Genomic DNA, 72,089 nt, shown 5'->3' on the forward strand with positions numbered 1-72,089 from the left:
TTTATCATGACTAAAGGAGTATGCTTGTTGTATTTTAGTAGTTTAGGTTTTGTTTTTCGTTGTTTTTAGGTTTTGTTTTTCTTTTGTAAGAGTCGCTTCGCATTGTTCCCAAATATTTCATTCTAGCCCCTAGTCTCCATTTGGGTCAACCAATGAGAAACATATTATTGTTATTTTCAGGTTATGACAGGTTTTATATTTATGAAATGTCGAAAATACAAAGGAGACTCTGTCAAAAAAATTTCAATTTTGGGGCGTTCATTTTGTGTCTAGTTGGTAGACAAAATGCTAATCTAAGAATTGGGTGTGCGAAGCATTCGTCTGCTAGAGACGTTAACTGTAGCACTTATGGGAGGCAACCCATGTTTTTATTTTTGTTGAGTCTTTTGTGCACGTGTATCATGCATTCCACTCTAGCACCTTTTCTCTGCCTTTTTGGAGACGTGTAACTCTATGGGATGAGACACATGACACATTTTAGTCATTGTAGTAACTTGGTTCCTCTTTTATATTATCATTGTTATATCTTTTGTGAGGTACTAATTTCTACAGGTGACTCAAAGATATTATTTTTCGTTTTTGGAAGCTCTTGGTAACCTCTTTCCTTATATAATTTTACTTGTCCATGTTGTTATCTTTTAAATTACGCATCTATGTTAACATTGAGGACAATGTCTATAAGAAGTTTGGAGGGGTGGGAACAAAATGTTTGTTTAGCAAAAAATAAATATGTCCAACATGGTATGATTAATGGTGATTTCTTATGATGAGAAATTTAAAAAAAAAAAATTGATTTCTAAAGCCACTAATTTTCAAGGAATCTATGAAGTTAAGAGTCACTTTTGAAGTCATTGTTGCTTTTAGACTATTTTCTACCTCTAGAAATAGATTTTGTTGATGAAAGTCTAAGCCAAAGTGGAATATGCACTATTAGCCACCTGATACATGTCAAATTGAAGAGTAATTTAATCTCCTAGTGAACTAGAAGAGGAATATAGAGACTTAACCCGTGAGACTTGAGTCTTTGAATTTCTTGAAGAGTTTTTACGTAAATTCTGAGTCCAAGTTGACTCAATCATTTTTTTTAGCTTAAATTCGTTGTATGGTCTCATTTTTTCTTATTTTGGTCGATCACGAAGTGACATCAACTGGGGAGATAGCCATTAGGTCTTGTAGTCTATTCGAAGCGGAATATCATACTGATAAGTCAAGTAGTAAGCCAATTAGCCTTTATCTATACCACCTAGTAGGATTTTCATGTTAACCCTTTTGAGCCTTATATATTAAGCCTTTTCTTCTCAAACCAACTATACTTAACCCAACTCTAGATAAGGAGTGTAAACCCATATTATTGGCCTTACCCATATTTCTGAGAATTTCTAAAAGACTAAGGACCAGAAGAAAGAAGATTCGGAAGGAAAATTTACCAAAATCAAATGAAGAAAATTATTCCTTTTGCTCAAAGTGATTCAATAGAAAAGAAAGAAAAAAATATATATATAAAAAAAAAAATCATTGAAAGCGTAGTAGTGAGAAAGTCAAGTAATGTGATCTACAAAGTGAAGAAATTTTCCATGAAGGTCAAGTACAAGATGGTCTTTAGTTTATTCTCTAAAATTTTGATTCCTTTTTACCATTTTTCTTGTTAACCTATCTTAAGCCCCGCCTTAATACCCGGACTTATCACAAAAAGTAGGATATGAAGTGTAGAATAGGTGAGAGGATGCTAAAGTGAAGGACCGACACTTCACATGTGATTGATGTTCTTTCCATGAGACTAATTTGTTTTGAAATTTTATAAAGTCCGTCTTTTCGGCTAAGTATGTGGGATGTTCTATTAGTTTACTCATTTCCCGCATACTGAGGTAAAATTGAAAAACTTATCTAAGAGAGAGACTTTCTTGTGAGTGTATGAATGGTGAGGATTGAGGTTGATATATTCTTTGGATAGTAAGTTAGGAATTCCGTTACTTGGATAAGAGATTGTATTCGTTTGGCTAAACACACACACACACACACTTTGGGTTTAGAAAGTAGTCCATGATTTCTATCTTTGGAAGTAATGATGTGTCTTAGTGATAATGATGTAAACTGTGGTAATTGATGTTTATTGAACTTGTTTGTCAGTTAGAAAAAGTTTTTATCTCTGAGAAAATTATATCACCATTGGTTGTTCTCTGTTAACGTTTGTGGGTACCGTTTCTGAAAACCCTCACGAGACTAAACTCGTCCACTAGGGATAACCTAGGGGTTTAAAAGGCTTGTTACACATGCTAAGTGTAATCGTGATTCCAACGAAAGTGAGTTAGAATTTTTGTTTTTGTTATTAGATTTAGTTTTGCTCGAGGACTAGCAAAATGTAAGTTTGGGGGATTTGATAAGCACGTAAATACTATATATTTACGCTCAATTTTATATTAGTTAGTTCAGTTATTTTATTTGTTCGATTTAATTAGTGTGTTTTTAGTGATTTTGCAGGATCGGAGTTGACTTGATTAAAAGTGTTGAAACTGTCGAGATTCGAAGATATTAGTGTGTGGAGATATCCCATGTTGGTCAAGATATTGTTTGCGTGCATTGGATTTGGCATTGTTGTTTGCTAATGAGAATTTGGACTCGGTACCTTACTACCTTAGCACCTGTCAGTAACAAGGCTATGGCTATGAGTATTTAGTAAATGCACATGAAGCCAAGATTTAAGTGAGGACGTGACCAGAAAAGGTTGATTTAATATGGACCATTGGTTGGACTTGTAAAGTTAGGCCAAACTAAGTAAACGAAGACACAGAAGAATTAATGGAAATGGCCCATGGCTTATGAGCTTAAGTACACCACATGATTAGCATCCAAAGTGAAAGCTTATGCTTTTGTTATAACCGACACTCCTCAAGTTCAGCCCATGTGCGCGCCAAGATAGACCGGTCCAATAATTAACACCCAAGCCCTTAATCTATCTAATCCACCTCAACAAGTTTAGAACCGGCACCACCAGATAAGTTCTTCAGTCTCCATCTCTCTCACGAACAGGAACAAAATTCCCCTCAAATTTCGGCCGACCAAATCGAACACGCGCCCACACAACCTAAATCCCATACCACTATAACCTACCATACAACTGGACCACCCGATCACCACCTTCTATCCATCTTTCTTTACAAACAGGAGACCGACTTTGCGATTTTCCGATAAAATCGTCCAACCGAACCTCTCGCCACCGACTTCGAATTCTAGTCGAAATAAAACACTGCCCTAACCAATCCATTATATATAGGAGAGAGAAACAATAGAGAGGGGCGCTCCACAACAGAGAAGACAGAACATAACACCGGAGAGCAAGAGCAAGAATTGGATACGCATCGAAATCGAGAACGAGACGAAGGAAAGCCAAGGAGATTTCATCGACATGAGTTCTCCTAACCTTTACTTTATTTTTAGTTTGATTATTATGTGTAGCTAAACTATTAGCTAGGGCTTAGATGAAATCCCTAGACTTGCATGGAGTTTTTATGTTTAATTAGTTTCTTCGTTCTCGGAACTTAAAGATTAAACTTGATTGATTTCTTTAGATAGTAATAGGATTACTTTCATTAATTATATCTTGCATGTTTTCATGTCTCGACTAATTAATAGTTAGATTATTCTCTTATTAATATCGATTGCACTACGTTTATCGTTTAAATAAATCGTGAAGAGTTGTGCTATAAAAAGACAACTCTTGCTAGGGATTTATATTTTCGTTTCTTTGAAATTCAATCAATCTAATAAATATAAGAGCTTCATGATCACATCTTCGAGCAAGCAAGGGTTACCTTTCCCTCATGCTACTCGTAATTAAAAGAGAACTATAAACTGATTTGACTAGGATAACCTACAACGGTCTAGGGTGGATTCGAATGCCTTAGTGTTTTCTTCGGTAATAGTTAATCCATTTAATTTATTGCTTTCGTAGTAATTAGTTAATTTTAGTTAATAATAATTCCAAATTTCTATAAAACAACATTGTCGAATTAGGTTAGGTAATATTTTAGTACTTTCGTTTGTCGAAGTAGCAATCCCTGTGGGATCGACCCGTTTGCCGCAACTATTTTCAACGATAGCTGTGCGCTTGCGGTTTAATTAGGGTTAGATTAGTCTATTTAATTAGACTGACTAATTTCCTACCAACTTGGGTTTGAAACCCAAGCCCAACACAGACTCGGGCCCAGAAACCAGGCCTACATATCCCAAATCCAATCCAGCCAATTTTTAAATAAATAATTTAATTAATTAATAAATAGAAAAAAATCGATTATTTTAAATACCTGGCGTTACAATTCTACCCGGGTAGAGGGGGTCCGTCGGTATGTTAGGGCTTTTTTGATGTTTTTTATTGGGCATGTTTTGTTTCCCAATGGTCATTCTACAGTACGACTGGGATATTATGTTTATGTATCTGATTTGCATACTATGAGAGATTATGACCTGGGTAGCTCAGTATATGCCACATTGATATCGGCGTTAGATAAAACTTCACAGACATTCGGAAGTAGAAGTCCTCAAATTGCAGGATTCACGGGACTTTTAGAGATTTGGTTTTATGAGTACTTTCGATGTCTTTGTCCTAACATAGACATGATTGCTGATACTCGCCCTAGATTTGCTAGTTGGTCGGGTCTCACTTGGGACCAGAATAATGAGAGAGAGGGCAGATTAGGAATAATATATGTATGGCTCGTGCTCAGATTGATATTAGATCATTATCATCTATTGAGTGGAGACCTTGGCGTTTGTCTACTACCTTTGACGATCCAGTTGTACAGCATGCTTGTGTGTTGTCATGTCACAGAGTTGTTTTTGCCTCACGTGACTGTTAGGTTTTGTACTGTGGCGACAGATGTTGGAGGCAGATAACTGGACGTTATGGAGTTCCATGTGCTCCCATGCCAGATGTTAGTGATGCGAAGTCATGGGGTAGAACTCATATTCATGAAGTTCATGCTAGTTGTGGTCCTTGGCCAGATGCATTTTCTTTTGTTGTTGAGTAGACTGCTGATCAGTATTATAGATGGTGGAACCGTGTCTCCATGGGTCCGTTGTTGCCTCCTATTGGTCGGGCTAACAACTTCGAGTTTGTGGGCCTGGAAGGGATGAGGCGTGAGCTACGTATTCCTTATCCGCCCGCGGCTTTGTTTACAACCCACAACCTCACGAATGCATATCATCCGGTTCACGTAATGCGCCAAGAATCCTCAGATGTTTGTCGTGTGTGGACCTGATGGGGAGCCTACTTATATTTCCATTCCTGAGGTGCCTCATGCTCGTTTCTCGAAGTTAGAGCCGCGATATTGATCGATTATACCATGGTGAGTTTAATTGTTTTATTTATCTTCTTCATTATATATATAATATGTACTCACACTGTATTTTCTTGGATTTTTAGGCTGAGGTTCTAGAAAGATATGAGAACCAGGTTCTTATGTTTGATGGGATGAGGACTGCCCTATATCATTATAGCCAAGAAAGAGAGGAGGCATATTCTCAGACATATCAGCAATCCCAGCGTGCGTATGACGAGACTCGGAAAACGTATGAGGATATGCAGCAAGTGTACACGCAGCAACATCAGGGATATGAGGAACTTCAGGCTGAAGTAGTTAACCTCCGTGCAGACAGAGAATATCATAATTCTCAGATTAGGAACTTAGAGGAGCAGCTTTGGAACGTCCAAATAGAAAGAGGAGAGGGATCGAGTGGTAAGGGGCGTAAGAAGAGAGCTAAATAAATTTGATGTAATATGATAGGTTTTGGATTATTTTGGATATTATATGATTATATCATAATCATAGGTTTTTAATTTCTTTAATTTTTTCGATTTTGAATTACAATTCTTAATTTCTTCAATTACACAATTGTTAATTTCTTAACTTCTATGCACAACTCATAATTTTTCAAGTTCTATGCACCACAGTTCTAATTTTCAGAAAAAATGCACGCAGTTTTGGCAAAACCGCGCCCATTGAAGCTCAAGCCCACGCGGTTTTGCCAAAACCACGCCATAGAAGCCCATTTAGCAGCCCAAGCCCACGCGGTTTTGCCAAAACCGCGCGGTGTTTCTCAAACTTCGTAAGTGATTTGATACAGCATCAAACCTGGAACCAAATATTGGTCGATTTGGTGTTTGGTTTGGTGTTTTTTTGGTGTTTTCATCAACATGTAGTTCTCTTGAGAATTTGGTGTTTTGATGCTAGGTTGATATCACTGCTAAAGATGCTCTTACATTACAAATTCAACAAGCATTTCTATCCTTGAACTAAACCCGCACAAAATATAGAATTAGAAAAAGCCTTGCAGAGTTGAGCATAATGACAGTGATCTTTGTCAAGAAAAGCAAAAACCAATAGAACAGAGGAAACTGTATAGTAATGATTATGCCTGCTTCCACCAGCTATACTAAGAAGGAAACGATATTTTGGGACATGATGGTTGGGGTAATGCAGTCACTTTATCCTTGAACCTCTGCAGCTCCTTCTCCTTTCCTTTTTCCGACAGTCTCGTATATACGTATGTCACAAAGATCAGTTCTTCCAAACGAGTAGCATCTTTGAGCAAGAGCTTCAAAAACTCAAGTTCATTGTTATGTCCTTGGACCCTCCTGGCCTTGGCAACCTTGAGATAACACAGACTGCATATTGGAGGGAAAGTGATATTCTCTTGAACATACACGGCGCTTCTACCCTAGGCACAAGATATAAAAGTATGTCAGAGACAGCAATAATAGATAACAAATCAAATGAAGGGTAAGCTAATTTCAAATCTTTGATGGATACCTTAATCACATCCCAAATAAGAGTTTCTAGTCTAGGACAATCTGCGAGTACATTTGCTATCCAGGGAAGTACTATTTAGTGCCGCCTTGACAATTTGGTGGCCTAAATTAAGCAAGACAATAGAATGTGGCCTTAATGCATTAATTTTAATCAATTTTTTATTTTTAACTTGTGTTATTCAATATAATCCAATAGAGAGCGAGCAAGTGAAGTGATTTTGTTATTTGACAGAAGAATTTTATTTGTTTTTTAGATATAGATAAAAGTTTGGGTTTTTTTTTATTGTGAGTTGGTTTAATGTTTTTTGTTTTTTTTAATTGTTTGTAACGAGTGGGGTAAAGTTTAATAAAGAGTTGGGGTTCTCGGGGATTGTGAGTGATTTTGCTATTTGGTAGAGGAGTTTTATTTGTTTTTTAGATATAGATAAAAGTTTGGATTTTTTAATTGTGAGTTGGTTTAGTGTTTTTTGTTTTTTTTAATTGTTTGTAACGAGTGGGAGTGGGGTAATTAAGTATTGACAAAGAGTTTAATAAGGAGTTGGGTTCTCGGGGATTGTGAGTGATTTTGTTATTTGGCAGATGAGTTTTATTTATTTTTTTAGATATAGATAAAAGTTTGGGTTTTTTAATTGTGATTTGGTTTAGTATTTTTTGTTTTTTTTTAATTGTTTGTAACGAGTGAGGTAAATTGTCACACCCCAAATTTCCAGAAAATTAAAAATAGGGAATTATCCACACCCTATTCCATCTTCTGAAAATCCAGGATGAAATAAAACCCTAATAACCCATTATCAACCATGATATTAAAATATGATATCAAATTAAAACCAAACGAACAACTCTTAATGTACAAATTCAAGAATTTACTAAACCACTCTATTACATCTATTTCAAATCAAAATTTTATACTTCATAAAACTTATACCAGTAAGACTCCAAGAGCGAATCCCAATCAAGCATCTTCATCCGCTGCATTCCACCATCTATGTTCCTAAGAACACACTCACGTTGCAAAACAAAGCAAACATGGGTCAGCAAATTGAATTTGCTGGTATGAGTAAGACTAAAAATATAAAATAGTTTCATACTTTAATTATTCAAACAACACTTTATATGTACCCATAACTTAACCATTCTCAGCTTGGAAGACAGGTAGTTCCGTCATTTCAACCGGCATAGTTTCTTCCCAAGCAAGTCATCCATTATATTAACTCATTATAATAACTTAGTAATTGAATTAAATCTTACCGATATCCACTACTGTATAAGGGTAGGACAACGTCCCTGCACAAAATATCATTAAGTCCTACCCTCCTGCAAAACAAAGTTAGGTTTCCCAAACCTAAACATTTAATTCGTACATCTACTTCTCTCACCATAACCATGAGAATATACAATCTGACATAATATATCACCCCACCATATCAATTATATCACGTTAACAATATTTACATTCCTTCATAAGAAATCATATGTTTCATATCATAATATACAACCAATCATATCCAATAACTCGCTCATACATAAAGCCAATATTTTTCTTTAAAACCACTCGTCTATTTATGAGAATGAGAAGAATCACAACCAGGGAGTACATTCATCCCTCGTGAGTATCAACTCACACAAACCACATTAACATTTATCATAAGAAATCATATACATCATAATATATAAATATTCATATGCAATAACTCCATCACACGTAAAATCAATATTTTACTTTGCTTATTAATTATCTCGTTTACTCCTTTATTAAAAGACACAGCCCAACCTTTAGTTCCTACTCCACGATTTGCACTACACACATTTGCCAAATCACACATACTTGTGTGCCTCACTCACACCGAGTACCACTACAAGACATATGTCCCAAGCGGGGATATCGCCCCCAGGAAACATATTTTCATCTTGTAAACTCGTAACTTGTGAGTCACAGCCATCTCTGGACTTCCCATACACACAATCACAAAGCCTCTTTTGGGCATAACAAAATATCAGGTCATTCATGGCACATTCAATGAATACCTTAGGTCATTCCCGCCACATTCAAGGAATACTCATCATAACACTAACAGGTCATTCATGGCACATTCAATGAATACTTTGGGTCATTTCCGCCACATTCATGGAATACCCACCTACATTCCTGTACATTCAAGGAATACAGCCAACCCGCAAGGCGAATGCCTTAGTTCCTCTCTAAGGCGGCTTTTCACATGACATCATTAGTCATAAACATTTCATTTCTTTTCATCAAAAAGGCGTGGAGAGATCTAAAGATGTAGGCGACACATTAAATTTTCACCAGACACTTTTACACCGGATTTTAACACTCAAGAGTTATCAGTTATTATAATATTTTCATTACAAAACAAACATCATCTCAAACAATAATTCATTACTAAAGATTTCAAACACAAAACTAATCAACTCACCTCATTATCAATTATATAAATCTTAGATATCAAAAAATTCAATAATAAATAACGCATTAGTTAAATGTCTCGGGAATACATTTTAAACAACCACAATCACGTACACAATTAAGTACTAACATTGTACACATATAGTTATCACAATAACTAATAACTAATATATAATATAGTATAGTATAGTGTAGTGTAGTGGATGCACTTTTGCTCAAAGCTACCTACGTATCCAAATCTTTTAAGATTGGAATCAAGCCTTCGTAGTTCTTATCAGCCACATAGTCAATGCTATAGTTTTTTCCATATTCATCCAAATGACATGTAACTTAATTATTTAGAAACTAGGGTATGTAGACATACTTTTTTATGTATAACTCGAAGTCCCAACCTCATCCCATCTAAGAGAAAACTTAGGTTAAAAACGGTAAAAATCCTAATTTCAGCAAATTAGATTTCTGACGGACTATCTTCCGAATGGAGCAACTCTTTCCACAGGTGTCCAAATATATCGAGGCTTTTTGTGTTGAAAAGCTAACACACAGAAATTATTTTTTTATGTTTTACAAAAATGTTCAATCTCATTCTAAGTATACGAAAACTATGTTAGAACACAGTGCACAAAAACTGATTTCTGACGCACTGTTTTCTGCCAGTTAAACTTCCAGACATCATATCTACCTCCACAGACCTCGAAATATGATGAGGCCAATTGAGTTAGAAAGAAGACTTATAAAACTCACCTTTTCATGTTTTACAAAAACTCTAACTCTCCCTCTAGCTTTATGCAATTTGTGATCAAACCTTATGTAGAAAACTGTTTTCTGACGAATAGAATTTCTGACGCATATAATTGTCGATGTCATATCTTTTCCATCACTCATCCAAATTAAGTGAGGCTCACTGCGTCGGATAAAAGACTCTCTAAGGTTTCATTAGATTTTGGTTTCGTACAAATCTAGAAAGTATAGTGTCCTATACACTTCCTACAATGCAACATATCCAGAATATGTGCACAAACAGTTATCATATATTGAAGTCAGTTTTCATAATCTTAAACACGAGTATGAACTTGGGTCAATATATGAGATTGTACCTCTTTAAGTCTAGATTCTAATGGTTTTGGAATCAACACAAAAGAGTAAATATTTTATTTTATATGATTTTATTACTGCAGACTGCTCAGTTTCAGTCCTAGTTTTTGCGTCAGACTTCAACTTAAATTTCAGTATGCAAAACGACTAGATATGAAATTTTACAAAACACGAAAGTTGTAGATATGCGTGTCTACAGTAGACAGGCATTGGATTCATATCAAAAAGATCAAAAACGAGTTTTCTATGCTTAAATTACTAAGAATAGTTCTGAAATTCTAAAAATCAAAACCCTATAACATGAGTCCAATGACTTCACATCATTCAAAACAGTTGCAGGCCTATATAATACTACCAATCAATCAATAAACACATGATTTACTCACTACCGTATACAAGTACTCCTGAACACAACAATACCTATATATCAAAGCTAAACTTTTGGTGTCAGTAACTCAATATACCGAAAGTCTCTAATTAAACAAATAATTTCGATCTCAAAGTTCTATATCATTATAGATAATTAAATACGCAACTAATCTAAACCATAGTAATAAATCAATTATATGAAAATAATGTTTAGACTACTCACCCGAAATTGAATTTGCAAAAGAATACCCATATATGCTTCATTTTCTCCAATCCCTTTCTTTATTCTTCCCCTTCTCTTTATTTCTTTCAATCAAAAATATTCTTTTTAATGGAGGCTAGGATTTTATTTTTGAATAATGAGATTTTTACAGAGGAAATTCGCAGGTATTGTTTATTCAATGTTTTAAGTCTATTTAAGTTAACTTATGAGCCTTAAATGGGTCTAAAAACACCCAAGGTCCATACCTATATGAATAGGTACATTTTAACAATGTTTTCAAGCCCAAAAATGATTCTAAAATACCCACACAAGTTCTAACAACAATTCATATAAAAACAATTTTGAAAAATCAACAACAACCAAACAAATTCTAGAACAAGCTAGACTTCATAATATAACAGTTATTTTCAATTCAAATAATGTAATTTATGTTGTTTAAAAATTGGGGTTATTATAATAATATTGTCAAAGAGTTTAATAAGGAGTTAGGTTCTCGAGGATTGTGAGTGATTTTGTTATTTCACAAAAGAGTTTTATTTGTTTTTTTAGATATAGATAAAAGTTTGGGTTTTTTAATTGTGAGTTGGTTTAGTGTTTTTTTGTTTTTTTTTAATTGTTTGTAACGAGTGGGGTAAGTATTGCAAAAGAGTTTAATAAGTAGTTGAGTTCTCGGGGATTGTGAGCGATTTTGTTATTTGGCAGAGGAGTTTTATTTGTTTTTTTAGATAAAAAAGTTTAGATTTTTTAATTGTGAGTTGGTTTAGTGTTTTTTGTTTTTTTTAATTATTTGTAACAAGTAGGAGTGGGGTAAGTATTGCCAAAGAGTTTAATAAGGAGTTAGGTTCTCGGGGATTGTAAGTGATTTTGTTATTTGGCAGATGAGTTTTATTTATTTTTTTAGATATAGATAACAGTTTGGGTTTTTTAATTGTGAGTTGGTTTAGTATTATTTGTTTTTTTTTATTGTTTGTAACGAGTGGGGTAAGTATTGTCAAAGAGTTTAATAAGGAATTGGGTTCTTGAGGATTATGAGTGATTTTGTTATTTGACAGAAAAGTTTTATTTGTTTTTTTAGATATAGATAAAAGTTTGGGTTTTTTAATTGTGAGTTGGTTTAGTGTTTTTTGTTTTTTTTAATTGTTTGTAAGGAGTGAGGTAAGTATTGCCAAAGAGTTTAATATAAAGAGTTGGGTTATCAGGTATTGAGAGATTAATTGAAATTGTGTGTTTATTTTTTTTTTTAAAATATGGTTGGTTTATTTTTTGTTCTAAATAAGTGCAACTAACTGAACTATTTATTAGAAAGTTTATTGTTTTGTGACAATAATGGTGTGCTCCTATTTTTTTGTTTTGGTTTGGTGGCCCAAAACAACTGCTTGGGTCACTTTGCCTAAGTACCGACACTGGTAATATCATAACTTAATAGCACCAACTCCAACTTTCTTAAACACGTCATTGGACTGAGCAGATGTTCATAGTCGATTCTTTGCCAGTGCAGAAAAACCTTGACGTATGACAAGCACGAAAAAATGGGTGGTGTCAGATTATGAAAAGGTTGTACAATAATCTTCAAAAACGTACTAGACATTGTCATCTGCATATATCTCGACTAATCTTGATTGGACTATCATACATAACTGCATAAGTAACTCTCACAAAAGATTTTAGTATTTTGAACGGCTGAACAAAACTACATAGATAAGTTGGAAAAAGGATCAAATTATTGAGATTTCAACCAGATCATGCATTTTTCATCAATGATATACAAGATGGGAAGCATAGAAATCCTTACGATAGTATCTTGGGTTTTCTAGGAATTTCAATGTCTCTGCAGAAAAACTAAAAAGTCATTAATTTGTTTGCTCATAATTTCAAGTTTCAACATCGATGGCGGATTTATTGTTCAAACAGACACATCCCTTGGTAATTATAGGGGTATATCTACTATCTATATACTAAAACAGAGACCTTTAAAGGAGGATTTTCTCTCTCCTATGTGTCACTCTAATATGAGAGTTAGATTTTTCTCTATCCTATGTGGCACTATAATATGAAAGATAGTATTTTCTAATAGCCTACAATCCTACCTACATTGAACCTCTTTGGAGAGTTTGAGTGTATTTTTAATTCTTATATTTGGAGCTCTTTGGAGAGTTTGAGTGTATTTCTAATTCTTATATTTGGAGAGTTTGAGTGTATTGTCAATTCTTATATATTTGATAAAATAAAATAAAAATTTGCTAAAAAATAGGTGATTTGTAGAATGTAATTTCATATTACGAATCAAACACTTTTATTGTTCTAATTTTTATATATTTGATCAAATAAAAAAATTGCTAAAAAATAAGTGATTTGTAGAAACTAATTCTATATTACAAATCATACAATTTTAGTGTCTATGAGACTATTATAAAACACCGACTTATTTCGAATATATCTTTAACGCGTAACAATTATACTAAAAATAACATCACAAAATATATAATAGAAAATGAAAAAAAAAATAATAACGACAAAGCAATAATGACAAATATTTTAAAATATGTATAATATTGAATGAAACTAACGTAAAACAAACAATTAATGGGGAACCAAAAACTGGATGCAAATGTATCAAACTAACCTCAAATAATATTTAACGGAAAATCGGAAATTGGATGCAAATACAAGCATTAAACTAATCTTAAAAATTAATTAATAGAAAATCGGAATATGGATACAACTACATTAAACTAACCTCAAAGAATAATTAACAAAAAATCAAAACTTGGATGCAAATACATCAAACTAACATTAAAAAATAATTGTCATAAAATCGGAAACTAGATGCAAATACATTGAGCTAACCCTCAAAGATTAAATTAACAGGAAATCGGAAATTGAATACAACTGCATTGAACTAACCTCAAAGAAAAATTAATTATAAATTAGAAACATAATGCAAATGCGTTGAACTAATCTTAAAAAATAATTAACGGGAAATCGGAAACTATATGCAAATACAACTTTATCAAATAATAAACGAGAAATCAGAAACTAGATGCAAATACATTAAATTAATCTCACAGAATAATTAACGGGAAATCAAAAACTGGATGCAAATGCATCGAACTGACATTGAAGAACAATTAACAGGAAATTGGAAATTGGATGCAAATGTATTAAACTAACCAAAAAAAATAATTAACAATAAATCAGAAACTGGATACAACGGCATTGAATTGATCTCAAAAAATAAATAACGAGAATTGGAAATTGGATGCAACTGCATTAAACTAACCTCAAAATATAAATAACGGAAAATCAGAAACTGGATGCAAATGCATTGAACTAACCTCAAAATATAGTTGGGTTATATGTTGTGGGAATGTCTCGATAAATATAGTTTTGTATTTAAAATGGTGTTTATCTTATCTCTTTTCGTATTCAAGTAGCTTCAATATATATGAACTTCGCTTTATTAGGCAATCTCACAAAACATCAATCAAACTTCTATTATTAAACAACAAAATGAAGTTGAAGGATTTTATCAAATGCAAGTTTTTTTTTTTTAATGGAGAGTGAGGTTTTCACGTTATAAGAAATTTGGTTTAGTGATAAATATAATATTAATATATAATAGTTCTCAAGATATTTGCAAATATTTTTCAGAATAATTAATATAACAACACCCGTTCGTAGATAATCTTTGAAGATCGATTCCATATAGTGAGTCATGCATAATTTAAAGAATAATTAACTGGAAATCGAAAACTAAATAATCTTCGATGATCCCACATAGTAAATTAAGCATAATTTACTTTTTATGTCATGTTTGCAATGACACTACAGATGGATCAGTAGAACTTGGTATTACACACCATATTAGATAATTATAAGGAAATCGAAAAACTGGATTCAAATACATAACTGAGCTCAAAGAGTAATTAATGGGAAATTAGAAACTTTATACAAATTGCATTAAACTAACGACAGAGAATAATTAATGGGAAATTAGAAATTGGATGCAAATCTTTGAAAAATATTTAACGAAAAATCGGAAATAGTATGCAAATACATCAAACAAACCTCAAATAATAATTAATGGGAAACCAAAAACTTGATGCAAATGCATTGAACTTAACTCAAAAAATAATAAACAAAAAATAAAAAACTGAATGCAACTGTATTAAACTAACCTCATAGAATAATTGGTGGGAAATTGGAAACTAAATGCAAATGCATTGAAATAACCTCAAAGAATAGTTAACGGGAAATCAGAAACCGGATATAATTGTATCAAACTAACCTCAAAGCATGAATAATCATAAACTAGATGCAGATGCATTGAACTAACCTTAAAGAGTTATTAACGGGAAATTGAAAACTGGATCCATATGCAATGAAGTAATCTCAAAGACTAATTAACGAAACATTGAAAAATGGATGAAACCGCACTGAACTAACCTTAATGAATAATTAACGGGAAATTATAAATTTGATGTAACTGCATTGAACTAACCTCAAAAAATAATTAATGGGAAATCGAAAACTTGATGCAAATGCATTGAACTAATCTCAAAAAACAATTAACATAAAATCGGAAATCGGATGCAACTGCATTGAACTAACCTCAAAGAATAATTAACGGAAAACCAAAAACTGGATGCAATTGCATTAAACTAAAAATCAGAGATTAACTAATGGAAAATAAAAATTGAATGCAAATGCATTGAAATAACCTCAAAAATAGTTAACTAAAAATCGAAAAGTCGGATGTACTGCATCGCGACCGACCTCAAAGCATAAATGTCCACTTTTTAGCCTTCTCACATGAATAATTACGAGTAATTAGGAACCCAAAACGAAAGTGAATTTATAAAAACAGACCCTTACATATATGTAAACTGTATAGAAATTGTAAACTATCGAACTAACCTAGAAAAATAATTAATATGAAATCAGAAACTGGATACAGATGTATTAAACTAACCTCAAAGAGTAATTAACGGGAGATTGAAACATGGATGCAAATACAATGAATTAATCTCAAAGACTAATTAACGAAACATCGAAAATTGGATGCAACTGTACTGAATTAACCTTAATGAATAACTAACTGGAAATCATAAAGTGAATACAATTGTCTTGAACTAACCTCAAATAATAATTAATGAAAAATTGGAAACTTGATGCAATTTGCATTGAACTAGCCTTAAAGAATAATTAATGAAAAATTAGAAACTGGATGCAACGTACTACATTAAACTAATCTCAAAGAATATATAATTAATGGAAAATCAAAAACTTGATGCAAATGCATTGAACTAATAATCCTAAAACATATTTGTATTATATGTAGAGAGAATAAATGTCTCGACAAATATAGTTTTGCATTTTAAATAGTATTTATTATAATTTTTTTTATTGTGATTGGGAATGTCTTGCTATTCAAGCAGTTTCAATATTATTTTGGCCACATTGGACATTCTCACAAAACTTTAATCAAACTTATATTATTAAACCTAACAATAAAAAGAAGTCGATGAGTTTTATCAAGGTTTAGTGCTTCCTTTTTATAGAGAATGGTGCAAGAAATTTAAATGAGTAATTAATATAATTTTTATTTTTTCATAGTTATGCATAGTTGCTAATATTTTTTAGAATAATTTAATATAATGACACCCGTTCATAGGACACGTTCATGTGATAAATCTTTTCAAATGAGAGTAGTATATTTTTTGATGATATGAAAATAATCAATCTGTTTTAGTGATTTGTACACATTAGTACATAAGCTGAATGGTGATGATTTACAGCTAAATCACCATAAATCTAATAAAACTATTATACAAGCTAGATTAAGTTTAAGATAATTCTATTTGAAAATTATGGATTAATATTCTAAACCATAAAGTGAAAAGGTTATCTCAATTTAATCCCTTAGTTTCCAAGTACTTATACACCATAATCGCTGCTCATTAACATATTTCGGTTTATTTTCAATAAAAATATATTATGATTTGAAAATTTGCCGCTAAATCACTATAAATCTAAGAAAACTATTATACAAGCTAGACCGAGTTTAAGATAATTCTATTTAAAAATTACGGATTAATATCCTAAACCACAAAGTGAATATGCTATCTCAATTTGATCCCTTAGTTTCCAAGTACTTATGCACCATAATCATTTGCTTTCATTAACGTATTTTGATTTATTTTTAATAAAAATATATTCTGATTCGAAAATTTGTGTGAGACATTTTGTAAAGCTTTTTCAGCACACAAAATATTTAATAGATCCCGGGCGTATGCCCGGGTCCAAAATCTAGTACATATATATATATAAATTTGTTGCAAAGACATGTAACTTAATTGAAAAGCAGCATATAACAACCAAATTCCGTATTTTCTCCTAAGAAGATAGCCTCATATGGATTTACAACAGTACCCGTCACATATATCACTCACTACCTCCCTTTTTTTATGGGCCAAATAGAAAAAAGAGAAAAAATAAGTAAGAAAGGACAGAATCTTAAGCAGGGCGCGATGAAACAGATTATGGCGAAACAGGAAAGTCTGACACAACAAGATCACCCTGCAATGAGCATACACTACAGATCCAATTACATGCAAATTGAATCCCAGGGGCTCAGCCTCCTGTACAATGGCATGTTTAGGGGTCAAGCACCAGGTAAGCATTCTTTAATTTCATTGATTATGTCCTATACAAAAGTGGATTCCTCCTTTTAATTAAGATCCTATTGTTCTACTCCATTGAATGACGCCAACAAGGTAAATGAGGATTAACCATCCCAAGTTTACTTCCTGAAGACCATAAAACATTTGTTCTGAAGTATTATCAATGCCAAACAAAGAGCAGACAGAATCCAAAACGTAAATATAAAGCGATTAAGCATGTGAAATGTAAACGAGTCACTGACGCATTACAAATGCCATTTTCCTTCTTAACCTAATATCCTAAGAGACGACAAACACCAGTAATCACGTGAAGTAGACACAATTGACTGATTATCTATGCCTTACTCGGAGGAAAATCTAAATCTCCCAACTAAAAATTTAGACCAATAAAAATTGGAGTAAAGGGTTCTATAAATTAGATGCCTCCCCTGCATATAGTAGCAAAGTATATCAGGCATAGTCGCGTCTTCCATCATATCCCCAGTATTAAGGTTACAGCGGAGGTTGAGATTACATGCTGTTTGCTTTATTTATAAGTTGATAACAAAGGAAATAGGAATAGTTTCCTTAGTTTCCATCTTTCCACACGGAGAACCAAGCTAAAACTGAATAGAGCAGCCAAAAATCCAGTCTATTTTTTGAGAGACTAATAAACCTCCTCCAATATGCTGCACAATAAGAAGTGCCAGTCTACGTACTCTCGTTTTTCATCATAGAAGTACTACCTATACTTCTATGCATGTTCTTGTCTTCATACTACTATAACTATAACGCACTCAAAAGCAATTCGATCTATTTCGTCTACAAAAGCAATTCTATTTCATCGATTACAATGCAATCAAGAAACATATATTTAAGATAGTTGTTTATATTGTTAGGAAATCCTAGCTGTTGTGACCTATCTTTCTCTCCTCCTCTATTTATAATCCCTCACCTCTCTTAGGCCCTCTACCTGTCCCTCCATCTCTCGGTCCATCGGTTGCCGCATAGAGGGTTTCCGTACGACCCTAGGGTTTTTCCCTTGCTCGTGTTGGGCACGTGTCCCGATGGTACAACTCCAGGCCAGCTACCCCTTTAGTTCGCAGCTTTCCAATGCCAGTCCTCGGTTCTCGGCCTTCACGCTCGACTCCTATGTCTGCGGCCCTTCTAGAATGCCTCCCATCCCACCGTATGTCCTCTTTCTGGATCCATCATCCGCCGGACCCCCGGCTATCATAAATTGGGTCGCTACAATGCCCCCTCTCGAGTCCGCGAACCTCCTGAATGTTCGTGGATTCGAGAACTCATCTTTGCCCGCCTTTTCTCTTGACTTCTGTTTCACGCTTCATTATTATCCGTACACGTGTCCCACGCGTGCTTGGTTCGGACCGCCTCGTTTCCTGTTCCTCCACGCATCACGCTTCCTCTGGTTCAACTGACAGCTCCTTGGTTTATGCTCCCCTTCTTTTACCCTTTTACCCCCTTTGCACTTCAAATTCCACTCCTCCCTCTCTCTTCCTCATTTACTTCTCACTCTCCTCTTTCTTTCTCACCAGACGCCATTTTTTACTCCCTATTCTCTTTCTCCACTACCCCCTCTCCTCCTTGCATTCAGCCCTTCCCCCTTTTTAGATTTCTTCTCCCCCTTCATTTCTCCGTTCATTGCTTGCTTATATGCTCGTTCTTGCCATTGGATTGGTGCATCAGGTTGGTAGTCTTTCCTCTTCTCTTTTGCATTTCCTTTCGTGAACTGTTCATCTTCATTAACTCTCTCCCGATGTTGGATTCCTAATCGGAGGGTCCAACTTCCTCGCGGTCATATGCGGAGGCGTCCACTCCTCCGTCAGATCCCACCGCGGCCCCCTCCACCACTGGGCGGCCTTTTAAACTTCCACCGCCTCCCCCACGCTCCCGTCAACCTAACCTAGAAGCGATTTGGGTTAGCTATGGCATTCCAGATGATATCCTCCTTGAGCACGTGCTTGACGTGACTCACTCTCCCCATTTAGTTCCCCTCATACCTGGATGTCTCGTGGCCACGGTTGGCCAAATTGTCTCTGTCTTGCGGCTGCCGCTGTCTCTACTAGACGTTGAAGTATGCAACCACTTCAACATTCCCCTTTGCCAGGGTATAGAAAATTTTTGGCGAATCATGTATGCCGCGAACCACTACAACTACCACCATGAGTCCCAAATAGTCCTCCGCGACATAATTTCTCATTACTATATACGCAAAAGTACCAAAGACGTGAACGTGGGGTGCCACTCCTTCTGTGTCCATCCCGGTAAACAGTCCTTCGTCCTCAAAATCACCACCTCGGACAAAACTTGGCACCACTACCCCCTCACTACAAAAAGAACGACTTTACCCGACTGACTATGGCTGTCGTGAAAGATATTACCCGACAGCCAAGAACCGCAGCACAACTATCGGAAAACACTCAGTCGGCATAGGCTTCCAACATTTATTAACGGTTAGAACAGGCCGTCGGGGTTGATGATCTATGCCGACGGTTATTCCCACTTCTTTGGCCCGTCGGGTATTCTTGCTGTTAAAAACCGTCGGATATTGCCTGCTGTTACAAACTGTCGAATATTGACTGTTGTTAACAACCGTCGGCTATACCTGCTGTCACTAGCCGTCGGATAAGACAAGTGTTATAGGCCGTTGGGTATTCCAATAGTTGGCGCCTGCTATTGTCCGTCGGGGTAGTTTAGTACTAGAGAGTTAGTATCCGTCGGGTATTAGTTTTTTTGTTTTAAAAAAAATATTGGTTATAATAATTCTTTTAGGTATCCCAATCTCAATCCCAACATTACATTCTTTCCCCTCCAATTACATTCTTGCAGGTTCCACTCAAATGCTACAAACGCCAATAGATTCATAAAGAAACAATTAGAACAACAAAATGCTAAACTTAAAAGTACCTTGCTCAAAAACATTGAATAGTTTGTGACTTGCATGACTACAATAACATGATTGTTCAAAGGAGAAACAAGACTCCAAGCCAAGATAGAAACAATATCGGGGCAAAATTTAAATTTAAGACCGAACAAGAAATGTAAGACTGAACAAACAGCCTAACCAAAAGGCTGAGAAGGATAAGCCTTTCCTCACTTCCATTTACACCAAAAAAATATGGAAGCGTCTAATGTCAACTGTTAAGTGTAGAAACAATGAACAACGGTGTATTTTAAGGACGATGAGCAGCCCAACCAAAAGATTTTCCCGCCAAAGGATAACGACCCAACTCCAATTAATGTCAACTGTTAAGAACACGAAAACATAAATAAACAAATTAGGTTAAATATGTCAAAGGAGAACACGTACATCAGCAGAAAACGTCATTTGAGAATGAACAACTCACAATATTGTTTTCAGGTCTCTTCCAGTAGAATCCATGTAAGAAGAGAGGCGAGATTGCAGGCAAGGATATAAATCATCAATGCATGCTTTCCCATCAACTCTAGAACAATAGTTGGTCGTCTATATCCCCACACATCAACCTATAAGAAGAAAACAAAACAAGATTTTAGCTCTAGAGTGTTACAGTTTCAATATACGATACAACTGTAAACTAGTTATTGTATGTCTCTTCCAGTAGAATCCATGTAAGAAGAGAGGCAGTAGATTGCAGGCGGCAAGGATATAAATCATCAATGCATGCTTTCCCATCAACTCTAGAACAATAGTTGGTCGTCTATATCCCCACACATCAACCTATAAGAAGAAAACAAAACAAGATTTTAGCTCTAGAGTGTTACAGTTTCAATATACGATACAACTGTAAACTAGTTATTGTACGTCTATAAGTATATCAAACTATGAAACAAAATGCCAAATAGGATTTATGCAATGCATAACTAAGACACATAAGTTTGCAACGTGGAATTCAAATATCTAACCAAAGACATAAATTCGGTAAAGAAAATTCCAAATTTGCACCGGTTGTAAACACATGTGTAACTTGAACTGTGAAGGGCCTTGTTCACATGCATTCTGTCACATTAAGTAGATTGGTTAGTTGAAGACTAGATTTATAGTTGTTCTTGTCGGACCAACAAATTGAAGTTTTTTATTTCTTGCATGCAAAGACTTCTCCACCAGTCCACAACCTCCATTCGGTTTGAAGATTTTGTTTGGAACCAGTGTAATAGTTCACGGTGGATAGGCATTAGTTGACACTAACCTCAGAAAATTCAAATAAAATAGAAATGAAAACAGAATGGCTTAAGTTAAGAAATTATACTAGCTTACCAGAAAAGTCTAAAATAAATCCCATGACTACAAGACAGGAGGCGGGGATCATCCAGTACAATATTCTGTCTTTGTGTTCTTGCATGCAGTTCAGATTTAGATAAGACATCAAACTACAATTCTTTCTCAATGAAGAAATATTTAGTTGCACTAAGATGAATTACCTTGAAATGTACAATAACATGGCCATAATGTAACCCAATCATGCAGGTAACAACTGCCATCACTGAGCTGCACAACATGGTAAATCAAATTTATTACACATACAACATAGTGAGAAGGATTCATCACATTTACTTTTTATGTAAACCTATGTTGGCATGAAAATGAAATTAATCCTGAAAATGCAAGAAAACCATAACAAACCTTAAGATTCCTTCAGGTTCAAAAGCAGACTGACACCAAGAAGGAGCACCTTATGAAAGTGGACCATAATTTGGTGACTTGATGCTACATTGCTGAAAAAGGGAAAAAATGGACGTATAACATCTGACCAAGGAAAAATAGCATAGAGTAATCAAATTCTTCCATTATATTACTGCAATCCTAACCTTTGTCCTAGAATATATAGCCTTTTTATATAGATGTTGAACTCCCAATAATGTATGATCTATCATTCCAACAGCATTGCAAGCAGGTCCAGTGTCTCCTCTTACTCCACATTTCACCTTCAAATGGAAATAAAAATATATACAACTCATTAGCTACAGATTTCGCATGAAGGACTCAAGTTCGAAATCAAGTTTAATATTAATACGAAGAGTGTTGAACCTACAGTGAAGGTCCTTATTGCAACAAAAGTGCCTTCACTTGGAAGTTGGTATTCCCAATCAAGGACAAACAAACCATACAATAGAGCCATGTGCACAACAGTAAGCACAAGGACCACCAACCTGAGAAAGAAAAGAGATGAGAAGGAACAAAATGACAAGTGATCAGGACCACAGGCTGAACCATTCAAAGTAACAATAATGAACGGTTTTCTACACATTGCTGCAATAATAAGAAAATAGAAGAGGAGGACTGCAAGATTCTGTCATACACAACTCTAGCATCCAAGACAAGAATCTATGAAATTCAAATTCTGATCTTAAAATGTAAAAAATAATGTTTCCATGGTTAATTATTTTCCTCAAAATATCATAGCAAACTTTAATAATTGTCAAGTAGCAAAAAAGAAAAAGGGCGACAAAGTGAAATAAGCAGAGAGTCTTCTCACGATAAAAAGCATAATCATAACCAAAGAGAACCATACTGTTAAAGCAATACATGTGAAACTTACCACTAAAATTGGTACTTTTTCAGCAATGACATTTCTGATTTAACGACATCACCACGCTTGAGCCAAATCTCACATAATGTAGCCAACAGATATGCTATTGCGATTCTCTGAAGGAAACAAATGCTTGTTCATCAATATATTTCAAAGGACACAACACACCATACACATTAACAATATGAATTCTTTTTATCTGTAAGTCCTACTCGAATATCTACTAAACTGATGTTTACACAAAGGTGACAAGTTCGGAAACATAATCTTTCTACATATCTCTTCACAGAAGCATGGACAATACCAACATTTCACAACTCACAAGATACTGACAGTCTGACATATCGATTCTTGTAGGAGTGTCAATGTCTTTTGAGTTTTTATTTAGTTATGCCTGTGTTACTCATTGTCTTATCATTATTGGCGTGTGATTAGTTGATGCCTATGTAATTTTAAAGATATAGGAATAATAATATATATCTCAAGGTAATAAAGTTGCTTGTAAAATTGCACTTCAGCAACAGCAAAAGCCTGAGGTGTCTAAAAGTGACCTCCACAACATTGCGGTATGGAGTTTCATAGACCTCAACAAAAGAAAACATTGTAAGGCTCCACTTGCATTCATAGAAGCACTATGAGTGTGCCAACAAGGGAACTGTTTGAAGACAGAGATCTGAAAACATGAAAATGCAAGTTATGGAGGTTCAACAAGGGACAGTAGATCCAATGCAATAATGGCCTTTGCACAAACAAGTTCTATCCTTGCGCACAGAAGATTTATTCACTTCATCTCCCAATATTATGGACCTAAAGCTAAGGCCCATGACTATTCCTCTATAAATATGCTAAAGTACAGATCTTACATTCCTTTTTTATATTTATCTAGTCATTACTATTCTTGTATAGATTTTTCTATTGCCCTTTCTAGCACCATTTATGTTTATTTCAAAATATCAGCATAGATTCACACCAATTGAGTCATTATATTTATGGAGAACTAATTACCATTAGACTCATGATATTTATACTTATGGAGAACTAATTACCATTTATAGTAGTAAAACTTACTTCTGATCCATGTGCATGCCATTGCATGATCACTGAATATTAATGGGTACAAGGAGAAGACAAGCATGTACTGATTTACACAAGGATTTATGATTGTGGTACCTGGTGAAGGAAGCACTCAAGAGTTGCCAGTTTACCCATTACCAATGCCATCTGGCCCAGGTAATCTGCAACGTTTTCTGATGCAATATATTCGCTCAGTATAATTAACAACAGTAGTTGGTAGAGGCTATGAATATGGAACGTCTTGTTCTTCATTACGGGATATCATTATTGTTCTGTAAGCACCATACACCAAAGGGCCACTCCCGTCAATTCCCAAATCGGCTGGATTGCAAAAGACTATATTTCCTTTTGTTAAGTTTGGATTCATTTCGCTAGGAAGACAAAATCTATCAAATACATTAAAGGAAAATTGTCAAAAACCATTCGAGAAAACAAAAGTTGGTAATGAGAAAGTTATAGCTAATTACCCGTCTTGTACGACGGGGTAGAACTTTTCACTTGTAGGGAAAACATTAATTGCAGGCCCTAATCGATACACGAAAAGTTCAAAGTTAGACAGTTGACATTAGGTAAAAGACATCCTTAATAACATATTATAAGTCATGCCAACATTGATAGGAAACTAAAGAAACTCTTACCGTAAGGGTTTTATTGTTCCCGAGTGTTATATTCGTTATGAACTTACGATCTGTGGTACTTGCTGCTACTGTCAGTATCCATGGTGCACCACTTTGTACAGTAACCGATAAGAATCCCCTATCTCCAACAAAAGCTGATGTGAGAATTCCATGTAACAAGCAGAAATCATAGAAGTAAGAAAAAGAATTACTTACATCTATAATAGAAGCCAAGGAACCTGCAGCTTCTCATCCAAATCAATTTAAACAAATCAATCAACCACAATGAGAAACACAAATTCCAGACCAAACTAAATTTTTACATTAAATTCACTCTCCACTAATATCAATCTCTTATATAAAGCTTAGAAGTGATTTTATAAGTACCAATAGGGATATGACCAAGTGCTCAAGAACATCAACACCTTCTCTCGTCTGAACAGTGGTAGTTGAAATCAACTACAAAAAAAATCATATTTATTAGAAAATAATTTTGTTAAACTATAATCACCAACAAAAAGTATATTCACCCTGACCCTAATGCCCTAACGCGTGCTAAGTTCCGTACTTTTCAAATCTAAATATTTAAACTTAATGAAAAACCTAAAAAATCACTAAAACAAACGAAATCAAAATTTTATTTGGGAGAGAGAGTGAGAATGAGAGAGAGAGAGAGTGCACGTTACCTTCTTGGAGGGGGAAGGAGAGTTGAAGCGGCAGCAAGTGTGAGGGAGAGACGAAAAATAGATTTTAGGTTTTCTTTTTCTTTTTCTTATTTTATTTTTCCAAATTAATTTAGTGGGAACGAAATTTGTTTGGCGCCTGATAATTGGGGAAAGGTACGCCGACAGTTGAAATTGGTTGGAAGATACCCAGCGGTTAGCAAATATTGCAAAATATTAAACAACAGTTGGGAAATTTCTTAAGTCCCTCGGAACTCACCAACGAGTGAAAACAGTCGCCCTATCCGAGGGTTAGTAACTCTCGTAACACCGTCGGCCACATCTAAAACCCATACAATACTCAGAGAGTTTACCCGACAGACCTTCAAATTTTACCCGATAGACGAAATACGTAGGTAACTTCCCACAGACAGAAACTGTCGGCTATTCTTTATAGCGTCTGTCGGGTAAACTCGTTTTTTTGGTAGTGCATGTATGTCTCCGGTAATTTCCTGTCCACGGATATACCCTCTGAAGTGACTATTAATCATCTCACTTTTCTGCCTCGTGGTGAGTTCGATTAACTACATCTCTTTCTTATGTCGATTGTGCTGCGGACTTGACTATTTCTGACTCAGTTGATGTTGCTACTCTCAATCTGCTGCCAAAAGACCCTGTACGTGAGGCCACCTCTCCGGACCAAGCCTCGAGTGCTCTTGAACATTCAACCCTTGCTGAAGACCTACTACCGAACTTAGACTAGCCCCCATGTTGGCTATCTTGTCATTTTGCTAGTTGTTTTGTAACTAACTCATCCGACTATGTGTGTCATTGTTATTTTTCCATTGCGTACTTATTTTGTTTGGAACTGTTTTATTTCCCCGCATTATATGTGTGGTCTCTTTGTTTTAATTATTGTTTTGCCTGAAGTGCTGCTATTCATCCCTTTCCATCTCTACTCTCTCTCCACTCGTCGGTGTCCTCACTAGGGCTTTCTCTCTTCTTGCCCCCATGTGTGACCCAGGCCTCTCATCCTCGAATGACTCATTCCACTTCGCAGGCACTCATAGACTATGAGGTCCGTTGGGGAAGCACAACCTGCCGTAGACACAATTTGAACAGTTTGTCTGCGAAGGGCTCATCCCCCCTGCGGCCTCTCTTTTGGAGTGGCTTTGCCGACCGCTGGGCCTCTCTCTTTGCCCCCAAGTGCATCTTATGCCTTTCTTTAGCGGATGGCTCTCCCTGATCCGCATCTCTAATTTGATGTGGACCTCTCGTCCTTAAATATCTCTTTCTCCCAAGCCGTGTTTAGTATGATTGCTGAATTTACGCATAAGGGCAAAATTTACTTCCCAAAAGTGCCATTGTATTATATATTTACAAACAACTCCAGTATGTCGTTCTGGATTTTCATTACATTCAAACGTAGAATTTTTTTAACATTCTCACATTCCACGGCTTTTCTAGTACTTTTCCCTCCGCTGTCCGCAGCTTGTAAGTGCCAGCCCCTCCTATGTCGACCACTGTATAGGGCCCCTCCCAGTTTGGGCCCAGCTTTCCGTCGTTCTCTTTCTTGGTACTGTGTGTCACTCGTCGCAGCACGGAATCCCCTATTCTGAACTGTCGCGGCTTGACTTTCTTGTTATACCGTCTCTGAAGGCATCAGTGATACTCTTCTAGTTTGATTCGCATCGCGTCCCTTCTCTCTTCTGCTAAAGTCATATTTGCTGCCAGTATGCTCTCATTCAGTCCCGTTTCCACCACTCTTGTCCGCATTGTGGCTGCCACCATTTCCGAGGGGATCACGGCCTCAACTCCATAAGCTAAAGAGAAGGGAGTTTCCCCGGTTGATGTTCGAGGTGTTGTCCTGTAGGCCCAGAGAACATGACTCAGGTCATCTGCCCATGCGCCTTTCTTATCCTCTAGCTTTCTTTTGAGATTGTTCATAATGGTCTTGTTAGAAGATTCTGCTTGCCCGTTGCCTTCTGGATTGTATGGAGCTAAGAACCCTTGCTTCACCTTGTACACTTGTAAGAATGCCTGCACTTTGGATCCTGTGAACTGGGTTCCATTGTCCACAATAATAATATACGGCAACCCAAATCTACAGATGATCTTCTCCCATAAGAATTTGATCACTTGTGCTTCCTTGACCTGTTGTAGGGATACTGCCTCGATCCATTTGGTGAAATAGTCTGTGGCCGTTAACATGAATCTTCTTTTGCTGCTAGCCATGGGCAGCGGACCCACTATATCCATTGCCCACATTGCGAAGGGCCACGGACTAGACACACTATGTAGTGGTTCTGCTGGCGCAAAGATCATCTGAGCAAATCTCTGACATTTATCACACCGCTTAGCATAGTTCAGGGCATCCCTCTTTATGTGTGGCCAAAAGTAGCCCTGCGTTATCAATCTGTGCGCCTTTGTTCTGCCCGCTGAATAACTTCCATAGTATCTCCCATGTAACTCCGCCAGCACCTCTATGGCCAACCTCGGCCCGAGACACTTCAACAAAAGCCCGTTAAAATTCTTTCGGTATAACTCTCCTTCTATTAGTACGCACCTCCAAGAAGTCTGCTCCAATCTCTTTTTCTCCTTTTTATTTGTTACCACGTCCTCAGACAAAAAACTCTTGATAGACTTCATCCACCCCCCCTCTTCCTCTTCGGCCTGACATATATCCGCCTCTTCCTCTTCCACTTCCTCTGTACTAGGTTTCTCCAATCGCTTTATTTTTATCACTCTCTCTTCGGACCCAGGAATTGCAGCGGCCACGTATGCTAAGGCATCGACATGTCTGTTCTCACCGCGACCCAGATGTACGAACTTGATCTTTGCAAACATGGCGGCCCTCTTTTGCAGTACTTTCAAATATTTTACCATCCGCGGGCATCGCGCGGCAAACCCCCCATTTGCCTGGCACACTACCAAATTCGAGTCCGAATACACCGTCAGCTCTTTTACCCCCACATCCTTTGTCATTCTCATACCTGCTATTACCGCCTCATACTCTGCCTCATTGTTGGATGCCGCGAACCCTAACTTCATGGTTAACTCCATTCTGTTGTTCTCCGGCATAACCAATACCACTCATATCCCACTGCAAGCGTCTGTGGCTGACCCATTGGCGAATACTCTCCACCCATTTCTCTGGTCCCAGGGGTCTAACCAGTCCTGCTCAATGATTTTCTCCGGCTCCATGATCATCTCTTCTCCCCAGGTGGGATCCTCTGCTGGGAACTCTGCCAAGAATTTTGTCACCACCTGCCCCTTCTCCGCTGTCCTGATCTGATACTATATCTCGTAAGAACTCAACATTACTGCCCATTTCAACATCCTCCCAGATTTTTCTACTTTTAACGCTTGCTTTAAAGGCAGATTTGTCACTGCCACTACTGAGTGTGCTTCAAAGCATGGTTTCAACTTCAAGGCAGAGAAAACCAATGCCAAGGCATACTATTCGACTCTGCTATATCGGGTCTCGGCATCCAGCAATGTTTTGCTTTGGAAGTACACCGGCTTTTCTAACTTACCCACAATTCTAACTAGCACTGAGCTAATTGCATACTCTATGACCCCTAAATACAAGTATAGTTTTTCTCCCTGTTCTGGCCGCGACAACAAAGGGGCCTTACCTAGATAATTCTTCAACTCCTAGAACGCCTCCTCGCATTTCGCAGTCCATACAAAATCCGGAGTGCTTCTCAGCAACCGATACAACGGCCTACACTTGTCTGACGACTTTGAAATGAACCTATTCAAAGCCGCGACCCTTCCCGCAAGTCTCTACACCTCTTTGACGTCCTGAGGCAACGACATCTCCACTAGGGCTCTTATCTGCTCAGGATTGGCCTCTATTCCCCGGTAAGTAGCTATGTACCCCAGAAACTTCCCCGTAGTAACGCCGAATATACACTTCTCTGGGTTAAGCTTTAAATTGTACGACCGTAGTATATTGAACGTTTCTTTCAAACCCTCTAAATGTTCTTCCTCTGACATACTCTTCTCCACCATGTCGTCTATGTAAATCTCAATCCCCTTTCGGATCTTGTTTTCAAACATTTTCTCCCCTAGCCGCTGAAATGTAGCCTCGACGTTCTTCAACCCAAACGGCATTCTCATATAGCAATACGTACCGCCTTCTACCACGAAGGCTGTCTTCTCCTTATCTGGCGCATACATGGCGACCTGGCTATATCCCATTGATGCGTCCATGAAAGAAAATATTTTAAACCCTGCGGTTCTATCCACCAGCTCGTCTACTCTCGGCATGGGGTAGATGTTTTTAGGACATTCTGAATTCACGTCAGTGAAGTCGACACACATACGTACCTTGCCATTCTTCTTAGGCACCGCGACCACATTTGACAACCAGTCGGTGAACGACACCTCTCGTATTATACCTACCCCCTTCAACCTCGTGACCTCCTCACGAATTCCTTCAGCGTACTTCGGCCTAATGCCTCGCATCTTCTGTCTTATTGGCTTAGCGTCTTCCCTCATATGTAACTTATGACATGCGAATTCTGGGTCTAATCCGGTGACCTCCTCAATCGTCCACGCAAATACATCTTTATTGGCAAACAAAAACTGTACTAACTTAACCTTCCATTCCTCAGACAAACTAGAACCTACTGATGTGAACTTCTCCTCATCGCCTTCCCCTAGATTCACTACTTCTATCTCGTCCAAGGTCTTCGGTCCCTCTGTCGACTCCGCCGACCCCTCCCCGGCGGTGCACTGTAATTGTTATGCCTACCTCTTCTTGGAATGCGGAGTCTCTTCCTCTGAACCGCGGATCAATCTCTTCACTATACTCTGATGACTGTTTTTTGCTGTCACCTGATCCCCGCGGACCTCATATACCCCGGTAGGAGTAGGAAATCGGATCACTTGGTAGTATGTAGAAGGGACCGCTTTCATCTCGTGAATCCACTTCCTTCCCAGGATGGCGTTGTATTGCGAATCGGCATCCACCACTTTGAACCTTGAGAACACTGTAACTGGTCCAGTGGTCACTGGGAGTAGAAGTTCCCCTAAAGATTCCGTCATGCTTCCGTTGAACCCATACAAATTTGTCGGTGAGGGCCTCAACTGCTTCCTTTCTATCTTCATTTCCTCCATTGTCCCTTTAAACAGTAAATCCACCGCACTGCCGCAGTCCACTAACACTCTTTTTACCATGTAATTTCCTATCGCCACCGTGATCACCAACGCATCCTCATGCGGGGAATCGATTGCCTGAAGGTCCGCGTCGGTGAACATTATGCTTCTCCTTCCATTTGCGGACTAGGGGGTCGCCCGCGAATGTCCTGTCGATTCGTGGACCTGTTGTATGCTCACCGCCCGCCTTATCCTGTCTCGGTGTGCATTATGGCTCAATATCTCTCCACTGAAGATTACGTTGATCGTTCCCAATATCCTCCCATGGGTCGGTGCTTGCTATACTTTTTCCTCTTCTGTTATACATTCCTTCAACAACCCCTTTCCTATCATCCTCTAAATCAACCATCTCAACGCGTAGCGGCCGTCCATCTCATGGTTATGTATCTGATGGTATGCGCTATAGGGTTTGCCTTGCACCTCCACTGGTTTGGTTCGTGGACCCTCATACCCCTGCAAATTCTGAATCAACAGTAGTATCTCGCTCAACGACTTGTTCAATGGTACTTGTTCTACTTCCCGATAGGGCTTTTTGTCTCGCCTCTCCCTCCTAGCCTCTTCTTTGCCCCTCTCGAGCCGCGATGAATATCCTCGGTATCCGCTACCTCCTTTGTCCGATGACTCATATCGCCAACGACCCTTGCCTTTTTCCAGTGATAACACTGCCTTCCCCGGCCTTCTCACCTCCTTTTGCATGGTGTCTTCGTACCTGATGTACTTCTCCACCCCCGGGTATAGATCTTGTAATGTTGCAATTTCATTCTTGGCTACCGACTCATGTACCCTCGTTCCCGGACGCAATCCTCTCTCGAAAGCTATCACCGCAGTCCTTTCATCCAGATTCTCCACTTTCAAGGTCTCGGCCTTGAATCTACACAAGAAGTCCCTCACCGATTCCGCAGACCTTTGTCTTACATTGAACAAGGCTGCGATATCAACAACCCGCTTCTTCTGGTGTATAAAATGGTCAATGAACGCCTGCTCTAACTCCTGAAAGCTATTAATACTCTTAGAAGGTAATCTGTAATACCAGTCAGATGCTCCATCTTTTAAGCTTGCCGGGAACATCATGCATCTCAACCTGTCATACCATGGCTCCTACCACAGTGACATCTGGCCATCTGCTGCCGACAATGATAAATATGGTCCGCGGGGTATCCAGTCCCATCATACCTTTCAAACCTTGGCTGGTTGAATCTCTTCGGCACCTCAGACTTCCAGATAGCGTTTGCCAGTGGGTTGCGGTTCAATCCTGCCACCACCTGACTTGCCGCACCTCCCATGCCCTTGGCCTGTTCCAGACTAGCTTTCAGATCGCTAGCAATCATTTCTCTGACTTGCTCCTTGGTGAGTCCCACCACCGTCTACTCTTCCGCATCTATTCCCCCTTCCTCTTCTCTCTCTGCTCCCGACACCTCCCTTTCCGACTCCTCTATTGTTTCTTTCTCTCTCCTTAACCCCTCATTTTATTCCCTCAACCTTGCTATCTCCTCATCTAACAACCTTGTTTCCTCCGCCTCTGACATTACTGTCTCTTCCCTACCTTGCTTTTCCCCTTCACTCCTCACTGACTCCACGTCCATCTAGGTGACCGTCGCCTTTTTCGGTCGGCCCACTATTCTTTTTGTCGCCATCTCTCTACTTCTCACTCTCGTTCCCCACAAACGGCGCCAAATGTTGTGACCTATCTTTCTCTCCTCCTCTCCTGTCTATTTATAATCCCTCACCTCTCTCTTAGGCCCTCCACCTGTCCCTCCATCTCTCTGTCCATCGGTTGCCGTGTGGAGGGTTCCCGTACGACCCTAGGGTTTTCCCCTTGCTCGTGTTGGGCACGTGTCCCGATGGTACAACTCCAGGCCAACTACCCCTTTAGTTCGCGGCTTTCCACTACCAGTCCTCGGTTCTCGGCCTTCACGCTCGACTCCTATGTCTGCGGCCCTTCTAGAATGCCTCCCATCCCACCATACGTCCTCTTTCTGGATCCATCATCCTCCGACCCCCGGCCATCATAAATTGGGTCGCTACACTAGCTATTATTTATTAGCTACCACATCTTGCATAAAATTCTTACTCTATGCACATTATTAACTATTAAGTAGATGCATACCACACACTCTTTAATTAAGCAATTGCACAAATGAAAGAACAGACCTCAAGTGCCTGCATCTTTAAAGATTTCGCATTAGGCATCCTTTCAATAGCTTTCCTTGTGTGGGCAGCTTCTTCCCTGGTCGTTTGACTAGTACCAGATTGAGGATCAAATAAATCTACAACATTCAAATAAATTGCAGCATTGACTACAGCTTCGAGTCCCCCTTCCAACAAAGAAACTCGAGAAATGCGACCTTGTACTCGAAATCAACCAAATTCTCGCAATGAACGTTGTGGTTAGGGTAAGCAAAAGGGTAAGCAAAAGACGCATTTCCGACATCGATAACCAAGTTCTTCAATTGATTCGCACATATAGTGAAACTTTGAAGGTTTACGTAGGAACAATCTTTTAGATACAAACTTTCCAAGTTGGGGCATTCCAAGGTCAAGTTCCCATACATACGTTTTTCTCTTGATCCGTGCAAAGCGACTCTAACCAACTCCAAAGTTCTGAGATTTGCAGCTGAGCAGATTTCTATTGGCAGATGTTTTTCACGTAGGTAAAAACCGTAAAACCGTAGATTCCACGAAATCTTTCCGACCAACTTAAAAACCTTCACATCTGAAGTAAATATAGAAGGCGTTATATCATAGTTTTGTTCATGATCAACACAGATCTCAATCTCTTGAACACGTTGTTGTACTGCTGCTTCAATCCACTTATGAAGATATTTTTTCTTAAAACAATCAGTGCAAGTTAACCTTAATTTCTGAATACTAGAATTATTCCCACGATGACTAAGAACATGATCGACAAAATTTGTGAAACGGTTCAGATCATTCAATGGAAAAACACCTGCCAACTGTTCTTGAAGAGTTGGTTTTTTCTTCCATAACGAAAAATCAAAGTTTAACTCGGTAGCATATTTCCAACAATCTCTAAATGTTCTCGAAACAACGAATGTTTGAATCATTTCTTTCATGTCGTTATCCAAGAACGAGAAGATGTGATGTAAAATTTCTTGAGGCATATCGCTGAATCTGCAGCTGGTAGATTTACTGCGGATGTTTTTCTGGTTCTTTTTCTTTCCTCTTGATGATCTTCTTGACCCCTTCTTCTTCTTCATGTTGATTCTTGATTTTCTTGAAATGGTGATTCTAAAAACAAAGGTGGGCATGGCGGAATGTGTATGTGTTAATGAGTTTCTTGAAGTTCAGAAACGAAGATCACTGTTGACTATGTGGTGGGAAAATATATACAGAGTTCAAATATGTGAAATGGGACGAAATTCCATGTCCTGGAAAACTAAATATCAGACTGAAAGATTGGATTGTTCTGGAATGTTTCAGAAAGTCAGAAACAATTACAATTTCGGTTCAACTATATAATATGAGTTTGCGGACTTGCCGGTCAGATCAGCTCACTGAAATATGTTGTTATTGTGTATCTGCAGATATTTTCGACATAGTCTGTGATGAATGAGATTATGTGAGTAATGGGCCAATGTCGTTACTTGTATACCAAGTTACATTACATAAAGAAGGAATGTATGCTATGTGATAGGCTGCTGTCATGTTACAAAATTGTTGTGTACCTGCTAATCTGCTATCCTGTTAAGTAACTCTCAAACACTAAACAATTTCAATCTAAATCACTATTTTAATTTCATCACTATTTTAATTTATACTCATTCAGTCATTCTTAGAAGTTCTTAGAAATTATACCAGACCAGGTTAGCAAATACATATTTGGGGTATGTTTGTTTATTGGGCTTAAAAGTTTGTGTTGAAGAAAGATGTCATATTATTTTCGTCTTAAAAAGTTAGTGTTCACAAAGTTTTTGTGCGCGTTAATCAATTTTGGTGAAAAGAACAAAGAATTGTATTTCAATATTTCACTTAAATATTTTTCCGTGATGCATGATCTCTATTGTTCCAATTATATAAACCATTTCATTCACCCCTTTTCATATCCAACAATCCAGGTTCCACATAGCGATCAAGAGGTACTTATTTTGATTGTTTCCACTATTGGTCGGGTTGCTATACGGAGTTGTTAAAATTATAGTGTTAAAATGTCTCATGTCTGGATTGTCTGCACTCCAAATAGCCCACCTGCCAATAGTGGAATTTACATGCAACAATGAACATCCAATCCAAAGAGTGGACTTCACTTCACTATAATTCAGGGGCGATTCTTAAATGGCTTCTCTACAATCAAATACTTATTTATTATTATTTAGAAATCATCAGAAAAATTGTTCAAATTATTTCACTATAATTCAGCATTTCAGCAAACCCGACCAACTCTTAAATGTAACCATCAGAAAATTTTGTTACAATTTTTACGGAGTAATAAGATAACATTATAGTAAAAAAACTTAACCAATATAGGAACTGTCAACATACCCACTTAGAAGTTCAATGCAACTGGGAACAAAATATAATCCTTTCACATAGATAAATTAATAGCTAATTATACAAAAAAAAAAAAAAAAGGTTTAAGTAAATGAATCTACAGATTAGTAAAGTAAGCTCCCATAATATGCTGCCCAATGAAGTGATGTCCTTTCGTGTCCATCTCTGAAATTGGGAGTTATGTCTGCATAAATTATTTGACTCATATCCATTCAAATCCAAGAGCTGCCGCCAAATGGATAAGTCCTTGGCCTTCATCCTTCAGAATACATGGTCCTTCAACAATGAATGCAAGCCATTTATACAACTTCATGGACAATGAATGCGCGCAAGCCATTTATACAACTTCATGGACAATGAATGCGCGCAAGCCATTTATATATGCAACCTATCCTTTAACAACTTCTTGATCAGTGAATAATCAACATGAATCAAAGATGATTCTCTCTACAAATTACAATTTCAGAAAAACACAAACAAAATGATAATAAGTCGAAAGGAATGTCAGACTCACCTTATACTTAATTCATAGGTATGTTGTATCATGTTCACCACATTGGTCCAATTAAGTAACATGAACCATCAACATCATCTGTTTATTGCATCTCTGTCTTTCTTTAATACCACATTATCACCAACGCAAAGAGTATTACCATGCCCAGCCATTGAGATGTACCTTCCAAAGATAATGCCAATGTCATGACAAAAATAAGAACTAACGTTAGAAAGTCAGCAGTCTTATAGCCATAGAGTGGTTCATCCTAAACCTGGAAAATGAAATTCAATCCAAAGCTACATCACCATGTATATGAAGCAGCTCTTACTTTTGTACCTCGTGATCACCTGCCATTCTAATCTTCCATTCTAACCTTCTTTGCTTTGACACCAAGTGAATATAAGAACTCAATTGACATCATTGAGAGCAAAAAGAGGTTATGGGGTATATGACCGATAACAAATGGCAAGAAAAACTTGTCAAAGCTTCAAGAATAGAGAATGTTGTTTTTCGAATCCATACTTTCTCAATATCGAATTCCCAATATATAGTGCTAAATTTAAAAAAGTACCTGATTTTCACAAACGATTCAAATTGAGCCCAAAAGAGTTTGACATATTGTTCAACTAAGGTTAATCAAAATAAGAGCAATGATTCAATAGAGTAATCACAATAAATCCAGTTATAAAATGTTCTCTTAGCAAGATGGACGTGGGTTTGTAGCTTCCAGACTCTGGGTTCATAAACCCATCCACAGGCTAGAGTTGCAAATTCTAATTCATGAATCATTCTAGCCTTAAATTAAGTCAATTTTTCGCCAAAGTTATTGATCCCACTTCAACAAATATCATTTTAGAGCATTTCATAAACATTCTATAACACATATATAATTCAAACTGAAGGGAATTGTATGTGGCCTATACCTAACACTAAATACTGAATAAGCCTTAACATCATAAAGGGATTATGTAATCCATATAATCCAAGAGGATGTAACAACAACAATCAAAACATAACAACTTAAAAACATCACCTCACTAAGGGCAACATTCCTGGATCATGCCATACCTACTGATTGCTCATGGGTCTATCAGATATGATGAATTTTACTTCAATTAAAGGATATATACGAACACAGAAATGTCTAACCAATTTATGCATGAACCATAAGGTATCCCATTAAATTAAATGTTTTGATACAACATACTACAATCTCAAATTGTCACATCTTCTTAACAGATTAAGAATGCGTATCAAATATGAGGAGATGATCACTAAAAATAAAATCAATTCAAAAATATAAAAATCCAAACCAAATAAGTGTAAAATGACAGACAAATGGAAATAAAAAAAAAAAAAAAAAAAAAAAAAAACCCTGGTTGATAATAAATGTGTGAAAGTTGTCTACCTTGGATAAACAAATTAATGCCGATAAGTTTTCCCAGCTCCGTGCTTTCCAAAATATAGATGCTTTGGCTTGAGATTAAGAATAACCCTATCCCCTTCTCCCCTTTTAGCATTTTTATTCCTCTTCTTGATAGAATTCCAACCCATTTTCACAGCCTTCAATTTTTGTTGAGAGTCCTTGAAGCCTTCTCCTGGCACAACTTCACCGGGTGGTCGAGACACGGACCTCGATCGAGATTGAGATCTCAGTTGCAGCTTCGTGTTGGGTTGGTCAACATCAACATCCATATCATCAACTCCACCTGCCACTGACCTTTCCCTTTTTCTGTCCCTAGATACGGACCTGCTTCGAGCACAGTTAATAGCTGAACTAGGATCCAGCCCTAGCGCATACAGATCCCTTCCCGTCCTCTCCTTTGTGTGTCAAATTTCCTTGGTACAATGGGCCTGCTTTCTGCAGTGCTCTTTTTGATCCTATGCTCTTGAATGAGAAGTTTTAAAGCTTCTTGCTCTTTTGCGGTCAATCCCTTACCATCCATGTCTTCTTCATCATATCAATTGATAAACTTAGTAAGTGATTATTAGTAATTGAACCCTATAACAAATACAAATTTAACACAGGGATAACAAACATTGGTCAAACACAAATCAAATTGCATGATGAAATCATTGTTCCATATACCAAGTCACCATTCATGGTCTCAATTTGTTAAAATCTGACTCACATTCTCACAATTTTGTACAGTACCATTTCTTTCAGCCTATTTTTTTTCCAACCATTTAATTCGATAAAAAAAAAGTCGGCTCACTGTGTATATCCAGCTTAAGTTCAAATAAACCATAAAAACATCATTAATAATTTTAAAGCATGCCTATTTAATTATATTAAAAAATATGTTAACCAATAAGACAGAAAAAAGCAAATATATATATAGAAAAGTGAAGTGTGGGAGAGTGAATCTTACGTGGTAATCTCGAGATCGAACAATTACAAAGAGGAACCAAAGTTTTGGATTTTTTTGGTTGTCTTGTGTTGTGAAGTTGATAAAGTGTGTTTTAAAAGGCTATGGAGAGTGTGTGTTTTGAAAGGCTATAGAGAGTTCCGAGAAGAATCAAGACATCGTGAGAGGAACCCGTAGGAGACGGTGAGATTTGGTTTCAATTTTTTTCCTGATTTGGAGATTTGAGAGAGTTAGGGTGTTTGACGACAGCTTGGGTTTCTTTTTTGGGTTTTTAATTACTTACTTACCCCCATCATACAATTCAAATGAGGCGTATTTTTGGTGTTTTTTTCTCACCACATGTGAAAAGACCTAATAGATTCTATAAATTACAAAATAGACCAATTTTAGGGGTATTTTTCGTAAGAAGGAAAATAAATATTCTGAAAATATGGGTTCTTTTAAAAAAATTGTTGACGTGGCTCACTCTTGAAAGAACGGATATTAATGTAGGCAGGATTTCAATAATACAGTTCATTTCATTTTTCATTTTATGCTTTAATTTGTATTCAAACTTTTAATGTATTTATGATGAAACTAAATTTGATTTGTATGAACTTGTAAATGATCGGAATTTTTCATAAAATGATAATTGTGAAGAGCACAGTAACAGATGATCATCATATCAATTGTATGCAGTCATGGAAATGCAATTGAAGAAGAGATTATGCTGCAATTTTTGGTGTCCTTCATAGATAGCCTTCCATAGACCATATCTAGCAATACTCTCCAAGTACATATGACATGTAATAATCATAATACTTGTAATCAAGTTGGAAGAATTAAAGCAAGGGTGTAAAAGGATAAGAGGAAGATCATAATGGAATACTGAAGTAGAAGATAGTTAAATTTGCAATCCATGGACTGTGTTCCTGAAAATCCTGTTTCTAGTAACACTGGGTTTGGAAATTGGTAATGAGAGTTATATGCCATTTAAGATGAAAATAATTAACCAAGTAGCCAACTGAAATCAATAGTGGTTAGGTTTAGAATGTGGCAACGCCATATGCAGCAGCCATAGCATTTATCAAACGCCACCACAGTGATGCATGGGCATGGAATTAATAGAATTTAGTTTAGTTAGTTTCTATTTTTATTTGTTATGGTAGTAGTAGTTTCCTATTAGGACTCTAAATAGAATTAGGAACAAGATTTATTATATAAAGGCATCTATGCCTTCATTGTTAGGTTGGTTGTTTTTGGATTGTTTAATTAAGAGATTGAATTAAGGAAATTCGTTTTCCTTTTGAAACCTAGTTTTTGGGTGTTTATCAATTTTATTCATTGGTGTTATTGATTTGAAGTTGCTTCCGCCTTCGTATACATTAAATTGGTATCATATTTTTAGTTTTTTTCCTAGTTTGCTCGTCATGGACACTCAACAAAGAGGACGTGGATGACTACCAGCAGTGAATACATGACTAAATCGTGTAGAAGAAGAACTAAAAGGTATAGCAAGATGGAATTGTGAGAAATCAAGGAGATGTTGTCGAAACTCGTACCAAATTATCGACGTGCCACAACTGTTGACGAGCAACTTGTACCAAGGGAAGAAGACGATGCCCCTAGTGATCACATGCAGTTTGTATAGTGACAGTTTTGATATCGACATACGCGACCCTCCAACACCTCGCCAACATAGCCACACACCTTCTAGACCACATTCACCAACAGTTTCGAGTGATACTGAACATCGTATTGCATTGCTCAATGGGTGGCTGCTGCAGACCCCCACAATCGCAACATATCAAACCCACCATCTCAAATTCATGGAATTCGAACTCCCCACCCCAACCAAGGAGATCGTGAGATTGAAACCCCACATTAGGCTTCTACTAACCAAGTCCAATATGCTACTAGCACTGGACCCGGACCATGTTCTAATTATGTTGCACCTAATTTCCAACCGTGGGCTCATGCAGACCAAGCCCAAGGCCGCGGACAACATGCTTTCAGGCCCAATCCTATTGGTCATGCCCACCAGAATTTTAGACACAACTAGGGTCCTCCCATAGCCCATCGTCAACGAGCTTCACCACCAAATTATCCACGAAGAAATCGACAACAGCCCCACCACATTGCTCCTGATTTTGATCCACCTGATCCTTCAGACTTCTCATCTAGTCCATCACCACCTTATCGCAATGGGAGAAATCGTAGAAATCTAAGGCATCAAAATTTTCAGCACACCGCAGGTAATTTTGATATTAATCGTTTATTGCGCATTTTAGAGAAGAATCAAATGGGTGATATTAAATTAGACGTGCCTGAATTTGATGGAAAATTACAGCCTGATGCTTTTGTTGAATGGTTAAATAAGATTGAAAAGATTTTTTATTATAAAAATTTGGAGGATCCTAAGTGTGTTAAATTAGTTGCGACTGACTAAATTAACGAATTATGCACTTGTTTGGTGGGATGAACTTCAATTGACTCGTGCTAAATTGGGTTACAATAAAATTACCACTTGGGATAAGATGCGCTGAGAGCTGAAAAGAGAATTTATACCTCATGATTATGAAAGGGATTTATTTATGTGCCTCCAAAATTTAAAACAAAAGCTTAAGAGTGTGACTGAGTATACTGAAGTGTTTCTTTTATTGGCCACCAGGACTAATTTATCCGAGACTATGGAATAGAAGGTAAGAAGATATTTGAATGGTTTGAACCAATCAATACAGAAAGATTTGGCATTTAAAGATATTTTTGATATGTCTGACGCTATCAAATATGCTCTTAAGGCTGAGGAATTGCATAAATCTTTTGTTTCTATAGCTACACCACATCCAGTTTCTGTTCCCAGAAGCACTTTTGAGGCTACATGTTTTGAGTGCGGCAAAGTTGGACATAAGAAAAGTGATTGTCCACAGTTAAAGAGAGTGGCGTTAGTCTATGATGATCATAGTGAGATGGGTGTTACACAGTTGCCGCATAGTATAACTCAGCCTGTTGTTGTTACACCTCCTAATTTTGGTGCTCCTGCTTTGATGGTCCATCAATCCTTGGTTACTTCTTCTACTGAAAACCTTTTTGGCGTTGTTTTGCCATTTTTGAAACTCGTTGTATTGCTAGAGGCAAACTTTGCAATGTCATTATTGATAGTGGTTCTAATGATAATCTTGTCTCACAAGAAATGATTGATAAGCTCCAATTAAAGACTGAACCACTTCCAGAACCATACAAAATACAAGGCTTGAGCAAGGGTAGTGAAATTGAGGTTACTCGTCGTTGCTTGGTTTCTTTCTCCATTGGCTCCATGTACAAAGATGCAGTTTGGTGCACTGTGATTCCTATGACTACTGTTTGCCATCTATTATTGGGGCGATCATGGCAATATGACAGAGACACAACTTATGATGGTGCTGCCAGTACCTATTCTTTCATTTTTCAGGGCCAACAAATTGTATTGACTCCACTTCCTCCTACATCTACTGTTCAAGGTCTGCCATAACGTTCTGTCTTTTCTTCTTCTTAATCTCGAGGACAAGTTTGCTTCTAAGCCGGGGAGTCTGATACATGGGCATGGAATTAATAGTATTTAGTTTAGTTAGTTTCTATTTTAATTTGTTATGGTAGTAGTAGTTTTCTATTAGGACTCTAAATAGAATTAGAAACAAGATTTATTATATAAAGGCATCTAGGCCTTCATTGTTAGGTTGGTTGTTTTTGGATTGTTTAATTAATAGATTGAATTAAGGAAATTTGTTTTCCCTTTGGAACCCTAGTTTTTGGGTGTTTATCAATTTTATTCATTGGTGTTATTGATTCGAAGTTGCTTCCGCCTTTGTATACATCAGATCGACTTCAAACCCTTTTAATTTTACTAAAAATTTTGTAATAAATGCACCAAATGATATCCCCATCACTTCTTTAAAACGATGAACACAAAATTATAATGAGAGAAATCACAATGGAGTACTGAATTATATTACCAACCCACATTTTATAAGTGAAAAGTATTAGGGAAAAAAAAGGGTCGGGTAAAACAAAATGAAAAGAAATAGCTTACTCTATCACCTTTCCTCAGAGAATGGGATCTGACAGCTTCATTTCGTTTGAACCCTGCTGTTATGGCCAGCATACAATTGTCTGCCTACTTTGGTTCCTTGAGTACGTCTTTCCTTGTATTAGTCTCTTCAAGATGATGAGATTGCCCCTCCACCATCTCACCCAGCCTGGAAGCCCTCAACGACATCCCAGCTGCAGCTGCGTGCTGTCTCTATTGGAGTTATCCCTCACATGAGGAGAAAACGAAGTTCAGTTTGCGTGGAGAAGTTTGAGCGCACACGCGCTCCTATCAGTCTTGCTCAAGGCACGCACGTGCCCATGCCGTGGACAACTTACAGTGTTTTTAGGGCGCACGCGCTCGACATTGGCCTTGCTGAGAGCACGCCCGCACCCATGCCTATTTTCGGCAGAATTCTATTTTTGTGGAACCGCGAGTTTGCAATATATGTTGGGGTTTTTGGTAAAACCTGACACAGAGAACCAACACGAACCAATGCAACACAAGATAGAGAAAACCCAATCTTGAAAGCAATCAAGATTAAGAGATAACTTTTACAGAGAAACAAGCCTGTAAAGAGAGAGGAGTGATCTAGTAAGGTGAGAGACTGAAAGAAGTGATTGTAATCTTCCTTCCCACTTTATAAAAGAATTAGCTCTTGTGGAAGTAGACACCATTGGCCGAACTACGGTATATCTTTGTGTTGTGGTATGTGTTTTACTTCTTTACATTATTATCTGTTGTTAATAGTTGTTTAGAGAGTTGGGCATGTTAGCTAGACTGTAGTTGATATTTAGATTTTGTCTGGAGTTGAAGTGAGTTCAAATACAAATTATCTATGTAGTGGGGATTGATTGGTATGGGATTAAACCCCAACAGTCTCTTCCTTTGATTTGAGCTCTTATATATTCTCGGATTTTAGTATGGATTGTTTTGACAACTCTGCTATAAACTTTTGTTTAGCATCTCTGCCAGCAGTTCCTTCCTGCTCTCCTGCCACTTTCCACATCATGACTTCTTCAGCAGCGACAATGTCCATCGTAAGTCCTCGAACATTTTCCTTTGCCACTCGCGCTTTCTCTTTAAGTTCCTTTATACGGTGCTTTCTTTGACTGAGCCCTCTGGATTAAGTGTCGGGCATTAAGAAGACTTCATTCCGTCCTTGGTTCATCAAACAGAAAGTTGAAGTTCAATGATCTCAAACTGACATGCCTTTACTATGTTCTCGTCCAAACCCTGTTTTTCATGGGAGGCATCCCATTCTTACTGACGCCAGGTTGTGTTCCAATTTCTCTTAAATCGTTTTCTCTAGCTATCTCGTAGAATCTAGCTTCTTCTGCATGATGGATCAAATGTCATCTTTCTTGGCAAAGCCCTTCTAAGTAAAGACACAATATGTTGCTTCTCCTTCACCAAGCAAGTGACTGTCATTTAGACCTTTTGATTCATGGACCGAGTTTGCATTTCATCCCTTACCTTTTCTGCAGCAATGTTGGCAAGCTCAGAGGTGGACTTCATCATACCTTTTCTGCATCTCTCATTCACGTCCCTTTCTTGGGGAACATAAAGCGAGTCTGGGAATTCTGGCTAATCTAATTGATTCCTCCTCTGATTCGAAACTCAATATCTTCTGATCAGACTTACTGACAAGTTCTTTCGGCCTACCCGCTTCCTTTACTTCCAAGTTTTGCTTCTCCAAGAACTCTCTCTCCATCTTTATCAGCAAGAAATTTTCCAAATTCTCCAGATAGTTCCTCTCTTCCTAGTAATCGTCGCTTCAAGCTGACAAACCTCGACAGTGATTTCATAATTCCTCTGTTCCATTTGCCCACGGCCTCACGAGCATCGTTCCTAGAATTTGTAGCCACTTCATGCTGCTAAGCATTGTGTCTCTCGCCTTAACCAACTCATCAAATTGCCTAACACTCACATCCCTTTAATTTGCCTACAAAAAACATCTTCTTTTCCTCTCAAAGCTTCCTCCAACTCCCCAAAATTCTCTCCTTCAATCTCAAAGCTTCTTCCCTGTCCCTCAAATCTTGTCCTCCTAATCTATTAAACTCACACCTTTTCTTAATCGCCTACTCTTTAATTGGGTAAACGACCTATAGAGTTCAGATCATTAAATTCTCAGTAGCCATTCTCACGCTTTGTTTCATTCTCTATTTCTTAAACATGCAACCTCGCAAAGTTTATCGACCAAGTTTTGTAATAAATTGGTTTAGGATCCAATTATTCAAAAACCACCATTGTCAAAAGTAAATTTAATTTCTCTTTCCACTTTTCTACGTTTCTTTCACTAGCATTGGTTTAACTTGCACCACTAATTGCTAGTAAAAAACATTATGACAAAGAAGGCCTAGGTTTGAATTCAAGTTGGAACAGCTATGACCAAGAATTAATAAACTTATTAATTGAGATTGAATAGATTAGAGCCCGGCTATCCCAGGGATACAAGAAATTGGGCTAGAGAGCTTTAAGAAAAAAACAACTTAAAAGCCAGATCAATAAATTTTGGATTTTGGGTTAATTAGTATTACCCCACTAAATTAGCCAATTAGGATTTCCCCCCACTAGATGGGAAATAACACATGGTAAACTTGGTTTGACGGTTAACTTTCAAGTCAAACAATTGAAAACGACATAAATGCCCCCACCTAATTAAAATTGAACATTTTCTTTTTGAAAACAATGAAGACATTTGTGTAATTTTCAATTGTTTGACTTGAAAGTTAACAATCAAACCAAGTTGACCGTGTGTTCAGGGGGGAGACCCTAATTTCCCATTAGGGGGGAATCCTAATTGGCCCCTAATTTCTTTTCATGGTCATAAGTATTGTTTTATAGAAAATCATTAGAATTTGGGCTTTTGACTCGAGACCAGCCCGCCACCTGTGATTTTTTGAGATAATTTCTTCACTTTTTCGCCCTTGCAAAATAACTACTTAGCAGATAAATAACTGCCCTTAATTTATTTTTTGTTCTTCTTCTTCTTTACATAATTTTTTTTAGTTTATGCAATCATCATTTTTTTTTTTATCTCCTCTCAATTTAATCTCTTCTTAAAAGTGCATGATGCTAATCCATGAGCCAAAACAATTCCTGGTCATCTAATGAGCAAGGCACTGTTTGGAGAGCAATGAACAAATCTCCTGCCGTAGAGGCAGCAGTGAAACCCACAATGATATCTAAGATCCTAATTTTTCTTTGGGTTCACATCAGCAAGTTCGGGCTCGCTGATACATATTTAATGGTTTGTAGGAGCGATCGAGAATCATGAATGGGAAAACATTGTTTGAAAAACTACATTTGTGTGTGTGAGTTTATTAAATTCCTTTGCATTACCTTCTGTTTGGGCATAGAATTATACAGAGTTATAAAATGTGAATTTACTTTGATAAAGTTGTGGGAGTGTGTAATTTTTTAGGGACGGTGTAGGAGAACAACATACTTTTACCTGGTTGATGTTCAACAGTTTCGGTTTGTGATTATCAATGGTATTAATGGTGTATTCTTTTCTTTTACTTGACTGTACTTCTTCCTCAACACCTCGTATCTCTGATGTTTGCCATGTCAGTTTTGATGCACATGACTCTTCCCTTATTTTATATGTTTGTAAATCCCCCGTCTTAAATCTTAAAATTAGTGGTTTTGAATTGTATGGATACACTTGCAGATTCTATGAAAAACGTTTTACTGAATGCAAACATTTTAAAATGCAGAAGCACCACGTTATAAACTTATATATTTTAAAATACAAATGTACCATGTTATAAACTTATATATTTTAAAATGCAGATGCACCACGTTATAAACTTATACATTTTAAAATGCATACACACCACGCATTTTAAAATGCAGATACAAAATACATTTGATTATTTATTTTGTGGGTTTTATTAACTACTATTAAATGCAACGGATTGGTTTAGGGTTTAATGTTTAGAAATTTAGGATATAGGGGTTAGGGTTTAGTGTCTTAAGGTTTAGGGTTTATACTTAGGGTCTAGTTTACAGGGATTAGAGTTTAGTGTCTTAAGATTTAGGGTTTATGCTTAGGGTCTAGTTTATAAAGATTTTGGGTTTAGTATCTACTGGTTTGGGGTTTAGACTTAACGACTAGTGTCAAATGACTCCACAAAATATTGGAGGAATAATATTTTTAGTTTTTTCATTATATGTATTTTTAAATATAAAGGCATGTGGTTATAAGTGAAATTTTTGTGTGAAATTCAAATTTTTGTTTTGCATCCCACTACGTTACTGGGTAGATAGTCGATTATGCTTGTTTCCAAGTGAGGATGTTTTCGTCTATTCCTGGTAAAGTTGGGTAACACGTGGTCAATTCCATATTCTGGTCAAATTAGAGTATTAAATTCTAAAAAAAATTAAGAAGAGTCTTAGGACTACTAAATATTTATAACTGACTCCTCTAGCCTAATTTTCGGTATAATCATAGGGACGAGCAAGGAGAACCCTTAGATTGTGTCTAATCTGAATAGATCTAGATTACAAATAAAAAAGTGAAAAGTGACGAAAACAAAAAATAATTTGGTCGTCTTCTTCTTCATAGAGGCAAGCCAAGCCAAGCCAGCAAGAACAAGGTAAAAAAATCATGGCTACCCCATCCACATATTCGACTCATCATTAAGTTTCGAAGACACCCATTTTGAAGAAGGATATAAATATGGTAAAATTTCATGAGGAAAAGTAGATGGGATAAAATTAGGACTAAAACATGGTTTTGATGCTATGTTAGGTGTTAAATTGGATTATGTCGGGTATCCGAAATCGTCACTGTCTTCTGAGTTTTGCGGAGATACTAGTTCAATGTAATTTAGTTTTTAAGATTTGTGTTGTTTCTTTAATGAAAATTATGAGAATTGGTTTGTTTTGCCAGTGGATTTGTTTGTTTTTATTTTTGGTTTGAAGTGGTTTGTGCATTTTTTTTAAGAAGCCTTGTTGAATTAGTAGAAGAAGAGTAGAAGACTATCAATTTTTTTAATTTTAATTTTTTCCTTTTTTCTATTTTTTTCTCGTCAGTTTCCACTTTTTTATTTTGTAATCTAGATTTGTTCAGATTAGACACAATCTAACGGTCCTCTTGTTCATCCCTATAAGGATATCCCTGGGATAGCCGGGCTCAATAGATTAAAATATTGTAAAATGAGATGTACTACCTCTGAAGAGTTCTTGAAGAAGTAGTGCAGTGAATAGTAGAATCCACCAGAGTCAGAGACTATAAATTCTAGTGGCATACTTATTCTAGAAACCAACAGACTAGAATCCAAGTCCGGAAGTCCTTATTGAACAATGAAACTCAGAGTTGAATTGGAACTTGGACTACAAACAAACTACATTATACATATATAATTCAGGTTGGCAACAATTAATACATCATATCACAAGGAATTCTTCCTCGGAACTCCAGCAAACAGTGTACAATCGAGGTTTAGTTTAAGATATGGAGGAAAACAAATTAGTTAATGAGGTGCATGGAGTAGAGCATCATGAAGGAGCAGCAAGCACCAAAAATAACTTTATAGTAATAGGAAGCACAGACAAGGCCGTGGATGGAGAAAATAATGTTGGAGAAGCGAATAACAACGCAGTCCTTGAGGTGCAAGTTAGTAAAGACAACAGCAGCAGAACAGTAAACAAGGTACAAACTGGTGCGAGTCGAGGCAATAAAAACAAACGAGCAAGCAATGCACCGACTAGTACTGTGCAAGGAGATAACAGAGGAGAAGGAGGAGGTGGGGCTGGTATTGCCCATAAGCGGAAAAGACTGACTTGTGCTGCATGCAGACATTCGAGAAAGAAGTGTGGAGAAGGATGTATACTTGCACCCTATTTTCCTTCAAATATGCTCGAAAAATACATAGAAGTGCACGATACCTTTGGTCATCAAAATGTTTTAACTCTTTTGAGTAATTTAGAAGGTGAACATCTTCGTCATATAGCTGTTCAATCACTCCTCTGGGAAGCTAAACATTGGCAAAATATTCCGTTTGATACTCCGCTTGCCACATATGAGAGTATCAAAGCTGAGAATGTGAGTCTCAAAGCAGAGAATGAGAATCTTAGGACGAAAATATCTAACTTACAGAGACAGCCTCATGAACAATTATTCCCAAAACATCTGAGCAACGGAGTGTTAGAGTGGGATAATGGTAACACAGTTGGCCGTGGTGGTGCTGGTGCTGGTGCTGGTGGTACGATCAGTAGTGTTAGTCATGCTGCTCTGCCTGCTCACATGATGAATGGTTATGGTAATCATGACCCGAATGTTTATGGTAATCGTGTGATCAATAATCACAGTGTTGCTTCACAATACCATAACTATAATAATAGAGAAGGCAGTAGTAGTGGTGGCGTTAAGAGTTACAATGGTGTTTTTTATGCACAGAACAGAGGCACTGGGATTGGCGTCCACAAAGGGGGATTGTTAACTAATGCAAATCATGTGGTTAATAGTATACGTTATGACCAGAATCCAAATGCTCCAGTTATGCAACAACAACATGGGAACCAGGAAAGATATGAGCCGAACCCTGTTGTCAACACATCAGGGTCCTTAAAGCATAATCAAGGAAGGGATCAGCTCAGCCAGTTTTTCAACGACACATCACAGTCCTTCAATCATAATCAAGGAATGGATGAGCTGAGCCATGTTATCAACACATCAAGGTCCTTGAATGATAATCAAGGAAGAGATGAGGCCAACCATGCTATCAGCACACCGCGGTTTTTCAATCGGGATCATTGAAGAGATGAGACGAACCATGTTAACAACAACCCACAATCTTTCAATCTTTTTGGTAATTACCATTTTGATGGTAAGTAAATTTTGTACGCTTAAATTAATTTCAACAGAAAAAGATAGTTAGAGTCTTGCCTCTCCAAGTTGTTCTACATTGGGATGATCCGTTGATATTGTGTCGTAATAGTAAGTGAAGTGAGTCCAAAGAATTATATTTGTTTATCAAGCTGTTCTATAAAAAAAGATAGTTTTCTACCTTTAATTTCTTCACATTGCGCTTGAATTTGTACACTACTATTCTTCTAAAATTAGTCTAGGACATTTGGAAAACAAGAACTTGGTACGGTGTTTGTCTTCTGGACAAGGACAAGTCCATTGCATTTAAACAAGGACATCCCACATCCTGTTTGGTGTCGTTTGTCATTTTTTTTTATTTTGTTTTAATCGAAAACACTCGTCCTCGTCTTCTCATGCTACTGCTTTCTAAAGATTGCAATGGGGATTGTGAAACACGCCTTCTATATGTTTTGTCTGAGGAGAGATTTGGTAATTTCAAGTTACCAGTACCACATGGCATCTACTGTTGGTTCATTTAACTGGTGGTTAGTTACTGTTAATTAGTGAGATTGAGTGGTTAGTTACTATTAATTAATGAGATTGAGCTCCCGCATTTAAAAATACAACGAACTTTCAAAGTGTTTCAATGGATACATACATTCGGTTAAAAAATCTAAAGGTGGACTTATGTACGTGCACAGTTGAAACGAATGTGATGTGTCTCGCTATTATCAAATAAATTAGTTAGACAATGTGATGCAAATATTTAGAAGAAAGGATGTGGAATGTGATGCACATATTTAGTTAGACAATGTGATGCAAATATTTAGAATAAATTTTAAAGGAGGAAGAAAATTGAATTGAAAAATAATAGAATTTTGAGGGAGAAAAATATATTAGGTTTTGAGAAATTTGATAATTAGTTGAATGAACTAAACTACAATGACCTCTTTATATAGACTAGTAAAATTGCACGCGCTGCGCCTAGAAATATTCAGATCTTTAATATATAGAAAAATATAGGGGTTGAGTAACAGTGTTTTGGTATACGTCTCAGGGGCAATTTGGTAATTTCTAGATTTTTTTTTTTTTTTGTTTTTTTGAGAAGTAAAATAGTAATTTAATGTTTATAATTTTTTTTTAAAAAAATTCAGTGGAGCCCATGTAGATACCACGTGCACAGTGGCTAGTATAAATATAAAAACGGTGGCAATGCCAATGGATAACTTACGGTGTTGCTCAATTCAAATTAAAGTCCATCAAGTGAGAATTAATGGTGCACAAGGCAGTTTATGTGGGAGTCATCAAGAATGTGGAGGCAATGTCACCAAGTCACCTGCGGGATTTGGATAACTGATGGTGTTGCTCAATTCAAATTAAAGTCCATCAAGTAAGAGTCAATGGTGCACAAGGCACTTTATGTGGGAGTCATCAAGATTCAAGAATGTGGAGGCAACGTCACCAAGTCACCTGCGGGATTTGGTTGAGCTTCGAAGCTTCTAATATTATTATGCTAAGTCGTGTCGCTTGAAATCGTTTTGTAGTTACTATTGTTAAATGCATGTTCGTTTGGTTAGTCATTACAGTGTGGTTTTCGACTTTGCTGCTTAATCTAACATATAAAAAAATAGAAAAGATTAAATCAATATCCAGCCAGCCACTCGATCATATGCCTAAACCTTCCATAACAGTTACTCAAATCTAAAGCTATGTAGACTACAACAGGTGATTCCCGGCTTGGTAACTAATAAGGTCTTCCTTTAAACCTATCCATTTCCTGAACCTTCAATTTTGCTCCCCATTTAGATGCTTAATTAGACTCAACTTAATCAATGCTGAAGTGATTCATCACTTCACCAGGCTGATATCTTCTCTAATTATCTATTTGTTCCAAAAGCATAAGCAGCTTCCACTGAATCTGTTTCCGTGCACACTGTATGCAGTAGTCCATTCTATATTAGTGGCCTCTTCAATGTTATCAATAATATTGACACTCTACCTTGTAGCTTTGTAGCAACGCAAATGTTTATTGCACTTACTGTCTCATGTGATCTCTAAAAGTACACAATCTGTCAGCTTGCCCAGGATTTAGTCTTTGGTAAAGTTCTGGGTCCAGGATTGATCCCCACATCCTTAGTGCATATATAACTTGTCCATATGTATGACCTTTAGAAAGGATACTAATGTAGTGTGATCTCTTCTTATTCAGTTCTACAAAAGTTGAAACTTTGCTCTTCTTCCTCAAAGATAATCTTGTTCCTGCTTTCCATAAAGCAAGCAAGGTACCTGCTACTGCTGCAATGCATATGTCTCAAAATGAGACTCCCGACACTGAAAACAGATTATATGCATTATTAGCAACCACTAATTTTCTATATCCAAAAAGTAATGAATGGATCAAGTTGCATCAACAAAGATGAAGACAATGTATAAGATATAGAACAAAACAAAATGTATTAAAAGGAGAAAAGCTCTTAATTTGTCTAGTACTTGGATTGTAAAAATAATATCATTTTCAATTAAAAATTATACTTACAAATAGTAATTGTTAGTTTGTATGCCTTCACAACTTTGTATCTAAATAAATGGATAAACGTACGAACGAAACACATAAACCAATTGGAAGGTGCAAACTGCCAAAAACTCCTATGTCTACAATCTCCAAATATTATCCTTCAATTTAATGATTGACATGGACAATATCGACATCCTTTTTTAGGCAGAAACTTATATACCTCATGAAAACGTAGCCATTCTGTCATAACTTGAAACTCCTGCATTTTCAACACAAAACTCAATAAACTTTGTGACAGATTTAACTGCAGAGTGGAGGACTTATTTGCTATTCATTTGGATGCAAGAGGATGAAGAGGGTAGGGGAGGGAACTCAAAAACAAAACCATTCCAACCATACATTACTTCTCTTTCATTTTTTTTTTTTTTTTATAAGCATTTCGGGGTCAACCTAAGTAGATAGAGCAGGCTTAGGAACTGATGGTAACACTAGAAACTCGCCCCAAGCAACATAGTGAAGTAGCTAGTGAAAGCTACCTATTTGGGTTTTTTGTGGGTGTCATAAATGTGTAATAAAAACTGAAATATAAAATCAGATCTCTCCTCTTCTCTATTGGCCTTGTGATGGCTGTCAAAAGGATGTACAAAAATGAGGTTCTACTTCAAATTAATCGCTGGATCATAGGAATGGTCCAACTCATTCCAAATAACTATGATCAGGACACAAAAATCATTTGCTACATCTTTCTTGCATGTGTCCAGTAATCCTACTAAACAACTACTATATATGTGAATTTCATACATACAACATATTAATGACAATTTTTGTGTATTCAACCCAACTTTTAAGTACACTCTTTGGTTGTCAAAGAGACCCCCAAGTGCAGGTTCTAATGAAAGTGCATGTAACTTACAACTGAGATTCGCCTTAGTTTTCCTCCTGTGTCAAAAAAGGAGGATTGGTGCTAGTGCCTACTACAGAAAACTGTTGGATTATAAAGTCTCTATCACACAGTGAAATCTGTGTGAAATCTAGAAGTATAATCAGTTGCCAAGCAAACCTTATCAAAAAATTAATATTTGATAGCCTAGATGGTCTAGCTGCTCGTTGGTTTTCAACTTACAATTGTGTAATAACAATTCATAATTGTGTATTCCAGCGCTCTAAGAATCCCAATTGGACTACAGTATGCTTAGGAGAATATTTATGAACATAGTATTTGGAATGAAAAAAAAACAGTAATACTGCATCATAGAACATATTATTATATTAAAATTCAATAACATTATATTTAGAATGGTTGTACTAAGGCTCTTACCATGTTTGAAGTTTGATGAAATGTAGAGTTGTGTCGTGACTTCCCCTTCTAGTATTGAAGTTACATCCATAGTTGGGCATCTTGGTGACTACTCATTGGGAACATGATGTTTGTATGAGTAGTTTCTCTTTGATGTCCATTTGAACCGTTAAGTTGACCATTGGAAAATGAGATTGTCGAAGGGAGTGCGGAAAAAGTTTAGTTTTCATATAAGCACAGTACAATCCTACAATCAATCAATAAAAAACATAGATTAGCGCCTAAATCAAAAAGTTTAACACAACAAAATATGGTATATTGTCTTCCCATTCAACATTGAAGAAAGACTTTAAAATAACCAACAGAACTCAGAATATCGGCCTTTAATAAACAAAAACAAAAGCACGTCACCCCAATATATCAATATGTCTTTGCTTGGGTCATTGAAATCAATGGGGTTCTTTGTTTTTTGACAATTCGATGCGCTAAAACAAAAGTTTTGAGGGAAAGAATATTGAGTTTTTGAAGCAGTCTATAAAACAGTGCATTTACTCCTCTTTGTAACCGGTTTCTGTAATAAAGCAGGAAAACTAACCTCATGTTAACGCAGAAAGTTTAAACATTGTTAACGACTTGTCGAATTAGTAATCTGCAATATCTACACTATATGATAGCCGGATCTTTAGGAAGAAAATTTCTCAACCGAACTGTGTATTTGTAATCTCTCTATTTTATGATTTTAGAACCACCTCCCTTAATTATTCTAATCAGCTCCTTCCTTTTTAAATAATTTACCAAAAACTCTCTCACTTTATTGAAATTAGAATTAGCTTCATATTATTTAAAATAATTTAGAAAACCTCATTCACGTCACTCAAATTATATTCAACCCCTCCTAATGTTTTTATATTATTTTTTAGATTATAACTAGAATTCAAAAAATAATACTATCAGAGAGATGTTAGAGCTGATTGAGGTTTTAAAATTTGAAAAAATACCGATCGATAGTAGCGGTTCGTGATACTAATTAAATATAGAAGGCCGAGAGATCGAAAAAACTAATTAAATTTCAATGCGTTGCATTCGTTGAATGAAGAGCTTCACATGAGAGGGAGAAATACAAAATACAAAATTGAACGGGAGAGAGATAGAAAAAGAGAGTCGCCCACTGTTTGGAAGGAAATAGTTGGGAAGAAAGCCCGCACCGTTTCAAGCGAAGGGTCGCATCTAGGGTGCCAACGGCCAGTTTTGGGTCGGGGTCTTAGCGGTTTCGGTTTGGGTTTTACTATTTACGGTTTTATCGGTTTCGGTTCTCAATGGTTTTAGTATGAGAATTATAAAACCGAACCCAAAATCATAAAAACCCATGGGTTTTTATCGGTTCCGGTTCTAATTCGGGTCTTTATTATTTATTATGATTATTAAACAATTTCAATCATTTAAATACTAAAACTTGCATTGTTTTTATTTTTATTTTTTTATTTTCCTATACGATAATATTTTATATATAATTAGTGATGTATCAACAATCATATTTACATCAATTTATGAATATGTATCAATCATACACGTTAAAACATTTACTATTCATGTGATAATTTAAACCTTTGATATAGAAATTAAAATAATCAAATATCTAACTTTATAATTTTGATTTTTTTTTACGTACATACACATATATTTGTTTCCTTATATTAACTCGATCGTGTACATGTGCAATCACATATATTTGTTACATTGATATATTTTACGTGCATACACATATATTTGTACACGTGTATTAACTCACATTTTAAATCGAACATGCGAGTACATACATCTTACAATTACATCTCATCACTAATTTTTAACATGAACACTATATATATATATATTGGTTTATAATAAGTGCGTATACCACAATATATCAAGTATGTGTATTATATTTAAATATACACGTGCATAAGTTAATAAATATAAAATATATTAGTTAATTCATAATATACACGTTAATATTATTATTAACAATCTATGATACAATTGTTTAACGTATAATATTAAAAAATATATTTTAATATTAATATAACATATACATTTAACAACACACATTCACTATTATGCTATATATATTTAATAGACTTTTACACGTAAAAAATATTTTTTATATTATGATATATGAGTTTGATTATCTTAATGTAATATAATATTAAATTTTATATATCGAAATCATAATAATCAGTTTCGGTTTGGGTACCCATGGGTTTTTTACTATTTGGTTCAACAGTTTCGGTTTTTTATCGGTTCGGTTTTTAATGACCCATTTTAAATAGGTCTAATTTTTTAAGACTCAAAACCAGAATATTCGATTTTGGTTTCGGTTCGGTTTCGGATAATTGGGTACCCATTGGCACTCCTACTCCCATGGGAAATAATTTCGGGGGCGACAATTTAGGATATATTTTCGAGTCCATAATATATAATATAAGGAAAAAAAAATTTAACCAAACTTGTTGAACCGAAAAACAGTTACTTCCCTTTTCTTTTCTTATTAGAATGGATAAGTCATACATGATTTACAAAGAAACTAGACTTCTAAATCTAATTAAACTCTAAATAGAAAATACTAAATATTGATCTAAATTTCTTAAAAAGTAATAATTCTAATTTCAAAACAATAATATTAGCAACTAAAATATCATACTCTATGCTTGATGTCCTGCATCACAATATGATGATGACATGTGGTGGCCCAAAATCAAACCTCTAATATAACATAACCACGTGGAACATAACCACGTGGCAGTATGTAGGCCATCAAGATCCAAGCCGAATATTTTATGGTCATATTCTATCCAACCACCAATACTAGTTATTCACGATTCAAAATACCACCAAAAAAGGAAATTTATGCCCCATTCACTATAATTTCACCGTAACCCCATTTTTCAATATCAATACGAATTGTATTTTCAAGCAACTTCATTACCAATTCTCTTATATTTCTCTCATTTTGTTACTTAAATTGTTGTAGGAAAGACCATTGTTCACGATTTCGGAATTGTCTTAAAGTTCCAAAATTCAGAATTCAAACTAAATTTTGACATTTATATTTTTTTGACCATAATATTGTTATTTTGATATCTTTAAAATTCAAAATATTCAATGGAATTCTGAGATTCCGTGCGAAATCACGAACTATGGAAAATAGTTGGAATATGGTTTTGGGGAACAACATTCGTATCGTAAGAGAATAACTATAGATTATCTAAAAAAAAAAAACGGGTCATAATTACAGAGATAAAATTTCATACGTCAGAAGGGAATAAAAAATTGTTTAAGAATAACACGAAAACTATAACAATATTACATATTTTCAATTAGAAATTAATCATTAGTACGATGCTCAAGAGCTTTATCGACATTTTGAAGATCAATCCCAGCCTAGATTACATCTTGATCAACAACCATGGTAGAGGGACCAGTTGATTTATTAGTAACGGCGGTAGTGGGTGGTATGACTTCAGTAACCTCATCACTATTTTCGTCATGGCTTCAAGACCAACGCCGTCATCATCTACGTTAAGGTTATATTGGTCAATAATCTCTTGAGGAAGATGCGGTTTAAAGCTTTTCATTATTGTCACACAGTATTCCATGTCGACATCTACTTAGGCTAGGGCAGCATCGGCATCGACTTTAATCTTTGCCTTCTCTTTTTCATGATCTGCCTCCATTTTCTTCAGCGCAGTTCCATCTCTTTAATTGTCACTTCTTTCTCTATTTTCTCTTTTTCCAATTTTTTCAAATCTTCAGTTAAAGATTTTACAGCCCTCTCAGAGGTACCAAGTTGGCAGTTTAGTAGAGCTGCACATTTTTTCTCCCGAGCAAGCTCTTTCTTCAAGTTGTCATTCTCCCGTCGGAAGTGACCAGATACAGCCATATCGGTCTCGAATTGGCTAACAGTAACAACTTTCATCTGAGACCAGTAAAACAAGTATATGAGTAGACAAATTAAATTTCAAAAAGGATAACGGTTAATACCAAATAAAAGAGATACAACAACACACCTTTTCAAACGAGTCGCATAAAATGTTGAAGTGATCATCACGAGTCAAAAGTTTACTCATAGCAGATATATTATCTTTGGGGATAATGGTATTGGCAACAGAGTCAAAAGTTTACTCATAGCAGATATATTATCTTTGGGGATAATGGTATTGGTAACAAGAGTTTGACTGAGACAAGGTATCGGTCTATCAACAAAGAGAGAAGCAGATTTGGGGAGTCTGTGAGTTTGGTCAAGAAAAAACTGAGGCTCGAAAAACTCCTCAGGTACAACGGGAGGGAGAGAAGAAAAGGCTGCAACAGTGGTCGATGCTGGAATTGTTGAGTTGGGTGGAGCCAGGGCAATGTTATCAACATCGGTTTCATATGGCTTTTTTCTCTTTATTCGAGTCAACTCGACATCGGAATGAGTTTCTTTGTCCTGTGATGGAGCTTTTGAAGATTAACCTCCAGTTGTCCCTTTGGTAACCAAAAAACTTTTTAAACCGGAGTTTTTCTCGAGTCTAGAAGACATATCTGTGTATAATAAAGAGTGGTGATCAAACACATCTTGCAAAAGGGAATAGTTATAGAAATCAGGAACCTCTTATTTGATCTTAGGGAAAAGATCTTCAGTCATAACTAAACCATAATTTACATAATCAAAATAACATTACGAGGTAGTTCCAAAGAAAAAGAATTTTGAAAAGCACTAAAAGAATAAGGTTGTAGGGAACCTTGGGCCGGCAATGGTTGGTGGTCTAGGGTATCGGACTCGGGTTTGAGCCATGTTAAGAATAACACTTTTAAGAACATATAAAGGAGCAAGATAATTCTTAATATCTTCCAAGACAACAGTAGGTGCTGGATTTCCATAAACATCAATTCCAATTCTTGTACTTATTTATGTTTCAGTCCCCTTCAGAAGCTCAAGAACTCTAGCTGAATTCCAAGGATCTTCGGCACAACAGGTCTATGAACCAGGGACGGATCCAGGATTGCCACTCAAGGGGGGGCTGCTACAATTAATATACACTACAAAATTTTTTTTGGGATGAATTATACACTATTATAACTAGTATTTTTTTTTTTCGATGGCTAGATCCACCCCTGCCTATGCCTACCTGCCAGATACAATTATTAAGAAAAGTGTGGTTTAATATATTGCATACCCCGCCAAAACCAACGGGTTTCATCTCCAAAGATATCCAAGTCCTAAAGCAGCAACTCCGACAAATTTTGGTTTTTTGTGAAATACTACTAGCACCTAAAGTAGCTTGACTTTGAATCTTCCCACAAGCTTGAACAAAATGTGTGGACTAGCAAGGTACCCAAGTCTCCAACCAGTCATTGCAAAGCGCCGAAAACCCATTAACAGTCAATGTTCTCTCCCACATTCCAAGCAAAAAGCAAAAACTAATATGAGTAGGCTGGTGCATAAGCGATATGTTCATAAATCTCATCCGATAACACTAATAGCCTAGGATGTTTTATGCGACTATTTTAGCAATCTCCTCCATAAGCTTTCTAGGATAAAGCAGATCAGTTGGATTGAGAAAGCTTTGTGTAGGATTGATCCGAACATAGAATAAGTACCCTCGACTTCTCATTAAGTTTTGATTCTAAAACTTTAGGATCCAAAAAAGTTATTATTCAAAGATGTTTCTACAATCACTAGATTTGCATCGCAAGGGAACCATTCTAGCCATTTAAGGGATAACTAACATAAAAGCGGACCGGGAATTATAACCTCATCACCCGGCGAACAAACATCAAGCAATTCTTGAAGTACACTTTGTTTAGCACCATTACTAACTAAAATCTGATAAGGTGTATAACTAATACCATTCTCTTTTTCAAGTTTATGACATATCGCTTTACATAACTCAAAAGTACCAGCATTAGGAGTATACCGGCCTTGTATGCCCTTCACGTATCGTATTAATCTCCGCTTCAGCAATCACTGATGGGGTATTGAAATCGGGTTCTCCAGTTGCTAAACGGATAACAGGTACACCAGCTTGAACTAGTGCAGTAGCTTGATCAGTTATCACTACGGTTCTCGACGGTTTCACATAATTCACTCTAGGACTCAATGTAGTATCTACTGTAAATGGTGTTCATACTTTTTTTTTTTTTTTTTTGGAAAGTTTGGTGTGTGTGTGTGTGTGTATTGAGCCGGTCCAGTCGATAACCTGTAGATCCGCCCCTGCTATGAACTGACAACAAAACACTAAAATAATTTGATCAGAAGAAGAACCTGATATGACATATCAAAAATAAGGTTTTTTATTAGTTAACATACCTGCAAAATTGAAGACTCTGTGTGTCAGTTGAGGCATGGCTTCAGCCTCGGAAGACTCCCACTGGCCAAAAATGATGATGGGATACAGAGGCCACTGTCTATCACTATCTTAGTTTTCTCTTATAATGCCTACCCGTCCTTCCTTGTTTCGTTTTTTAGGATACCAATAACTAGTATACTTTTCGGGACCTTTCACTTTTTTCAAGGTGCCCTCAATAAAAGTATAATGGTTAAGGATATCGGACATCCTAATTCTTTTGGTTCTATGCATATCGGGGGAAAGATGATGAGCATTATAATAATTGCATATATAGATTAATCTCCAGAAGTTACTGATACAGGAGGATCCGAGTCAGATGATGCTGAGTTGATAGATTGCACATTGATGACAAATAATCGTGATCTTTTTCTAATTGGGGTAAGTGTTTTGATATTTTGGCCATAACTTTGGCTACGGTTGTCAGAATCAGGCATGTGACCCCAATTCGGAAAGATCTCGGTAGTGCACACGCTGCCACCACCCAGCTATGCTCCGTGGTAGTCGTTTTCAAGGTCAAAATCCACTGTTTTCCCTTCCAAATTCTCATTTTAAATTTGCTTTCCTTTTTACCGTTTCGGAAGTAAATCTGAGTCTAATTTGGGCTAGATTTTTGGTAGATTAATTCTGTTATTATCTAGTTCATTTTAGTAGGAATAATATTCGAATTTAGAATGTTTTACAGCTATAAAGTCCGGCTTGTAGGCTAATATTAGATGATTCTTGATTTTATTAAACTTTAAGAGACATTAGAGACAATTTTCTCTGTGTTTAAGGAAAACTCTTGTGTTCTTCCGTGTTTATTATATGTTATTACTAGTCCACAGGATAATCGCTATTCTGTTTGGCTTCAGTTACCCATGCCCTGGCCAGGAGAGATGTCCATATGATTCAAGATTTCACGGTCAAGATCAGTCAAGGGAAATCTCAAACCTACCATAAGTTGGCCAACAGTGATACTGATTGATCCAATATCGCCACTTTGACATCTCGTACCTCTCCTAGATCCAGCATAATGTTGGATTCGAATGTTGTTCGATATCTTATAAGCAGCTCGTACCAAGGCTGGGTTTGGTCTTTTTGGGGAAGTAGGGATTAAGACCATGATGCCATCTGCTAGTATATTCAATGATTTCACGCTCAGACTCGGAGCTCAGCATGTCAAAAGGATGACAAGGCAAGCCCTCCATAACATGGTTAATTTCCCAAGTTTGTTCATTCTAAACGCACCTTTGAGATGTCGATGCCGAGGAGGAGGTATGGGCTCTTACTTCGGACTCAGTATCTTCACTAGACATTTCGTAGTCACTAGAAACAATAAATTCCTATCGGTATTGGTACTACTATCACTGTATTCAGTATGATCATAAAATACGTTGTTTATAATACACATATCGAAATTTTGAGGTGGAGGAGAAGGCATTCTTAGAGGTGGAATCCGAAGTCCCATCATGCGAGCTCGGATTTGAAGCCAGAAGTGCATGGAGGTGGTACGCCTAAAATTACCAAAAGTTTTTCTTCTAGCTATAACTGAAACAAAATAAAAATATAATTTCAAAAAACCTAGAAATTATCATATATAGTATCAAAAATAAGAACACCAAAGCATAACAATCTATTATAATAAAACAAAATGGATAGACAAAGGGTGGTCAGGATCGCGTGGGGATCTGAGTTAGATGTGCGTGAGGATTTGTGTAGATCGATATCCCTTTTAGGCTTTAAAACGAATCTAATACACATTTAATCCAGAATTTTAGGTTTGAAATTAAATTTTCTTAAAAGAATTAAATGTTTGACCCGTTTTGAAACCAAAAAGTTTTCGTCAAATCAAATGGATTTATTTTGAAACAATACCAAAAAAAAAGAAAAAGAAGGAACCGAAAGTCTTTTGGAACACTTACATTTACTCCCAAGGTAGTAAATTTAATAGTTGGGCTTAATATTTGGCTTCAGATGTGGAATTAAATTAATATCCCTTAAAGTGGTAGAATAAATTGACAATTTTGCGGGAAGCCTTTCCCTCATGAGTCCCCCTCTTCACTACTCTAAGAGTGTGTTTGTTAACTGGAAAATGGGAGTGGCTAATTGCATTTTCCCACTAGAAGCACCATTTGTCAGTGTTTGGGTGTATTTAAGGGCCCTGACAAACATTATTTGGAATTAGCCGGCAAATCAAATTATCCCACTAGAAGTGGGAAAATAGAAAACACCTCCCCCCAAAGTTGAATTAGTCACCCGTTATTTTCCCACTAGGATAGAGAAAATAGAAACACCTCTCCCTCTCGATCTCTCTTCTCTCTTTCTCATTGGCTGCCTCTCTCCCTCGATCAACTCGCTCTCTTCTCATGTATTCTCTCTCGCTCTCATTTCTCATCTCTCATATATTATCTCTCTTTTCTCTTTCTCTTTCAAACTATGGGTCTCTCTTTCTCTCAATCTTTCTTTCTCTCTCAAACTCTCGTCTCTCTTTGCGCTGCTGTTGTGCGATTTAGTGTGTGTGTGTGTGCTGCTGGTGCGTGTGTGTGTGTGTGTTGCTGTGTGATAAGCACCCAAAAGTGTATTATGAAACCCAATTGAGACATATAAATTTGGTTAATTATGTGTTTAATAATCATGAAATAAGTATGTTTTCATCTCATTTGCGGTATTTGTAGTAAACATGGAAATATTGGTTAAACTGCGATAAAGCACGCAGGAGGAGCAGTATATATGAATTCTTCCAAATCCCATACGAAGCATCAAACTTCCAAAGCTCCTACCTCTCGAACCGGGACTCGAATCGACAAGAGAGCTGCTTAGACAATCAGGTGATGTATGAATTCTACGATAAGGAAGTTGTAAAAAGCGCCCAAAATACCAGATCGCCATCGGATCTGCATATGGACCCACTATCTTGGGGCCACAAGATTGGATGAGTCATCAATCATGGAGCATGTCAAGACAAAAATAACAAATTATTGGTGCAAAGTTGACACCTTGCATGTAATAAATTAGATTAGGTGTTAATAGTGAAAAAAAGGCAAGGTGTCACTTTGTTTTAATGTGGTGGATAAAAATGAATTAATGTGGTTTGATGATTCACGTGGGAGGAAATGAGATTTCTCTCAAATGGAGAAGAAATTAGACAAGGGTGGGGACACTCCATTTACTCCCCTTGACTTATTTTTCCTCACATGGCATTATTTTAGTTCCTTAGTGAAAAAAATCATAAGTTAGTTTTTAGTTTTTGTAAGAAGCTTGTAATAGTTTTAATGGAGGAAACACTTGTTTTCTTCTAGAAAATAAATATATCAGTGAGTTTGATTGTTTATCTTCTTCCTTTCTCTCTCTCTTTTGTGTTTTTTTAGTTTATAAATCCTTGTCCCAAGGATCATGAGCTAACTTCCCTTTTGGGGAGTTAATCCAACTCATGTGAGGGTAAATCAATTTTTGTTGGTTTGGTAGGTTGTTAGGAAGAACAACTAGCTCTACACCCTATCCCAAAATGATAGTTGGTGTAGTGTCTAGTTAGGAATCAAAGCAATGAGCTTAGAGATAAGTCATTGTTTAGTTCCATTTGCTAGCATGTGTGAGCTCTTAAGTGAGCCATAAATGCTAGGGATCAAATCTTTTCTTCCATTAGGGGCTTGTCTATGAGTCTAGGAAGGATCAAATAACCTTTTTCAAATCAACATCTAATGATAGTTTCACATGAGGAGGATTAACTCTCCACCTTTTCTTTCAAATCTCTATTTTGGTATTAAGTGCATGTTTTCAAACTTTAATGTCTTTCTTAATGTTTGTATAGGAAGGAAATCCTAGCTTTAATATTATAACCTTACTCCTTAGTTCCCTTAATTGTAACATCCAATTTGTAGTTGTTCTAAACTTTAGGTTAGTTCGAATCCTTATTCAAACTCTACGAAACGAAGATCGTGAGTAAGGAACCTTGAGTGCTTTTGCATCAATTTAGAAAGTTCAAACCTCTAAATAGTGTTAAACAAGCATATATCACTGTGTGTGTGTAGTTTGTTTTTAGCTAGCACTTCTTTGTAATTAAGGTCATGCTTGGTTAAGATGCAAGTTTGGAAAACAGTCATGCGTGTGTGTGTAGTGTGCTGTGTGATAAAAGAGTAAAAGTTTTACATTTAAAGGATTCTAGATACTTTTCATGTTCATAGCATATAAAATCTGTAGTTTTGTCTTAAAATTTGTAAAGCATGTATGTTTACTCTAATAATGTGTTTGAGATTGAATCCGAGCGACAAAGATCTTCAGAAGTTTTCTTTTCCTGGACTTGAGCAACAGCCAGATCTTTGCATATTTCTCGTTTCTGATCATACAACTATTTTAACTCTGCCCCTACGATGGATAGCACGTGAAGACCTTACGATGGATAGCACGTGATATTGCTAATGTAAATATGTATGAGGGTTTTAATGGAGTTCTGAAGAACAGAAGATCATAGCTAGCAACGATGTTTGGGATGGATCAAACAATATCACGGAATCCGAGTATGGGAAAGTACAAAAATAGAATTTTTCCAAGGCACAATGACATTTTATATGTGTTTGGATAATAATAGTTGTTATGGTTCATTACACTTTCACTTTATTTTATGGTTATTTGAGAAGACATCTTGTGGATACTATTAAAAAGTTGAGTTGTATTGTCTTTAATTTTATATTTTGTTTCTTTGTTATATTTCATTGAGTTTGAAAATAAATAAAAAAATCTCACAAAAGTTGAAATATCATTTGCCATTGGATAAAAACCATGTAAACAAACACTAACAAAACTGACAAATCTTATATTTTCCCACTATAAATTTTTGCAAACAAACACTGGCAAACTGAAATTTTCCCACTAGAATTTGCCTGGCAAATCTATAGTGGGAAAACACTGGCAAATCTTATATTTTCCCACTAGAAGTTTGCCAGTTAACAAACACACCCTAAGTAATGTCACAAACCATCAATAACGGCTATTGATCTCCTTCTTCATCTCCAACATTCAATTTCCAAAAAAAAACTCCTCCAATGAATGAAGTTCATTCAACAGCATGGGATTCTCCTCTTTCTTCCTCTCTCTTCCTCTTTCATTTGTGCAAAGCCAATGACATAAAGCTACAAAGACTCAATCGCTAATTTGCATTAAGGTAATACTCTGTATTTGCGTTTTGGAGTTTAAACTTTTCTGTAGAGTGATTGAGATTTGTTTGATTGGGAAATTTGCATTAACATGATTCACCAATCAATATATTTAGTTCTGCAGGTTACAGTTGTACGTGTTGTTCCTTACGATTTTCATTGATGTGATTTTAACTTGATGGCTTTTAATCTGATCCTATTACATACATTAAGTTTTCTGACCTTTTTCAATGGGGGTTTCATGAGGTGACAGAGCAAATATTCTCGAATCAAGTGGCCTTCTCTAGGAGTTTTTCATTCTATCTCCTATTTTTGTTTCATTCCTCTTAATTGAATGGTTAGTAATAGATGGGTTTTCTGCTGATCTTATTTAGTGTTAATGAGGCATATAAAAAAGATTAGTTTTATAGTTAGCAAAGGTTAAACATAATTTTATTATTGAACACAGGTAAGTAGAGTAGAAAGTAGATAAAACAAATGGCGTTTTAATAGCCCAGGTAAGTAGATTACTTTAAGTGTTGAGCACACGGAGAAGTCCAAATTTTTTGCTCTTAATGAACTGTTTCCAAAACTAATCTTAGCATATAGTTCATTTGTTGTTGAGTAGATCATCACACACATGTCACACCGCTTGGAATCTTTTGCACTTCGTCTAACCTGCCACAGTTCAAAGGTCAGAGCCCTTGACCAGCTAATTTATTTCGTTGCTGCACTTTGGTGCATTTCTTTTATTTCTTTGCGCACATTGTTGTAAGGCTTTGATATTTTCCCCTAAACTTTCCATGATTATTTTACTACTTCTATGCTTACATTGTTACCTCAAATAGGAATTTAGGCCACTCTTTGTTACATAGAAGTTTTACAAAACTTTTTTTCTCGAGAAACCGTTTGCCAAATGGATACACAATAAAATAGTTGCACAACCAAAGCGATAACATTGTAAGGTAACAATTGAAACCTATGATGGCATTGGTGTTTGTTTGAAGTAAGTGATTGGTTTTAGTGCTTAAATTCATTCCAAGCTTGCAAGACTAATATTGTCTAAACTCTAAATCTCTTATTCTTCTTATTTTCCTGCATGTATACCAAGTTGTATGTAGGCTATCGTTTATGCATTAAACGGTTGTACGCATCATGTTAGTAGTATGCATCAGAACCTCTAAATTTAATGTTTGATACAAAATGCTTTATATTTAACTTTATTCTTATGTATTACTGCATATTGTTTTTAAACAGGTCATTGGCGCTCAAAAGATGTTTTAATTCTAGCAACTTTGCCCTATTCCGAGGTCAGATCCCTTGACCTGCATTTCATTATGCCTTTCTTATTAATTTAGCATTCTGTGACATATCATATTTCTTCTTTCTATGTTAGTTTATAAATTGGTAAGTTCCTGGATCGATTTCTTAGTGTGAAGTAGTACACTAACAACACTTTCAGTAAACTTTGAATCTTTGATTTTTGCAATTGATTTAGTTTCTTATGCTACTGTTATCTCTTTTAGTTATTTATTTATTTTTTTCTTTTTCAGTTTTAGTTCCCCACTCCCCTCTCATACAAATATCGATATAGATTTTAATTTTTGATTCCTGTTCATGTTGATTGTGGTTTTCTCTGTTCTTCATTATGCTTTTCTGGTTACGAATTTAGATTATGTTGAATTGGTGTTATTTTTTTTAGATTAAATCTATGTCAAACTATTTATTTGTACTTAAAATTATATGAATAAGTGTTATATTAGTGGTCTGACAGTATAAAAATTTTAAACACTAACATATGTTGATTATAGAGACTAGGAGGTGCTATTAGAAACTTAACAGATGCAATGTGAAAGGTTTAATCGCTACTTTAGTTAGTTTAGTGTTGCACTAAAAAGGCCAAAACTTTGTTAAGACTCTATCCTCCGTCCCAAACAACAATGGTAGAACAACTATGTTCGGCTTTGATATTTACACAATATTTTAAATCAATACAGGTCGGGGTCTGTCCTAACCTTAACTCTTTCCACCAAAAAAAATGTCAAGGGGAGAAAAATATAGGGTAGGGATAAGAGTTGGGCTTTGGCCTAGGATTTAGGTACACAATTACATAATATTTGCACACTATACAAGCCCGAGCCGTTTGTTGCATAGTGGTGAACTTAAGGGCCTATGTTCTTAAGTAAAGCAAGTGCCGACTAGCAAAGTCAGTAAAACCTTTGGGTGATGATACCAGAGGTCTGGGGCTTGAACCCCGCCAGTATCAAAGAGTTACTGATCTCATTTAAAACAGGCTTACCAATAAAAAAAAATATTCTTAAGAAAAAGATTTTAGCACCATTCTGCCTCCTATTCGTATTGCTTCTTTTACGACTTGGTGCTTGATATGTTAGCAGGGATGTTATTGTATTTTCCTTTATTACCTCTATAATTACCATATTACCCTCTCTAGGGTTTCTATTATTATCAGCGTACTATATTTGTTGGATTATTGTCATTGATTTTTTAAATTTTAGTGTTCTTTGAGCATGGGCATTGGTTTTTGGTTGTGCCGCTTACTAACTGTTTTGTTCCGAATTTTTAACTTTGTCAATTAAGAATCATAATTTTGGATTTGAATGCGAAAACCAAGAGTACATTAAGCTCTGGCCGAGTTGTGATGAGAAGGTCTGATCCACACTTCTCTTTCATCTGCTTGATTTATGCATTTGTTTTGTTGTCAGTTGAGTTTGCCAGTTGATATTGGTGTCAAAATGTTTTCTTTTTGTGTCATGATCGAATAAATTATTATAATTTAGCTTTGACCCACTAATCATAATTTTCTGTCAAACTCCAATAATCCATTAGAATTGGTTAGGCATGAGTATTTGCACACTTTTTGTTTCTCTAACGTTTTTCCGCATTTCCTGATAGTAACTATCAAAGTTGTTGGCACTTACAACATTATCATTTAGGAAATGATAATTTAGTTACTGAATATCTTATTTGTACTCTAAACAGCTAGAGAGGTGGTCAGTGGGATATGTAAGATATATACCCACTGCATGCATGCGATGCAAACTTCTTCATCACAAATACTCAAATAAATTCCAATATATGCACAGCTGGCTGCTATATACAGATTCATGGAGAAGATACAAATTCACCATATTTTGGTATGTCCACCATTTCATCTAGAAAATGAATGTTTGTATGGTATTTCCTAACAATTGAAAATTATAGCTTGCAAGTTCTCAATGCGTATGTTTCCACTTAGGGAACTTTGAACAAATAACATTACTGGAACTAATCTATTTCTTAGTTCTATTGGATGCTGCTTGATTTTCCAACTTCATTTTTCTGATCTCCTCTTTCGTATCAGGATATTCTCAAACAACCCATGCAGTGCAAGTTCTTTTGTCGCACTTATTTCATTGTGCGGTGGTTTTTAGTTTTTAGATTTAGTGCCAGATTGCTAATCTTGAAAATTTTAGATTAGTAAAGATGTTTTTTCTTTCTTACAGAGTGGAATCGTGTTTAGTATGTTAAGTATTTTCTTTTGATTGCAGTAGAAAATTATTACTAGAGATGGAATGTTTTAGTGTATAGCTGTTGCATGTTACTATGCCTTATAGTGAGTAGCTATATGCAACATATTCTCCAACTAGCATGTACGCAAATGAAACGACAATAATGTAGGGAACATCTTGGAAGTTGCTTTAGAGTTTAGTCACTCTACGATGCCTAATTAACATAACCATGCTTCCACCAATTAACGTGACGTGTTTGCTTTATTTTGTGTATTTCTCTTTTTTCTTCTTTTACGATTTTTAGGAAGTTCCATAAATGATTTCTGCAATAAACAGTAACACAACAAACTTAGTCCAAGTGATGTTCACAACTTGAGCCAGTATTTGCATATGTAAAGACATACGAGGGGCGGAATGAGTTACAAGGAATCCTGCTATTGCAGTTGTTTGAGGTGCCTATCTAGGCTACAGTAACTTATTTTCGTATCCGTTGGCTGTGATTCTATTTGCATTCTACTACCTTTATTTTCATAAGAAATACTACCTTTAGTGTATAAGGAATACTTTATCTTCATTTCTTTGCATTCAACTACCTTTGAAAATGAACTTCAATTCTAGAGTAAATATGAAGCAACCATTCGAGTAAATGTCACTGACAAGACATAACTCTTCTATGGATTCCATTCGTTTACGTTAGTTAGAAGCAATTAGAATTGTTTATGTTTCCAACCTGTTGATAAGTTATTTGATTTCAGGTTGGCTTATATTTTTTGATTTTCCTTTATTTTTTGTTGTTCATTCAACAATTGTATGTGAACGAAAGGACAACACCCAATTCATTTAATTGAATTCAACTATATTTTTCCTCTAACTGTGTAATTGTTATTATTATTTCATTTGCAATCTGTTTTTGCTTGACTTGATCTAACTATGTGTTAGGTGAATTCAGCTAGGTATTGTACTCTGTGTGAAAGCTTTGATATTAGCATTTTCCATAGGATACATCCCTATATTTAAAATGTTCGGTATTGTATGTTGACTTTGTTCCATCCATCAATTGTGTCGTTTATAAGGTACCCTAGGTCCACTGACAACATTGCACACTTGACTAGAAGAACTAAATCTTCTTATGAACCAATGGGACATTATTTTGATGCCTCAAAGTAAATAAAGAGTATTCACATTTTGATATGTTGCTAAATATATATCCATGAAGCTATTAAGTCCTTGCTATTTCTTAAATGAATTTACATTGTAAAGTCATATATCATTATGTACTCTCATACTGATTTCTCTTCAATTTTGGTGAAATGCATGGTCAGTGCAGAGTCTTATTGACATAGTAGACAGAGGCTTGATAAAAGCTCTTTGGTGTTGGGCATTTGGGGGAGGTTTGTTGTATCATTGGTATGATTCTAATTTGATAGTGTAGAAATAAGATCATGTCTGACAACAGTAACCTTAATTTTAGTTGTTTTTCTTTGCTGATATGGAGTTGTATGTACCAGTAGAACGCACAACTACTCTATAGGTTAGTTGCATTGACAACAATACTTTAGTCCTGGCGATACAACATAACATGGACTGGGTCTGCAAGGCAAAGCAAGAAGAGATCCCAGAATTCTTGATTGCTATTGGTTGGCCCTTCCTCTTGGGGTGCTAGAAGTGAACAGTATTGATGGCCCATCTAAAAGGAGCCCATGGGAATGCAAGTTAGGGAACATTACTTTGAAAAAATAGTGGCGATGGTGAAAGTGTTTATAATGGTGGCTTGGTGTTAGAAACAAATTATGTTGCAGAATTTGTATCTATTGTTAAAGGATTGTCCAAAGCCATTGAGTTGGGATGGGAAAACATCTGGATTGAATCAGATTCTACCACTGTGAGAGCAGCATTTCAATCCGAAGCTTATTGGCAAGTGAGAGCAGCATCGAATGTGCAAACACAAAGTTTGGTGGAACAACATAACATCAGTATGGAGGGAGGTGAACACTGGAGCTGACTTATGTGCCAGAATGGGTGCTGACTGCTAACTTATGTGCTGAATGTGTCTCTCACTGGTGGAAGATTCCTTCATAAACTACCCCAAGAGGGCCTCATCACATTACGGATGTTTGGAATTATGTACTATACAATGGTAATCAATAATCATAAACAAATTTCTATCTTTGCCTTTTTCTTTTCTTACAACACTATATTTAATCTCTTATTTTGCTATAACTACAATTACTATTTTGGCAATATGACAATAGTATATATAATTTCTTTTTGGATGGTAGTAGTTGTTATGCATTGTCGCATGGGTCAACATTTTGACGGTCGTAACTGATCTCAATGTTCTTCTCAATTAAAATATCATATGAGAACCTATATCTTCAAGAATCTCGCCTTTTTTTTTTCTTTAAAGAAAATGTATTTTGGCGATCAAAATATGGTAGGTTATGTTTTATTTATCAATTGTTAATGCATTTTAGAGTCCTCCACGTGGCTTTTATTCAATCTGTTTGCATTGTTGAATGGAATAAAACTTCATTTTCTTCAGTGCACAAGAATATCAAAAATAAAATAGGAGGACAACTTCGGAACAACATCTGTGTTGAAGACATGGGCAATTTCTAATTAATATTATTAAAAAATATTAATGCAAAAATACAATCATCCATCCTCAATTCAACTCAAGTATATATAATAATTGGTTATCAAAAAAGTTATACCAACCAATTAATTCATATTCACTGTTTTTATTGTTTTTCCAATCCTTAGTGATAGTTTGTCTGTTGTGATTGGAAAAAACAATGAAGAAACTGTCTCAACAAAACCAGCCATAATGCCTTTGTGGTTTTGGCAAACCAAACCAATTTGAGTCTTACATCGATTAAATGCTATTTGAAATTGAGAATATTAGTGAGACAATAATAAAATGTGTTGTCGACAATTTCTGACTTGATGTTACATAATTGTGTTCAATTCATGACTTCAAATTGGGTTTTTTCATGGGTTACAACATACCAGCATCAACAAAATAAACATACAACAAAAGAGAAGTGTGTCATCCCACGTGCAGTTCCAATTCAAAATAAAATCTCTAAAAATAACCAAATAGGCCACACATAAGAAAATAATAGGGTGTACCAAGATTAATGCGACAAACAACATAACAAGTACGTAACAACAAATTGTGCCGTAGGCACGGGTTATACCCAGTTCAAAATAAAGCATAAATTTTAAAACCCTAACCATAACAGTTTGAATAAAACATTCTCAAACTAAACAAATCAAGTAAAAACAAAATAAAAGGAGTTTTCACGCATAAGATTTGATTTCTTACCTATGTTTTGAAGATTGACGATGAGTAATAGCAATAATAAAAAAAAAAGACTGAGCTTCAAGTGGATTTTCATAAAGTCTGTGTTTTTGGTTTTTAGAGACGAAAAAGTGAAGAGAGAGAAAGCGATAGTAGGGCTTTTATATTGGGATGGGACAGACTTTTGGGCTCCAACAATAAACGTTTCTTCTCGAAAAATTCAAAATTTGAAATCTTTTGAAATTTGAAGATTTCGAGAGGGGGCGATGTCATGGACAAATATCGTTAGGCCAATATTTTAGCCCGTGATTTCAATGATAAACTGAGATATTGACTTGGAGTCAATATCTCTCTTAAGTTTGAGTATTGTAGGAAAGGGTGGGAAAGGAGCTGAGTAGAAGAAGGAGAGGAATGAACATGCGTCGACAGTTTATTAGAGATGAGCTAAAATGGAGTACTATATAAAGACCAGAACAGGAGAGAGATGATCATTATGTTCTTCCCCACTGAAAAAGTGTAAAACTAGAGCGAGAGAGAGTGAGTGTGTAAACTCCATTGTGTTTTTTTTTTTTTTAAATTTATTGGTAAGCCTATTTTTAAACGAGATCAATAACTCATTGGTGCGGCGGGGTTCGAACCCCAGACCTCTGGTATCATCACCCAGAGGTTTTACCAACTCATTGGTGTAAACTCCATTGTTGATCAATAAAACTTACATTTCTTTCATCTCAAATCCCAATTCAGAATCAAAGTACTTAGATCTTTAGTGAATCATCTTTGACTACAACAGTTTGTATACTGAACTATCATGACTACATAGCTACCCTGGCATAAAATTCCTACTTCCAAACACATTAATATGAACTACTAGTAGTAATTTGAATACAATCCCGTTCAGTATAGTTGGAACAAGTGAAAGTAGCTAGAACATACCTCAAGTCCCTGCAACGTTAACAATTTCACATTAGGCAGCCTCTCTATTGCTTTCACTATTTTAATATAACTTTTATTGCTCGGATTAAAAAGACTGGTAACTGTTAGATAAATTCCAGCATCCACTACGGCTTTGAGGCCCTCCTCTAACAAAGAAATTTGATGTACATGACCTCTGTACTGGAAA

General features: G+C 36.2%; 3 protein-coding genes and 3 pseudogenes across 4 annotated transcripts; all 6 read right to left on the bottom strand.

Annotated features, from left to right (window-relative positions):
- Positions 1-6,429: 6,429 nt before the first annotated feature.
- Positions 6,430-24,653, bottom strand: LOC147492709 (uncharacterized; annotated as a pseudogene). Its single transcript, XR_015199479.1, has 8 exons — positions 24,281-24,653; positions 23,120-23,226; positions 22,615-22,730; positions 22,389-22,516; positions 22,204-22,295; positions 22,002-22,068; positions 21,131-21,300; positions 6,430-6,661 (listed from the first exon to the last, which is right to left on the bottom strand). The product of XR_015199479.1 is annotated as an uncharacterized LOC147492709 (transcript).
- Positions 24,654-27,125: 2,472 nt separating this feature from the next.
- LOC147492710 (uncharacterized) lies at positions 27,126-28,544 on the bottom strand. Its single transcript, XM_086567601.1, has one exon. It carries the CDS (start codon positions 28,542-28,544, stop codon positions 27,126-27,128), a length of 1,419 nt encoding a protein of 472 aa, XP_086423727.1.
- Positions 28,545-30,221: 1,677 nt separating this feature from the next.
- LOC147492711 (uncharacterized) lies at positions 30,222-30,731 on the bottom strand. Its single transcript, XM_086567602.1, has one exon. It carries the CDS (start codon positions 30,729-30,731, stop codon positions 30,222-30,224), a length of 510 nt encoding a protein of 169 aa, XP_086423728.1.
- A 234-nt stretch (positions 30,732-30,965) lies between these two features.
- On the bottom strand, positions 30,966-31,957 carry LOC147492712 (uncharacterized). Its single transcript, XM_086567603.1, has 2 exons — positions 31,803-31,957; positions 30,966-31,710 (listed from the first exon to the last, which is right to left on the bottom strand). Exons 1-2 carry the CDS (start codon positions 31,955-31,957, stop codon positions 30,966-30,968), a joined length of 900 nt encoding a protein of 299 aa, XP_086423729.1.
- A 5,099-nt stretch (positions 31,958-37,056) lies between these two features.
- LOC147492713 (nucleolar GTP-binding protein 1 pseudogene) lies at positions 37,057-37,738 on the bottom strand (annotated as a pseudogene).
- Positions 37,739-42,807: 5,069 nt separating this feature from the next.
- Positions 42,808-47,306, bottom strand: LOC147492714 (uncharacterized; annotated as a pseudogene).
- Positions 47,307-72,089: the final 24,783 nt, after the last annotated feature.

The sequence above is a fragment of the Coptis chinensis genome, chromosome 6 (assembly GCF_015680905.1).
Source record: "Coptis chinensis isolate HL-2020 chromosome 6, ASM1568090v1, whole genome shotgun sequence".
NCBI classification, from domain to species: Eukaryota; Viridiplantae; Streptophyta; class Magnoliopsida; order Ranunculales; family Ranunculaceae; genus Coptis; species Coptis chinensis.

Bases quoted from the DNA above. Each gene is read 5' to 3' on its own strand.
- LOC147492710 (XM_086567601.1), bottom strand. From the start codon at position 28,544: ATGCCGGAGAACAACAGAATGGAGTTAACCATGAAGTTAGGGTTCGCG.
- LOC147492711 (XM_086567602.1), bottom strand. From the start codon at position 30,731: ATGTTCACCGACGCGGACCTTCAGGCAATCGATTCCCCGCATGAGGAT.
- LOC147492712 (XM_086567603.1), bottom strand. From the start codon at position 31,957: ATGATTGCTAGCGATCTGAAAGCTAGTCTGGAACAGGCCAAGGGCATG. The intron at 31,711-31,802 runs GTATGATGGGAC...ATGGTATGACAG, and splicing joins AACCAGCCAAGGTTTGAAAG to GTTGAGATGCATGATGTTCC.